This window comes from Oncorhynchus tshawytscha, unplaced genomic scaffold (assembly GCF_018296145.1).
Source record: "Oncorhynchus tshawytscha isolate Ot180627B unplaced genomic scaffold, Otsh_v2.0 Un_scaffold_1528_pilon_pilon, whole genome shotgun sequence".
NCBI lineage: Eukaryota > Metazoa > Chordata > Actinopteri > Salmoniformes > Salmonidae > Oncorhynchus > Oncorhynchus tshawytscha.
The window spans coordinates 1,012,803-1,084,891 of NW_024609832.1; the positions used below are offsets into that span (position 1 = coordinate 1,012,803).

The 72,089-nt window shown below is 44.0% G+C and overlaps 1 protein-coding gene across 1 annotated transcript; it reads left to right on the top strand.

The window, feature by feature from the left end:
- Nucleotides 1–16,806: 16,806 nt before the first annotated feature.
- On the top strand, nt 16,807–34,374 carry LOC112229304 (RNA cytosine C(5)-methyltransferase NSUN2-like). The gene is made up of 11 exons (XM_042319507.1): nt 16,807–17,657; nt 17,771–17,891; nt 18,089–18,280; nt 24,965–25,038; nt 25,280–25,390; nt 25,900–25,971; nt 27,078–27,237; nt 32,903–33,108; nt 33,235–33,373; nt 33,481–33,520; nt 33,606–34,374. The coding sequence occupies exons 2-11, from the start codon at nt 17,795–17,797 to the stop codon at nt 33,799–33,801; spliced, it is 1,287 nt and encodes a 428-aa protein (XP_042175441.1). The 5' UTR covers nt 16,807–17,657; nt 17,771–17,794; the 3' UTR covers nt 33,802–34,374.
- The last annotated feature ends 37,715 nt before the right edge of the window (nt 34,375–72,089 follow it).

Genomic DNA, 72,089 nt, shown 5'->3' on the forward strand with positions numbered 1-72,089 from the left:
GTTGAAAACTGTTAAACTATGGTCTTTCTCTCTTTAAGTGAACTACACACCACATGTTATGCACTGCAGTGCTCACTAGCTGCAGCTTATGCTTTCAGTAATAGATTCATTCTATGATTCTTTGATTGGGTTAACAACATCTCAGTTCATGCTGCAAGTCTATGGAAGGGGGTGAGAACCAAGAGCCTCCTAGAGTTTGTATTGAAGTCAATGTACGAAGAGGAGGACAGAAGGTAGCTGTCCTTCGCCTACACCATGGTGCTACACTACAGAGTGCTGTTGAGGCTACTGTAGACCTTCACTGCAAAACCGTGTGTTTTAATCAATTATTTGGCGATGTGAATATTTTGTCTAGTTTTTCAGTTTTACAATTTTTCATTTTAAGAAATTCACTGAGGATTGTCCTTCCGTTCCTCCTCTGAGGAGCCTCCACTGGACTAACCAGGTTTCGAGCTGGTGTCACGTGTGTCACCTGTGGGAGTCAATGTTCAACTCATCCAAGGTCTAGGCATTCATGGGAGCCAACACAGAGTTGAAAGTGTTTATTTATTGTTAGTTAAAAATGTAGTGGTGGCCACCAATATCAATAATTAATTTGATATGAGCAAGGCATATCATGATATCTGTTTATCCTTGCTGGTAACACTATTATGTAAAAAAGTCCATTCATGCCTGTTCCTGCAGTCACAAAACATTCTCACAGGTTCTCTATTAGCATACTTACTTGTCTGTTGATGGGCCATCAACAGGCTTTCCATTGTATTCAAACTGGTTGGGTAGGTTAGGCCTGCAGAACATTCACACCTGGCCCAGTGGGCAATCAGGAAGAAGTTGTCTGAACTTCACAAAACTGTGGAAGAGAAGTCCACACAGTTGCAATGTTATTCATTCAAACCGATATGATATCATTTTGGGGGGAAATGCAACTCATATCAATATAGGTTTTCCATGTCAGTGGCCATCACAAAAAAATATAAATATACAGTATTAGTGTCACTCCACAATATAACAGCAATTGGTAATACAAATGACATTGAACGAAAATAACGCAACATGTAAAGAGTTTCAAATCAAATCAAATTTATTTATATAGCCCTTCGTACATCAGCTGATATCTCAAAGCGCTGTACAGAAACCCAGCCTAAAACCCCAAACAGCAAGCAATGCAGGTGTAGAAGCACGGTGGCTAGGAAAAACTCCCTAGAAAGGCCAAAACCTAGGAAGAAACCTAGAGAGGAACCAGACTATGTGGGGTGGCCAGTCCTCTTCTGGCTGTGCCGGGTGGAGATTATAACAGAACATGGCCAAGATGTTCAAATGTTCATAAATGATCAGCATGTTCAAATAATAAGAAGGCAGAACAGTTGAAACTGGAGCAGCAGCACGGCCAGGTGGACTGGGGACAGCAAGGAGTCATCATGTCAGGTGCAAACTCATTCTCGAAAATGATGTTGGAGGCAGTTTAAGGTAGAGAAATTAACATTAAATTCTCTGGTAATATCTCTGGTGGACATTCCTGCAGTCAGCATGCCAATTGCATGCTCCCTCAACTTGAGACCTCTGTGGCATTGTGTTGTGTGATAAAACTGCACATTTTAGAGTGGCCTTTTATTGTCCTCAGCACAAGGTGCACCAATGTAATGGTCATGCCGATTCTTGATATGCCACCCCTGTAAAGTGTATGGATTATATGGCAAAGGAGAAATGCTCACTAACAGGGATATAAACAAATTTGAGCACAACATTTGAGAAAAATAAGCTTTTTGTGCCTATAGACAATTTCTGGGATCTTTTATTTCAGCTGATGAAACATGGGACCAGCACTTTACATGTTGCGTTTATATTTTTGTTCAATGTATATACTCGTTGGAGTGGGATTGTTGTTCTCACAAAAAAAATACATTATATAGGTGAGTGAATATACTTCAAACATGGTTCAGAATGTCCAGAATGTGGGACTACACATTGCACACCCCTTAAATAAGAATTGACAAATTTAAAATGAAATTAATGTCACAACGTGTGAGATGAAAATGGACAAACTAAACGGTGTGCAATATAGAAGGGTAGTCAGTGGACATTGTGAACCTTGTTTGAAGTCAGTAGGTCACATGACCAAAGAGCTATTGAAATTCAAAAATGTAAATAAATAATTAAGTAGTGCGAGTAAATCGTCAAAAAGAAAAGTGTGCGCAGTGTGTGTCTATGTCATCAGATTAGCTAGAACCAGTTTTGAAAGTTTTAGGAGTAATGGTTAAAGAGCTATTGAAATGTGAAAATGTTGATTTGTCACTATGTTGACGATCCCTAACTGCTGTTGGTGGACGTAAGGAAAACTACAGGCCTAAAGGCCTACGGTCTTTACCTCAGTATAAACTGCATGCTTTTCCGACTAGTCGTAGTGGGAGGACCACACAACATGTCATAGTGTGACTCCAAGTTTACTTCGATATGATGGTTATTATACAAATATTTGTGCATAAAAGCATTTCTCACAATTTTACATACAAAAAGATCCCACCTTGTCTAGTGTATTTTGTTTTGTCGAGATTTGGACAGTTTACTGTAAAATGTTCTGTTTCCATCAGGCCTGTCATTACATTTATCCAACATGTACTTTCACCTGGTTATTGTTATACATTTTTGGGGACCAAATCAGATGTGCTATATTTATTGAATATTACATGAACCCTATAATTTAAAATTGACAATTTGGGTGTAATCATTTAGTTTAATTTCTCAGCAAATTACATTTCAACAAAATGATGTTGGAATGCTAATCTTATCATCGATGTTGGACGATAAGATGGCAAGATTTGGATCAGGCATTTACATTGTTCTTATCTGATAAAACTTGACAGGATTATTTTCATCAAAACCATTACTGACTCATTGTGGCTGGATAGTTGGAGAACGAGATCATCCCTAATATCATTGTATAAACCTCAGTTGAGTAGAACATTTCAATAAAGCCATTATTACAAAAGAAAGACATTTGTTTTACTTGAGGAGTGTTTGTATCTACCCATTTCAATTTCTTCAGGTCTCTCTCAGGTCAGTTTCTGGTGAAAACGTAGCATTGTAATTCAGATCCTTTCTCACAGTCTCTCTGGTTTCAAACCACTTCTAAGTCACTGAAGGTTAACCTCAATTTTGAGTGTTGATGTCATAGATGGATAAATATGGCAGCATAAAAAATAACATTCATAAACATCGCACTAAAGACCATAGATGGCGGCTGTGCTCCCTCCCTGCTTGAACACAGACTGTGCAGCCACAGCCACTGCCTCCACCTCAACCTCTTCTAAAATGAGAATGTTTCTGGATTTCAGGAGTGCCTGCAGTTTCTCCAGGGCAGCAGGTAGCCTAGTGGTTAAGAGCGTTGGTCCATTAACTGCAAAGTCACTGGTTTGAATCCCTGAGCCGACTAGCCGAATCTGTCAATGTGCCCTTGAGCAAGGCACTTAACCCCAATTGCTCCTGTAAGTTGCTTTGGATAAAAATGTCTGCTAAATGACTAAGATGTAAACATATTTCATTAGGTGTGGCTTGTCCACAGGTACAAAAAAATATGAAATGCAAATATATCTGACTTAGGATATTACACAGTACTGTGCAGCCGGCTTCATCGACCTGGCCAAGGCTTTCGACTGTCAAACACCATATTCTTACCGGCAGACTCAATAGCCTTGTTTTCTCAAATGACTGCCTCTCTGGTTCACCAACTACTTCACAGATAGAGTTCAGTGTGTCAAATCGGAGGGCCTGTTGTCCGGACCTCTGGCAGTCTCTATGGAGGTACCACAAGGTTCAATTCACGGGCCGACTCTTTTCTCTGTATATATCAATGATGTCGCTTTTGCTGCTGGTGATTCTCTGATCCACCCCTATGCAGACAACACCATTCTGTATACATCTGGCTCTTCCTTGGACACTGTGTTAACTAACCTCCAAACGAGCTTCAATGCCATACAACACGCCTTCCGTGGCCTCCAACTGCTCTTAAACGCTAGTAAAACCAAATGCATGCTTTTCAACCGTTCGCTGCCCACACCCACCCGGCTGACTAGCATCACTACCCTGGACGGTTCTGACCTAGAATATGTGGACAACTACAGATACCTAGGTGTCTGGCTAGACTTTAAAATCTCCTTCCAGACTTATATTAAACATCTCCAATCCAAAATCAAATCTAGAGTTGGCTTTCTATTTCGCAACAAAGCCTCCTTCACTCACGCCGTCAAACTTACCCTAGTAAAACTGACTAGCCTACCGATCCTCGACTTCAGCGATGTCATCTACAAAATAGCTTCCAATACTCTACTCAGCAAACTGGATGCAGTCTATCACAGTGCCATCTGTTTTGTTACCAAAGCACCTTATACCACACACTACTGTCACCTGTATGCTCTAGTCGGCTGGCCCTCTACATATTTGTCGCCAGACCCACTGGCTCCAGGTCATCTATAAGTCTATGCTAGGTAAAGCTCTGCCTTATCTCAGCTCACTGGTCACAATAATACCCATCCGTAGCACGAGCTCCAGTAGGTATACCTCACTGGTCATCCCCAAAGCCAACACCTTCTTTGGCCACCTTTCCTTCCAGTTCTCTGCTGCCAGTGACTGGAACGAATTGCAAAAATCGCTGAAACTGGAGACATATTTCCCTCACTAACTTTAAACATCAGCTATCTGAGCAGCTAACCGATCGCTGCAGCTGTACATAGTCCATCTGTAAATAGCCCACCCAATCTACCTACCTCATCCCCATATTGTTTTTATTTACTTTTCTGCTCTTTTGCAGACCAGTATTTCTACTTGCACATCATCATCTGCTCATTTAATATGCTGAATTGTGAGTAACTTCGCTATTATGACCAATTTATTGCCTTACCTCCTCACACCATTTGCACACACTGTATATAGACTTTCTTTTTTTTCTATTGTGTTATTGACTGTAAGCTTGTTTATTCCATGTGTAACTCTGTGTTGTTGTTTGTGTTGCACTGCTTTGCTTTATCTTGGCCAGGTCGCAGTTGTAAATGAGACTTGTTCTCAACTAGCTTACCTGGTTAAATAAAGGTGAAATAAAATGTTTTAAAAATACAAATACCAGTAACCCCCTTCTGAAAAAATGAACTAAATAAAAAGTTGGTCACAAAAAAGTAAGGTTTGGCTAGACTTACTGCATTTGCCTCTACAGTAAAAATCTTTATTTCTACAAGGCTTTAAGGTGGTGTCACACTGACCATTATTTGCGTTGTTTGTTTCTGTTTTGTTTGGTCAGGGTGTGATATGAGTGGGCATTCTATGTTGCATGTCTAGTTTGTCTGTTTCTATGTGTTTGGCCTGATATGGTTCTCAATCAGGGGCAGGTGTTTGTCGTTGTCTCTGATTGGGAACCATATTTAGGTAGCCTGTTTTGTATTGTGGTTCGTGGGTTATTGTCTATGTGTAGTTGCCTGTGTCTGCACTCGTTGTCATAGCATCATGTTCGTTTTGTTGTTTTTGTTTAAGTGTTCTTCATTCATTAAAAGAAGAATGTATTCTAATCACGCTGCGTTTTGGTCTGATCCTTACTCCTCCTCAGACGAAGAGGAGGAAATCTGTGACAGGTGGACAGGTTTCAACCGGTTCACCACAAAGTGCTGGTTCCTACCCTCTGGTGCTGTGTTGTAATTTTTTATAAAAAAATGTTTTACCGGTTCACCACAAAGTGCTGGTTCCTACCCTCTGGTGCTGTGTTGTAATTTTTTATTTATTTTTATTTATTTCACCTTTATTTAACCAGGTAGGCTAGTTGAGAACAAGTTCTTATTTGCAACTGCGACCTGGCCAAGATAAAGCATAGCAGTGTGAACAGACAACACAACTAGTTATACAACTGTTATAGTGACACTATATTCTCTGGAACGCTGGATTTAGACAGAATATTGGATCCATCCTCAGAAAAGAGGAAGCTCCCTGTTTTAAGCAACCCTCTCTCCCCCCTTCCCTTCTCTTCCCTTCCCTTCCCTCCCACCCTATACTTGGGATCATTGTCCTGTTAAATATACATCCTCGCCCCAGTCTAATGTTGTTTGCACTCTGAAACAGGCAAATCCTTGATGAGAACCTGTATTTGGCTCCATTAATTGTTCTATTTATCCTTCCCAATCTCACAGTCCCTGAAAAGCATCCCCATAGCATGAAGACAGAATATTTTGCCCTGTGCCCCCAGTCTTTCACCTGCCTTTTTGCAAACTCCAGGTGTGCCACCATGTGCCTTTTTCGTAGCAGTGGCTTCCGTCTGGCCACTATCCCATAAAGCCCAGAGTGGTGAAATGCTGTAGAGACTGTTGTCCTGCTGGCAGGTTCACCCATCTTAGCCAGGGAACTCTGTAGTTCTGTCAGAGTGGAAACAGGAGACAAAGTGCTGTGAGACAGAGGTTTTGTCCTAGACACTTGTCGACAATATCTGGAGGTGATCTTAAGAAGGCCAGACCGGGCTCTATTCCAGGTAAGCCGACAGAGGAGGACAAACATCTGGGCCGATGGTATGTTGACCCTTTCCTCAGGGAAGAGTGGGTCTGATAACCCAGGAGCACTAAAGGGCGAGAGACCAGTGGCCGAACAGGGAAGGGTGTTCCGGGCATACTCCACCCACACGAGTTGCTGGCTCCAGGTGGTGGGGTTAGCCGGGTCAAGACACCAAAGAGTTGTCTCCAGGTCCTGATTGGAAAGGTCAGACTGGTCATTAGAGTGAGGATGAAAACCAGAGGACAGGTTGGCCGATGACCCAAAGAGGGTGCAGAACACTTTCTGGAAATCGGGACGAGAACCGAGGACCATGATCGGAGACTATTTCGAAATGAAGGTCCATGGATTCGAAATACATGCTGTACCATGAGTTGGGTCGACTCCTTGGCTGAGGGTAATTTTGGAAGGGGGATGAAATGGGCGGCTTTGGAAAACCGATCCATCACCGTAAGGATGGTGGTGTTGCCATTAGACAGAGGGGGACCAGTGACAAAGTCCAGGGATACATGGGACCAGGGGCGATGAGGAACAGGGAGTGGTTGAAAGAGGCCGGCTGGAGCTTACTTTTCTGCTCTTTTGCACACTAGTATTTCTACTTGCACATCATCATCTGCTCATTTATCCCTCCAGTGTTAATATGCTGAATTGTGAATAACTTCACTACTATGGCCTATTTATTGCCTTACCTCCTCACGCCAGTCTTATTCTGAGCACCCACCTGCATGCGGCGACAAATGTGGAGACGTTAGAAACCATAGTGGGCCACCAAAAATGTTGTCAGAGGAAGGCCAGGGTCCGGCGGGAGCTGGGATGGTAGGTTAGATTGGAGGAATGAGCCCATTCCAGGACTGGGGATGGGCAGAATCCGGGACAAACAACCGGTTAGCCGGGCCCCCCCAGGCTGGGAACACTGCGCCTTGCGGACCAGGCCCTCAATACCCCAAACAAGTGTTGCTGCTAGACAGGAAGTAGGGAGGATGGTCTCTGGGTCAGACGGATTAGCAGCGGAGCTATGCAAGCGAGAAAGGGCGTCAGGATTCACATTCTTGGACCCAGTGCGGTAGGAGATGGTGAAATTTAAACGATTGAACAACAGAGCCCAACGAGCCTGCCTTGAGTTGAGACGCATGGCGGTGCGGAGTTATCCCAGATTCTTATGGTCGGTCTACACGAGGAATGGATATTCCGCCCTTTCTAGCCAGTGTCTCCATTCCTTCAGCCCCATCTTGACCACAAGAAGTTCCTGGTTACCAACATCATAGTTCCTCTCTGCGGGATTAAGCCTATGGGAAAAGAAAGTGATGGGATGCATATGTTGATCCTGGGCACAATGCTGGGAAAGGACTGCCCCCACTACAACGTCCAAGGCGTCGACCTCCACCACGAACTGACGGGACGGGCCCGGATGGATTAGGATGGGGCTGTAGTGAACCGATGCTTGATCCGAAAACTACCAGTCACCAACTTCGAGAATACAATTGCCCCCTGGAGAGGCTCGAAAGCCGAGGAGAGGAGTGGTAGTCGCTAACGGTTCTTTACCGTGATGTCTTTAAGGCCCCGGTAGTTGATACATGGGCGCAAGGGTTTGTCCTTCTCCCCAAAGAAGAAACCTGCGCCAGCACGGGAAGGAGGATGAATGAACCGTGCCCCAAGAAAGTCCTCAATGTACCCTTCCGTGGTCTTGGTCTCAGGATCAGACAGGGATATAAGTCGCCCCCGTGGCGGTGTAGTGCTAGGGAGGAGGTCCATGGCGCAGTCATAGGGTCAATACAGAGGAAGAGATGTGGCGCGGGCCTTGTTGAAAAACCTCCCTCCTTGAGCCAATGCGCATGGCAGAACGAGCTCCAACCCAGGATAGAACCCGTAGCCCAGTTGATCAGGGGTGCATGAGGAGAGTCAATGAGCAGGAACCACATGGACTCACTGTGATTCTCTGACACTCGCAGGTTAATAGGAATCGTACTGTGAGTGACCCTACCAATAGAGTGTCCGTCCAATGCTCTGGCATCCATGAGAACGGAGAGGAGTTGTGTGAAGATACACAGCTCCAACACCAGGATAGTGTCCATAAAGCGCTCGTCGGCAACAGAGTCCACGAGCAACCGGAGAGATTTAGACAGTTCACCCCTCAACAGGACAGCATGGAGAGGAGTACGAGTAATGGGAGCTGGGAGACTCCCTGTATGGCCCACCAGCGTACTCGTACCTACTGATGAACCTGGGCTTTTTACTGGACAGGTGGATATGTAATGTCCCGAAGTTCCACAATACAGACAGTTTTTAGAGGTCAGTCTGCGGAAATGTTCTTCAGGGGACAATCTAGCCCTGCCCAGTTGCATGGGCGCTGGAGGAGGAGAGTCAACAGTCCTCGATGATTCCTGACGGAACTCGTGTGACATCGGATTCTCACGGGAATGGAGGCAAGAGGAAAACCAGGGACGGGTGTGTGCCCAGGAACAGACCTCTCCCTACTGCGTTCCCGCCAATCGATCCTTATGGTCAAGGCTATGAGAGAGTCAAGGTACTAGGGCAGCTCCCGGGCTGCGAGCTCGTCTTTAATTCCCTCCAATTATCCATGAAGGAACGTGCCGAACAAGGATTCCGGGTTCCAGGAACTCTCAGCGGCTAAAGTGTGAAAGTCTACCACATAGTCTGTCACACTACAGGAGTCTTGACACAGTTGAAGTTGCTTCCGAGTCGCCTCTATCCCAGACAACGGAGAGTCAAACACCTCCCTTACTTCCGCCACGAAATCCTCCAGGCTAAGGCAAATGGTGAATTGTTGCTCCCACACCGCCGTAGCCCAGACGAGTGCCCTCCCAGACAACAGCATTATAAGATACACCATCTTAGAACGGTTCGACAGAAACAAAGAGGGCTGCAGATCGAAAATGAGGGAGCACTGGGAGAGAAAAGCCCGGCAGGTTCCAGGAACCCCAGTGTAGCGCTCCGGAGGTGGTAAGCAGGGTTAACGGGAAGTCAGTGTAGGCTGGGGAGAAACACTGCTGGTTGCAGGGTTGCTGAGAGTCTGGGAGGTTACAGTTGTGGCTTGCTGCCTATTAAAAAACCTTTGGAATAGCTCCAGTAATGCATTGAAAGCATGGTCACGGTGTTCCGTCAAGGTCTGGAGTCTTTCCATAAGCCTTTCAAGGAACTCCTGGTGGCTCCTTGGGAAGAAACAGTGTTGCGGAGCTGGTCCGAGTCTGCTGGGTCAGTCATGGCCAGTTCGTACTATCATGACTTGGGATATGACCCAGATGCAGACACAGGGGGCGGATAGTTCAATAGTCAGAATATTTATTATACAACGGGGCAGGCAAAGGGCAGGTTGAAGACAGACAGACAGACAGACAGACAGACAGACAGACAGACAGACAGACAGACAGACAGACAGACAGACAGACAGACAGACAGACAGACAGACAGACAGACAGACAGACAGACAGACAGACAGACAGACAGACAGACAGGTCAGATCCAAGACACGAAAAACAAACTTGAGCGCAGACACAACGTGAAACACGCTGGTAAGACCTGACAAGACAAACTGGCAACAGACAAACAGAAAAACGCAGGTATTAATACACAGGGGATAATGGGGAAAATAGGAAACACCTGGTGGGGGGTGGAGACAAGCACAAGACAGGTGAAACAAATCAGGGTGTGACAACAACAACATGTGGTATAAGTCAATGGGTATGCACTATCTGTAACTGTAAAGCAAGGGTGTCAAACTCATTCCATGGAGGGCGTAGAGTCTGCTGGATTTTCCTTTTCAATTTCAATTAAGACTTAGACAACCAGGTGAGGGGAGTTTCTTACTAATGAGTGACCTTAATTCATTAATTATGTTCAAGGGTAGAGCGAAAACCTGCCGACACTCGGCCCTTTGTGTGAATTTAACACGTGCTGAAAAGGAACAAGCAGTGATTCTCCACTACATGTAGATTCATGATCACTGCTTTACTAGGAAACTTCCAGGCAGTGGTTTTGATTGACCAGAGCGAACCTGCAGGTAGCAGGAATCTTATCTTTTGGTACAGTATCTTGTAGCCCCTCTCTCCAGGCTTCCGTAGGTACCTTAGGATGAGGTCAGAGTGAACGTTCACCAACCAACCCCAGCACAGAGCCTGAAAATCAACCAGTGGGGAAGCTGATTTATAATGACAGTGAAAATAAAGGAGAGCTGCACACTCTAGGAGCTCAGATGCAAAAATGTAATATCCAACGTTTCGACAGTCAAGCTGTCTTCATCAGGGTATAATCACACACACTGCGGGATAACTTGTTTATATAGTGTCAAAAGACACACAGGTGTCTGTAATCATGGCCAAGAGTGGACTAATATCATTGGTTAATTCTCAAATATAAAAATGGCATACAAAGAACAGCATACAAAAAAACAAATGGATAGCATACGATCATAGATTCATTTTAGACTACACAAACTTACAAACAATTACAATGGCAAAGTCACAATAATGGCTTCAGATCAAAGTCTACATTGAGACCGAAGGGAGCAAGGGTCTTTAAGTTAAAGATCCAGGCAGCCTCTCGTTTTAACAATAAATTATCAAGGTCACCCCCTCTCCTAGGGAGGGTGACATGTTCGATGCCAATATAACGCAGAGACGTAATTGAGTGGCCTGCCTCCAAAAAGTGGGCCGCAACTGGGTAAGTCAAGTTTTTGCACCTAATGGTGGGACGCTCTGATTTGCGTTTTGTTTTACCCACATCATTTTTACCACAAGGACAATTATATGATAAATAAGTGCCTTAGTGGATGTAATAATAATTTTTTAATTTAAATTTTACCCCTTTTTCTCCCCAATTTCATGGTATCCAATTGTTTTAGTAGCTACTATCTTGTCTCATCGCTACAACTCCCGTACAGGCTCGGGAGAGACGAAGGTTGAAAGTCATGCATCCTCCGATACACAACCCAACCAAGCTTCTTAACACAGCGCATCCAACCCGGAAGGCAGCCACACCAATGTGTAGAGGAAACACCTGGCAACCTTGGTTAGCGCGCACAGGAGTCGCTGGTGCGCGATGAGACAAGGATATCCCTACCGGCCAAGCCCTCCCTAACCTGGACGACACTAGGCCAATTGTGCTTCGCCCCACGGACCTCCCGGTCACGGCTAGTTACAACAGAGCCTGGGCGTGAACCCAGGGTCTCTGGTGGCACAACTGGTGCTGCAGTATAGCACCCTTAACCACTGCGCCACCCGGGAGTATAACACCTTTGATTGGGATCGATTTCCCTGTTTGTGAGTGTTTGAAGGATCTACAGTTATAAGTGACATTGCATTGAGCACAGCCATTACACTTGTAATTTTCATCCAGTACGGGCGCAAATAGACGTTCAGGAATATCTTGGGGTGGTAAATCAGAGTGTACCAATTGGTCTCTGAGGTTTCTGCCCCGCGAGAATACGACAAAGGGAAGGTCCGAAAACACACTCCCGAGACTATCATCGAATATTAGAATGTGCCAATGTTTGTGAACGATTCCCTTAATTTGTTCATAGGTAGTTCGAACACAAGAATGCGTCTTTTTGTGTGTGTATAAGACACCAATGAGGTGAACATTTGGAGATGTGACGTGTTTATGGATAGCGTGACGTGGAATAACTCTAGAACGATCAGGGACAATACATGAAGAAATTCACAGAACATATTGACAGACAACTGTGTAATTTGTGGTTTATGATTTTTTTCTTGAGCGGATGGTCAGGGGGCCAGAACATAATTACAAATAATTTGTAGACTGCAAATTGACCGCAAGAAGCCCAAACAGATATAATATTTGACTAAAATATAATTTCAAACCTTGCTTATATTTGTATACGATTACATACAGTAGATGCACAAACATTAGGAACACCTTCCTAATATTGAGCTGCACCCCCTTTTGCCCTCAGATCAGCCTCAATTAGTCGGGGCATGGACTCCACAAGGGACCGAAAACATTCCACAGGGATGCTGGCCCATGTTGACACCAATGCTTCCCACAGTTGTGTCCTTTGGGTGGTGGACCATTCTTGATATACACACAGGAAACTGTTGAGTGTGAAAAACCCAGCAACGTTGCAGTTCTTGACACACTCAAAACGGTGCACCTCGTACCTACTACCATAGCCATTCAAAGGCACTTAAATCTTGTCTTGCCCATTCACCCTCTGAATGGCACAACTGTCTCGAGGCTTAAAAATTCTTCTTTGACCGGTCTCCTCCCCTTCATCTACACCGATTGAAGTCGATTTAACAAATGAGTACGGTTACATGCACACAATAATGTGATTATTGTGGAGAGTCAGATTCATATAATAGTTTGATGAAAATGTTTAAATGCTTTGCAAGAACGATTTCCTTAATAATCCTGTTTACATGGACACATCTGAAATCAGGCTACCTGATGGACTCTGATAAATGTAGAAAATCGGCAACAAACAAGTTATAATGTTGACATCACTTAGGCAATGACATGCATTATTATTACCGATTTCATTTTAAATCACAATTGAGATTTCAGCCATCAAATTGCCGACTGAACTGAACACTGTCACCTAGAACAGTGGTTCTCAACCAGGTACTTGGCCTATCCACTGGGGACACTTCGGAAGACTCATCAGACCATAGGCTTACTGGTGCAATGCGTATGAGCAGGTATTCTGGGCAGAGCAAAATAACCAAACAGCAGTAACTGATTGGGAAGATGAGTGGTTTTTGCAGCAGAAGTCCACAGCATAAGGCACAGTAGCACCAGAAGAGCAGGTTGCTCCTGAAAAAAAAAACGGGAATTTATCTAACGCAATAATTAACACATACATCACTTGAGAAACATGCGTACATGTGATCAAATAACTGGTCTGCCCAGCTCCATCGTCCAATCATAAAGAAGGATAAAGGATGGTTCTAACAAACAAAAACCTGCAGAAGAACCATAGCGGAACCTTGAAATAACATCCAACACAAAACTGAGTGAGCAATGTTCAGCCTGAACCTACTTCTGAAGCCAAAAAGTAAAAGACAATCTGTAGGTAATTTTGTTATATAAAGCTTAGCAAATAAGGCTACTAAGCTACCAAGCATCTAGGACAGAACATACTTGGCTGCAACTTCAATTAGCACTGATGTGTGAAGTGAGATGTGTGAAAACTCTTGAGTACAAAAATAAGCTCCTCAAGGACAATCCAGAGACACTATTTGCTGACTTTTACATAGACCATCCCCTGACATGGCACAGTGCTATAAGAGCTCACTTCCCCTATGTCAAAAGAGAGGGTATTGGAAACAACCTCTCAACATCTGGGACAGTAATGGTGCAGGGCATCCTCATGCAGTTCCAGTAGGACTTATACAGGATCAAAGAGAGAGCACAGCAGGAAAAGCTCTCTCTCTGTGACGACTCCCCCATCCTGAGTCTGATCACACCTCGTCAAACTGTCCTGCAGACGAGGATAGTCCACCCCCCCCAGCACTGAACACACAAAGGTCCCACAACTGACTGCTCCTCCATCATTGAGAGGGATAAAATTCACAGGGCTGGAGAGAGACATGATGGAGCTCAGAGAGCTAGTCCACACAATATAGACAGAACAGACCCATGAAACAGACCAGCACAACAACACCCTCCCAACAAGACCTGGAGGGCTGAAGGTGGAGATGGACAGTTGTCTGACAGAGCTGGCTGTACTCCGGACTGAGGTGAGACAACTTAAAGAGGAGAGAGGAACACATGGCACAGCTCACAGCAGTGAAGGAGGAGAGAGATGAACACATGGGACAGCTCACAGCGGTGAAGGAGGAGGGAGATGAACACATGGGACAGCTCACAGCGGTGAAGGAGGAAGGAGAGACACACATGGCACAGCTCACAGCAGTGAAGGAGGAGGTGAGAAAGCTGAGGTGTGACAGAGAGCAGGACACTCCCCCAGAGGAGCCAACAGAACAGCCCACCTCAAACCCTGACGACAACCTCAACACCACAATGGGACAGACAACACAGGACCCACCAACCCAACAGACCCTACCATCTCCTAACAGCCCCCCTGTCAGCTCCCCCCGATAGCCCCCCTGACAACCCCCACACATTCACTGAGGACACACAAAAGCCAGAAATGGTGTTCCTCATTGTCTCAAATGGCAAATACATTCAAGAGAACTAACTTTTGTCCCAAACACTAGGCATGCCCTGGAGCTGTTGTCAGAGGACAGACTAGGGTCCCCCAGCCACATTATAATTCACACAGGCACAAACTACCTGAGGGCCCAACAGGAAAGGATGGCCACAGCACAAGGGAGTGATTGAAAAAGCTTCTTCCACTTTCCCCAACACACAAGTGCTTATCTCCACCCTGATACCACGAAAAGACATTCACCTTGTCACCATACAGCGGGTGAATGCAAGCATTTCCCGGGAATGTGCCTCAAAACCTAATGTCTACCTGGCCCACCACTCCAACCTGGACTTGAACAGCCTCTAAGAACAGGTCCACCTGTACAAGGCAGCAATCCCAACTTTTGCCAGGACCCTGAAGGACGTCACCCTCAACCACAGCCCCAGCACCTCACACAGGAGCAACAGAGCAACGGACACCCTGTCCAGACCAGCGAGACACCCTCCCAGACCTGCAAGACCCCTCCTGAAGGACCTGCATTGAGAGAACCCACACCAAGAGAACCTACACCCAGACCACAGCTTCACTAGCCACACCCCAACCAGCTGAGACCACCCCAAACAAACCCTGACCACCCCCAGATCAGACCTACGCCCCCTCCCCCGTGCCCCGCCCCTGCAGCAAGGACCTCAAATGACAGCCACACATATGCCCAGGCCATGAGCAGAGCAACAGGCCCAACCCCCACTAATACACCCACCCAGTCCCCATCCTGCAACCTAATAGGTATGTATCAGATGCTCAACATGCTCTGCTTACACCTACTGTAATGGTTGTGGCCTAAACCACACAAAAACAACACTAGACACTATGGAACACAAAGCTTTTTCTATCTCATTCAGGAATATACAGGGTCTGAAGTCATCTGCATTTGGCCTAAAGAGCAGGAGCCCAGACTTCATCAAAGAAACTGGAAATACAGACATTCTCATCCTACAAGAAACATGGTATAGAGGAGACAGACTCACTGGTTTACCTCTAGGTTACTTTAACTATTTTTGTATTTAATTAAAAAAAAAAAATCTTTATTTAACCAGGTAGGCCAGTTGAGAACAAGTTCTCATTTACAACTGGGACCTGGCCAAAATAAAGCAAAGCAGTGGGACAAAACAACAACATGTAAACATGTGTTTCCCATGCCAATAAAGCCCCTTGAATTGAACTTAATTAAAGGAGCCTGGATCCAAATAAATCAATATAATATAAAATTGAACAATGTTATTCAACTAAAAACCAAATAGTGCATACTGTATATAACTCATTGGGCGGATTAGATTATTCTGAGCCATGGGGCACCGGACCCTGGCCTGTGACGTGCTGTGTAAAAACGGTGAGGGAGGAGCGCCTTTCTCGGATTGAACAGTATTCTGCGCTGCTCGGTCATGTTGCCAACAAGGAAGCATCGTGTACCACGCAGAAACGTAAAACATTTATTTTCCATATGTTTTAATTTTCATAGTAGTTTTCATTCTGAAGGCAGATAACGCGTTTTTATCAAAGCAATCACCTACTCATTACTCCTTATGTCACTTTTGTTTGTTTTGAGACGATTTCGTCGTGGGCTTTGAACCGGGCACCTGGTTTACGCACCGGAGGCAGCCCGTTCCAAAACGAATGCAATCAACTTTCACCTTTTCAAATACGCCTACATGGGCGCCCGGGCGATATTAATCGAATCCCCACATTCTATAGACCTTACTTTGGGGTGTGTTCAAGAGAAACCATTAAATTGTGGTTAAAATGTGAAATTTCAGTACTTTTAGATTAATTCAATTACACATGTTGGCAAAAGCTGTAGTTTTTGTTCTAAATTCGTATCTCTTGTTCAGACATGATCGTTTCCTATACTGGCGAAGAATAAGCCACTATCGGACATTCTTTGGAGAAAGGGGTGTCAGTGCACACAAAACAAAAACAAATTGTTGGGTCACGGACATCAAGCAATTTTCACATATAATATGTCACTGTCTGTCTGTCTCCAGTTGGCTGAAATGTTGCACTGACACTTTTTTTCTCTCTGGCGAATACATGGTCACCCATAAACTGCTGGCCGACAAACTGGGGTCCTGTCTCAAATGGGTCCGCGAGTAGTGTGGTTTCCGCTAAATAACACAGCCACAATTTTTTTCTTCGTGAAAACAGAAATGTGATTTTTGTTCATAATTTACGGTTAGGTATACAGATAATATTGTGGTTAAGGTTAGGTTTAAAATCCGATTTTAATAAGATAAATTGTATAAATAGGCGGGGTTTATGGCTGGGTTAACTAGTGACGACCGAGCAATGTGTGTTCGTCAGAGGCAGTACGCGAGTGCAACACCATTCGCAGTTCAATCACGCTGTTAGTAAAATACGTTTTGACTACACCAATTTTCTGCTTTGTAGGTTATTAATATCCAGAGTGGTTTTATGTTTCCGACACGGGGAAGAGAAGTCGACAGAGAAAGAAGCAGCATCACAATAGCAAGCCTGGCGGTAGGGATAGTAGGGACAATTATGTAAGGTTTGATAGCTAATCATAGATAGCCGACTAACTTTAGCAGAACGTTACTGTACCTACCTAACTAACTTAGATGGCATAACGTTACAGTAATTTGAAGCTAAGTCAAAGAGAGATTTAATTTCTCCCTAGCGAGCCAGCAACTTTAATTGGATTACTATCGCACATCTCATTGCTTATCATACCTTGTTGACAAGGTAGTAGTGAGAGGGGGGTAGTGAGACAGCGCACACAGGTCTAGGACCAGGCTACTCTTGCTCTACATCAGGATCCACAATTATGAAGACTGTTGTCCAAAATGCCCTCTATTAAACCTCTAAAATGCATTGAAAGGAATGCGTTGTCCATCTGTAGCCATGCCAAGTAGGTCCTCCACTGTCTGAAAAACGAGTACTTCAGGGAGATCAAGGAGGTTGTGATCGATGGGCAGAAAATTTCCGACTTGCGAACCCGGTACGTGTATAACTACAACCAGTTAGCAAGTCGGACATTTTGGAGTTCCCTAGTTCCGACTAGCAAGTGAACGCGGCATTACAGCCGCTAACCCTTTTTGTGTTGGTACCCAGATGAGCTAGCGTTGGCACACCAACATGAGCAGGAGGATTTTGGACATGTGTGCTGCTCCTGGATCCAAGACAGCCCACTTGATCGAGATGCTCCATTCTGATATGGACATACCCTTCCTTGGTAACGTGTGTCACGCACAAATAGCAAAAATATGATCTAAAAAAAAAACCACATGATCCATTGGAGTGTCTGAACTGTTGTCCAATTATAAAAGGCCATAAGTTGCTGAATGTATCTTTTCTGAAAAGGAATAATACACTAACAACACATTGTAGTCCTGAACATCCCTCTCTTTCGCTCTACCTTCTGCTTTGTAGAGGGCTTTGTGATAGCCAATGACGTGGACTACAAGCGTTGCTACCTGCCGGTGCACCAGGCTAAGAGAATGAACAGCCCCTGTATCATGGTGGTGAACCACGATGCCTCCTGCATCCCCAGACTACAGATAGTCACAGAGGACGGACAGAAGGACACACTGTTCAATGACCGCAGCCTCTGTGATGTCGCCTGCTGATCATCAAATAGTTAACCTGCTTAGCTGAGAGAGAAGTAGGGGAGAAAGAAAGTCAGGGGGAGACTAAACATCTGGGGGTTTTGTGTTTGACTGTCAGAACTCGACATGATATCTAGGCAGTCAGCTATATGGAGCTATATAAACCTCATGGTTCTACCCTGTGATTGGTTGCTATACAGGGCAGGCTACTGCTTGTTTGTTTTTAGTAGGGGAAACAAGTGTGACTACAAGAATGAGACTGGGTAAAGTAACTCTCCCAGGTCAAATGCAGAGTCTGACTGGTCCCACAATGCCAAGGTCTGGACTCCATCACTCACACATATTTACTGTTAATTTCTGATACTTTTTGTTTCTTCTAACTTTTGTTAGTCTACATTGCCAAAGCAAGTGAAATAGACCATGTTTAATAGGTTTACATTTGGGACTCTGGAGTGGTGCAGCGATCTAAGGCACTGCATCTCAGTGCAAGAGGGGTCATTACAGTTCCTAGTTAGAATCCAGGCTGTATCACATCCGGCCGTGGTTGGGAGTCCTATAGGGCAGCGCACAATTGGCCCAGCGTTGTCTGAGTTTGGCCGGGGTAGGCCGTCATTGTAAATAAGAATTTGTTCTTAACCGACTTGCCTAGTTAAATAAAGGTACAATTTAAAAAACTGATTTTAATGGAGAGGGATGAGTAGAGACATAAGAGGGAGGCGGCTAAGCAGTCTGAAACCACGCTGTTGGAGTTCCTGTGTAGGAAGGATGATTTTATTTTTAATTCACTGTTATTTAACCAGGTAGGCTAGTTGAGAACAAGTTCTCATTTGCAACTGCGACCTGGCCAAGATAGAGTGTAGCAATTCGACACATACAACAACACAGAGTTACACATGGAATAAACAAAACATACAGTCAATAATACAGTAGAACAAAATAAAACAAAAAGTCTATGTACAGTGAGTGCAAATGAGGTAAGTTAAGGAAATAAATAGGCCATGGTGGCGAAGTAATTACAATATAGCAATTAAACACTGGAATGGTAGATCGGCAGAAGATGAATGTGCAGGTAGAGATACTGGGGTGCAAAGGAGCAAAATAAATAAATACCAGTATGGGGATGAGGTAGGTAGATAGCCTATCTGTAAACAGCCCAAGTACAGGTGCAGTGATCTGTAAACTGCTCTGACAGCTGGTGCTTAAAGCTAGTGAGGAGATGTGAGTCTCCAGCTTCAGAGATTTTTGCAATTTGTTCCAGTCATGGGCAGCAGAGAACTGGAAGGAAAGACGACCAAAGGAGGAATTGGCTTTGGGGGTGACCAGTGAGATATACCTGCTGGAGCGCGTGCTACAAGTGGGTGCTGCTATGGTGACCAGTGAGCTGAGATAAGGCGGGACTTTACCTAACAGAGACTTGTAGATAACCTGTAGCCAGTGGGTTTGGCGACGAGTATGAAGCGAGGGCCAACCAACGAGAGCGTACAGGTCGCAATGGTGGATAGTGTATGGGGCTTTGGTGACAAAACGGATGGCACTGTGATAGACTGCATCCAGTTTGTTGAGTAGAGTGTTGGAGGCTATTTTATAGATGACATCACCGAAGTCGAGGATCGGTAGGATGGTCAGTTTTACAAGGGTATGTTTTGCAGCATGAGTGAAGGATGCTTTGTTGTGATATAGGAAGCCGATTCTAGATTTAATTTTGTATTGGAGATGCTTAATGTGAGTCTGGAAGGAGAGTTTACAGTCTAACCAGACACCCAGGTATTTGTAGTTGTCCAAGAGCAGTTGGAGGCCACGGAAGGAGAGTTGTATGGCATTGAAGCTTGTCTGGAAGTTAGTTAACACAGTGTCCAAGGAGGGGCCAGTAGTATACAGAATGGTGTCGTCTGCGTAGAGGTGGATCAGAGAATCACCAGCAGCAAGAGCAACATCATTGATGTATACAGAAAAGAGAGTCGGCCCGAGAATTGAACCCTGTGGCACACCCATAGAGACTGTCAGAGGTCCAGACAACAGGCCCTCCGATTTGACACACTGAACTCTATCAGAGAAGTAGTTGGTAAACCAGGCGAGGCAATCATTTGAGAAACCAAGGGTGTCGAGTCTGCCAATAAGAATGTTGTGATTGACAGAGTCGAAAGCCTTGGCCAGGTCGATGAATACGGCTGCACAGTAATGTCTCTTATCGATGGCGGTTATGATATCGTTTAGAACCTTGAGCGTGGCTGAGGTGCAACCATGACCAGCTCTGAAACCAGATTGCATAGCGGAGAAGGTATGGTGGGATTCGAAATGGTCAGTAATCTGTTTGTTAACTTGGCTTTCGAAGACCTTAGAAAGACATGGTAGGATAGATATAGGTCTGTAGCAGTTTGGGTCTAGAGTGTCACCTCCTTTGAAGAGGGGGATGACCGCGGCAGCTTTCCAATCTTTGGGAATCTCAGACGATACGAAAGAGAGGTTGAACAGGCTAGTAATAGGGGTTGCAACAATTTCGGGAGATAATTATAGAAAGAGAGGGTCCAGATTGTCTAGCCCGGTTGATTTGTAGGGGTCCAGATTTTGCAGCTCTTTCAGAACATCGGCTATCTGGATTTGGGTAAAGGAAAAATGGTGGGGGCTTTGGCGGGTGGCTGTGGAGGGTGCCGGGCAGTTGCCCGGGGTAGGGGTAGCCATGTGGAAAGCATGGCCAGCCGTAGAGAAATGCTTATTGAAATTCTCAACTATAGTGAATTTATCGGTGGTGACAATGTTTCCTAGCCTCAGAGCAGTGGGCAGCTGGGAGGGGGTGCTCTTATTCTCCATGGACTTTACAGTGTCCCAGAACTTTTTTGAGTTAGTACTACAGGATGCAAATTTCAGTTTGAAAAAGCTTGCCTTAGCTTTTCGAACTGCCTGTGTATATTTGTTCCTAACTTCCCTGAAAAGTTGCATATCACGGGGGCTATTCGATGCTAGTGCAGAACGCCACAGGATGTTTTTGTGCTGGTCAAGGGCAGACAGGTCTGGTGTGAACCAAGGACTATATCTATTCCTAGTTCTACATTTTTTGAGAGGGGCATGCTTCTTTAAGATGGTGAGGAAGGCACTTTTAAAGAATAGCCAGGCATCATCTACAGACGGAATGAGGTCAATGTCATTCCAGGATACCACGGTCAGATCGATTAGAAAGGCCTGCTCGCAGAAGTGTTTCAGGGAGCGTTTGACAGTGATGAGGGGTGGTCGTTTGGTCGCAGACCCATTACGGATGCAGGCAATGAGGCAGTGATCGCTGAGATCTTGATTGAAAACAGCAGAGGTGTATTTGGAGGGCGAATTAGTTAGGATGACATCTATGAGGGTGCCCGTGTTTACTGATTTGGGGTTGTACCAGGTAGGTTCATTGATAATTTGTGTGAGATTGAGGGCATCAAGCTTAGTTTGTAGGATGGCCGGGTGTTAAGCATGTCCCAGTTTAGGTCACCTAGTAGCACGAGCTCAGAAGATAGATGGGGGGCAATCAGTTCACATATAGTATCGAGGGCACATCTGGGGGCAGAGGGAGGTCTATAGCAAGCGGCAACAGTGAGAGACTTGTTTCTGGAAAGGTGAATTTTTAGAAGTAGAAGCTCAAATTGTTTGGGTACAGACTTAGCCTGCAGAGTTCTGTATTACTTTATATCTTTGCAGTAGATTGCAACACCACCCCCTTTGGCAGTTCTATCTTGGCAGAAAACATTATAGTTAGCAATGGAGATTTCAGGGTTTTTGGTGGTTTTCCTAAGCCAGGATTCAGACACGGCTAAGACATCTGGGTTGGCAGAGTGTGCTAAAGCAGTGAGTAAAACAAACTTAGGGAGTAGGCTTCTAATGTTAACTTGCATGAAACCAAGGCTTTTACGTTTACAGAAGTCAACAAATGAGAGCACCTGGGGGGTGGGAGTGGAGCTAGGCACTGCAGGACCTGGATTAACCTCCACATCACCAGAGCAACAGAGGAGAAGTACGATAGCATAGGTTCAAGGCATTGTGTACAGACAAAGGTAAGGTAGGATGTGAGTACATTGGAGGTAAACCTAGGCATTGAGTAATGAAGAGAGAGATATAGTCTCTAGAGATGTTTAAACCAGGTGATGTCATCGCATATGTAGGAGGTGGAACAACATGGTTGGTTAAGGCATATTGAGCAGGGCTAGAGGCTCTACAGTGAAATAAGACAGTAATCACTAACCAGGACAGTAATGGACAAGGCATATTGATATTAGAGAGAGGCATGCATAGCCAAGTGAACATATGGGTCCAGTGAGTGGTTGGCCTGGCTGGGGACACGGCTATTCAGACAGTTAGCAGGCTAACAAGCTAACAGTTAGTAGGCCTGAGCTAAACAAGCTAGCAACTAGTAGACCAGGGCAAGCTAACAGTTAGCAGGCCGGGTTAGCAAGCAAGCAGTTAGCATGGGCTAGCAGTTAGTAGACCAGGGCAAGCTAGCAGTTAGCAGACCGGGTTAGCAAGCAAGCAGTTAGCAAGGGCTAGCAGTTAGCAGACCGGGCAGGCAAGGTAGCAGTTAGCAGACCAGGGCCCGGTTGTTTAGCAGTTAACAGACTGGGTTAGCAAGCAAGCAGATAGCAGGGGCTAGAAAATTAGCCTTTGGCGGGGGGGGGTGTCGCGATGGGGGTAAGTCTGTTTTTGCCCCTTCGTCCGGTGACGTCGATAGACCAGTCGTGGAATTAGTAGGGTTCCAAGTAGCTCTAGGTAGCTAGCAGGCCGATATTATAGCCCAGGAGTATGCTTCAGTGGTAGCACAGGAGCCCTGGCCGGGCTAGCTTCAAGCTAAATTGGTGCTTGCTCTGGGATGGAAACGCTAGCCAGGAGTAGTCATCCGGGATTACGGTTAGCTAGTTGTGAAGATCCAGATGAAAATGTTCAGTTTGCGGTAGGAATCCGGGGATAAAAATAACAGGTCCGTTATGCTCTGGTTAGAGTCACGTTGTTCGAACTGGCGAGAGCTTTCCGAGCTGAAGATTAGCTGATGACCGGTGGCAATGGTTTGCTGACTGATACCTGGTAGTTAGCTGGCTAGCTTCAGTTGAGGGATTCCAGATCCGAAGTAAATATAAATACTTTAGGGGAAAAAAGCAGATCCACGCCACATTGGGTGAGGCGGGTTGCAGGAGAGTGTTTAGATGATGAGGTTTAGCAAAATATTTTAAAGGATATGCGACGAAAATAATGTAAAACGATATATACAAGGGACACGACAGGACAAGGACGTCTGACTGCTACGCCATCTTGGATCAAGATATGTCGTTGGGGGTTTGCTTTCCTGGATTGTGCATCTCTACTGGGTTTGTCTCTGTCCAAACATCATTTTTAAGTGTGTTCCTATTTTCTTCATTCCCTAAAGTCAAGTAGTATGTGTATCTCCAGTGGCGAGGGCACCACGAGGAAGAACATTGATGTGTGGAAGAAATAGACCACCAGCAACAGCCTGCATCTCCATGGGTGAGGAGAGAGCTTGTGTGTGTGTCTTAACCTTTATTATTATTATTTATTTCACCTTTATTTAACCAGGTAGGCTAGTTGAGAACAAGTTCTCATTTACAACTGCGACCTGGCCAAGATAAAGCAAAAGCAGTGCGACACACATCAACACAGAGTTACACATGGAATAAACAAGCATACAGTCAATAACACAATAGAAAAAAAGAAAGTCTATATACAGTGTGTGCAAATGGCGTGAGGAGGTAAGGCAATAAATATGCCAGAGTAGCAAAGTTATTCACAATTTAGCATATTAACACTGGAGTGATAGATGTGCAGAAGATAAATGTGCAAGTAGAGATACTGGGGTGCAAAGGAGCAAAATAAATAAATAACAGTATGGGGATGAGCTGGTTGGATGGGCTATTCACAGATGGACTGTGTACAGCTGCAGCGATTGGTTAGCTGCTCAGATAGCTGATGTTGAAAGTTTTTTGAGGGAATTATAACTCCAGCTTCAGCGATTTTTGCAATTCGTTCCAGTCACTGGCAGCAGAGAACTGGAAGGAAAGGCAGCCAAAGAGGTGTTGGCTTTGGGGATGATAAATGAGATATACCTACTGGAGCACGTGCTACGGGTGGGTGTTATCGTGACCAGAGAGCTGAGATAAGGCAGAGCTCTACCTAGCATAGACTTATAGATGACCTGGAGCCAGTGGGTCTGGCGACGAATATGTAGCGAGGGCCAGCCGACTAGAGCATACAGGTCGCAGTGGTGGGGGTTATAAGGGGCTTTGGTAACAAAACGGATGGCACTGTGATAGACTGCATCCAGTTTGCTGAGTAGAGTATTGGAAGCTATTTTGTAGATGACATCGCCGAAGTTGAGGATCGGCAGAATAGTCCGTTTTACTAGGGTAAGTTTGGCAGGCGAGTGATGGAGGCTTTGTTGCGAAATAGAAAGCCGATTTTAGATTTGATTTTGGATTGTGTGTGTCTCCAAATCCGTGTAGCAGTGCATGGTGTGGAGCAGCTAGCGGTAGGAGGAAGGATGGTCTACTCTACCTGTTCACTCAACACTGTAGAGGACGAAGCTGTCATAGCAACAGTACTGGAGAAGAGTAACACACACACACACACACACACACACACACACACACACATGCATGCACAAATCCAGTGTCTCAGACACACCCACACCGGTGATAACTGCCTCATCTCCTTTGTCTCTCTCCAGGTGCGTTAGAGTTGGCAGATACGTCCGCTGATCTCCCAGGGTTAAAATGGATGTCTGGAGTCACCAAATGGAAGGTATATAACTGTTGGACCACATGAGCTCCACCTCATGCCTAACAGTCACTGCTAGCAGCTACTAGAGGTACTTGATAGGCATGAGAGTCTGGCCACTACAATATTCATGATATTCCACAAACTTGTCACTTTATTGATGACAGATTGAGACAGTTTTAGATTGCGCTTTCTCCCATCTCCTCCCCATCTACAACTACCTCTCACACATACTTATTCTCTCTTCATTCTCTTTCTTTCCTAGTTGATGACTAAGGAGGGTCAGTGGTATAAGGACTGGTCAGAGGTGCCAGCCGACCACCACACACAGATCAGACCCACCATGTTCCCTCCCCCCTGGAGGAGGGGTGGCAGGGTAGCCTAGTGGTTAGAGGGTTGGACTAGGTTGCAAGTTCAAATCCCCGAGCTGACAAGGTACAAATCTGTCGTTCTGCCCCTGAACAGGCAGTTAACTCACTGTTCCTAGGCCGTCATTGAAAATAAGAATTTGTTCTTAACTGACTTGCCTAGTTAAATGTAAAATAAATAAACATGCGAACTCGTACACACCCACCGGCTCCACTTTATTTGGTTAGAATATGCCTAAGAAGTCAACTTTCATGACAATCATGTACATTGTATTTGCTACACCTGTGCACATTCACCTTTCCACACAGCTGCATACATATCTGATCGTAATATGAGATAAATAATCAAATCTAGGCAGACTATCAAATCCCTGTGAAGGGTTGCTGGTTTGTGTTTTGATTTCTACCAGCAGAGGGTGCTCTTGGCCCATATTTATCTCTTAATATATACATATACACACACACACACACACAGTATCTATGTGTATTCAGTATGAGGATCCTGCCCCATCACCAGAACACTGGAGGCTTCTTTGTAGCTGTCCTGGTCAAGAAAGCCCCCATGCCCTGGAGCAGAACAATCCCCAAGGTACACACCTACATACTTGCACGGGAACATACACAGAGATGCTCACAGTCCACAAGTGGACACGCACACTTCACACACACATATGGACACGCACGCTCCTCACACACATGGACACGCACACTTCACACACACATATGGACACGCACACTCCTCACACACATGGACACGCACACTTCACACACACATGGACACGCACACTTCACATGGACACACACTTACACACACATATGGACACGCACGCTCCTCACACACATGGACACGCACACTTCACACACACATATGGGACACACATGGACACGCACACTCCTCACACACATGGACACGCACACTTCACACACACATATCACACACATGGACACGCACACTTCACACACACATATGGACACGCACACTTCCACACACATATGGACACGCACGCTCCTCACACACATGGACACGCACACTTCACACACACATATGGACACGCACGCTCCTCACACACATGGACACGCACACTTCACACACACATATGGACACGCACGCTCCTCACACACATGGACACGCACACTTCACACACACACTTCACACACACATATGGACACGCACGCTCCTCACACACACATATGGACATGGACACGCACACTTCACACACACATATGGACACGCACGCTCCTCACACACATGGACACGCACACTTCACACACACATATGGACACGCACGCTCCTCACACACATGGACACGCACACTTCACACACACATATGGACACGCACGCTCCTCACACACATGGACACGCACACTTCACACACACATATGGACACGCACGCTCCTCACACACATGGACACGCACACTTCACACACACATATGGACACGCACGCTCCTCACACACATGGACACGCACACTTCACCCACACATATGGACACGCACGCTCCTCACACACATGGACACGCACACTTCACCCACACATATGGACACGCACGCTCCTCACACACATGGACACGCACACTTCACACACCTTTGTTTTCTTGTTAACACAGGCACATCTCAGATAGAACGCAACACTGTCCAGTACCTCATACACGAGAGAGAAGTTCCCACAAAAGTGAACTTTGATTCTTTTCTCCAGTTGAGGAAGGAGCAGACATCCAGCTCAGTGACCCAGCCAGAGGACTCTCCAGTGGACACCCCCCTCCTTGAGAGACCCCTGGAGGATGGAGACGGAGGAGAGGAGGCAGGAGAGGACTCGCCCAAAGAGCTAGTCGATCAGACCAAGGAACCCAACGTGTGTGGGTGAGATGAGGGAGGGAGAGTGTGTGCAGGGTGGGAAATGAACCTTTTGGTCCACCAGTCACTGGCAGGTAGAAAAGAAAATGTACCAACGACAGATTTCTTACCAGCCAAACTACTTTTCCCGCCATAATCACTCCAAAAATCACCAAAATGAATGAGCATTCATTCTAATGTTTCTAAAACAAAAGTATTACTAGTAAGAAGTAATGGGGTATATTGCTTCGCTTTATGTCATTGTTTTGACCTGCCTCTTAACCATTGCATCTTAAAATACATAATTGAAATACTATAGTAAGAACAGAAACAGTTCTACAGCTGAACATCAGAATCAACAAAGTGCCTGCCCTGCCACAAATGCTGAGTGATACAGCTCATTTATGATGTTTTACAAAGAGTACATATGTTCCTAAGTAGAAATGTAGAAGCACACAAATACATCTAGGAGAACAATTACAATGTTTGAGTGTTTTAATGACACGAAATGACAAAATGTTCATGAGTTAAAGTTTTGGGGAGTGATACATACTCAATCAGGCACAATCATTACGTGATACAAATGTTCAGCTTCCCCTTTAAGGGACAGGGCGTTACCGTGGTAATTTGGACACTCCCCTGTGAAGGAAAATCTGACTGCAATGTCTTCTTATCAGAAGGCAGTTGCAGCAAACTAATATTGAAAAACAACCTAGTATGTGAACAAAATGATGTAAATAGCAAAGAAACACCAGGGAGAAAGTCACACTTTAGAAGCCTTTCTTGTCAATTCGACCAACTTCTACATGTGGGCTTTGGATTTTTTTTAATGCTCTGTGTGACCATCCGCCAACATGCCTGGTGAAATAGACATTCTTACCTACCAATGACAATCTACCCACATTTGACGGGTGTTAATTTCCAACAGTTTGTATCTTCTGACTCTGCTCCCTGCTCCAGGCCTCCCAATAAAAAAATGAAGACTTCAGCATGATTTTAAAGAAGACCCCTTTGTCTTCCTAACTGAAGACGACCCTGTCTTTAACCTATAGAGTGAGTATTTGGTCTCTGACGGATTGCAACCTATGTAAGCAGCTGCTTGATATCAGCGTTACCTGTATGGAGGGGAAACTGTTTTGACCAAGCATAGATAGTATTACCTTTACACGGTAATGTACACTGAACAAAAAAATATACATTTAAAAGATTTTTCAGAGTTTTACAGTTGATATAGGGAAATCAGTCAATTTAAATACATTTATTAGGCCCTAATCTATGGTTTCACATGACGCGCAATACAGATATGAATCTGTTGGTCACAGATACACATTTCATTTAAGTTATCAGACAACCAGTCAGTATCTGGTGTGACCATTTTGCCTCATGCAGCGACACATCTCCTTCCCATCGAGTTGATCAGGCTGTTGATTGTGGCCTGTGGAATGTTGTCCTACTCTTCTTCAATGGCTGTGCGAAGTTGCTGGATATTGGCGGGAACTGGAACACACTGTCGTACACGTCGATCCAGAACATCCCAAACATGCTCAATGGGTGACCTGTCTGGAATACAGGCCATGAAAGAACTGGGACATTTTTCAGCTTCCAGGCATTGTGTACAGATCCTTGTGAAATGGGATCATGCTGAAACATGAGGTGATGGTGGCGGATGAATGGCACGACAATGGGCCTCAGGATCTCGTCACAGTATCTCTGTGCATTCAAATTGCCATCAATAAAATACAATTGTGTTTGTTGTCTGCAGCTTATGCCTACACATACCATAACCCCACCACCACCATGGGGCACTGTTCACAACATTGACATCAGCAAACCACTCGCCCACACAACGCCATACCCCGTCTGCCATCTGCCCGGTACAGTCGAACCCGGGATTCATCTGTGAAGAGCACACTTCTCCAGCATGCCATCGGTTACGATGCCGTACTGCAGTCAGGTCAAGACCCTGGTGAAGAAGATGAGCACACAGATTAACTTCCCTGAGACGGTTTCTGAAAGTTTGTGCAGAAATTCTTTATTGGCGCAGACCCACAGTTTCATTAGCTGTCTGGATGGCTGGTTTCAGACGATCCCACAGGTGAAGAAGCAGGATGTGGAGTTCCTGGGCTGGCGTGGTTACACGTGGTCTGCGTTTGTGAGATCGGTTGGACATACTGCCAAATTCTCTAAAATGACGTTGGTAGAGAAATTAACATTCCATTCTCTGGCAACCGCTCTGGTGGACATTCCTACAGTCAGCATGCCAATTGCACGCTCCCACAATACTTGAGACATCTTGTGGCGTTGTGACAAAATTGCACATTTTAGTGGCCTTTTATTATCCCCAACACAAGGCACACCTGTGTAATGATCATGCTGATCATCACCCAACTACCTCATCCCCATTGTTTTAGTTTTTTTGCTCTTTTGCACCCCAGTATGTCTACTTGCACATCATCATCTGCACATCTATCATTCCAGTGTTAATGCTGAATTGTAATTATTTTGCCTCTATGGCTTATTTATTTCCTTACCTACCTAATCTTACTGCAATTTTACACACTGTACATACACTTTTCTATTGTGTTATTGACTGTGTGTTTGTTTATCCCATGTGTAACTCTGTGTTGTTGTTTATTGTCACACTGCTTTGCTTTATCTTGGCCAGGTTGCAGTTGTAAATGAGAACTTGTTCTCAACTGGCAAAATCTTGTTCTACCTGATGAAATCTAATTTTAAAAATTATCATGCTGTTTAATCAGCTTCTTCATATGCCACACCTGCCAGGGGATAGATTTTCTTGGCAAAAGAGATGCTCACTAACAAAGATATAAACAAATTTGTGCACAAAATTTGAGCGAAATAAGCTTTTTGCGTGTGGAAAATGTCTGGGGTCTTTTATTTCAACTCATGAAACATGGGACTTTACATGTTGCGTTTTATATTTTTGTTCAGTGTACAGGTTTTAATAACTTAATCTATTCCATAATGTGTGTGTTGCTGGTCCTTCTATGACCTGTCTCCAGACTTCCCTAAAACCCTTCTCATCCCAAATCCCTCTAGTACACTCAGCACCTGCGCAGGTGGATGTGTGTGTGTGCCTCCAAGCAGTCAGATAACCACTCCCTTTTTGTAAGTTTGGACACACCCACTCATTCCATTTTTTTTGTGTTATTTTGACTATACGGAATCATGTAGTAACACAATAAATGTTCAGATGAGACTGTGTGAATCAGGCCTTCATGGTTAAATTGCACCAATAAGAAGAAGATACTTGCTTGGACCAAGAAACACGAGCAGTGGACATTAGACAGGTGGAAATCTGTCCTTTGGTCTGATGAGTCCAAATTTGAGATTTTTGGTTCCAACCGCCATGTCTTTGTGAGACGCAGAGTAGGTGAACGGATGATCTCTGCATGTGTGGTTCCCACCGTGAATCATTGAGGAGATGCTGTGGGGGGGCTTTGCTGGTGACACTCAGTTATTTAGAATGCAAGGCACACTTAATCAGCATGGCTACCACAGCATTCTGCTGGACCTATCATTTGTTTTTCAACAGAACAATGACCCAAACACACCTCCAGGCTGTGTAAGGGCTATTTGACCAAGGAGAGTGAAGGAGTGCTGCATCAGATGACCTGGCCTCCACAATTACCCGACCTCAATCCAATTGAGATGGTTTGGGATGTGTGAAGGAAAAGCATCCAAGTGCTCAGCATATGTGGGAACTCCTTCAAGACTGTTGGAAAAGCATTCCAGGTGAACCTGGTTGAGGGAATGCCAAGAGTGTGCAAAGCTGTCATCAAGGCAAAGGGTGGCTACTTTGAAGAATACAATGTATACACTACCGTTTAAAAGTTTGGGGTCACTTAGAAATGTCCTTGTATTTGAAAGAAAAACACTTTTTTTTGGTCCATTAAAATAACATCAAATTGATCAGAAAAACAGTGTAGACATTGTTAATGTTGTAAATGACTATTGTAGCTGGAAACGGCAGATTTTTTAATGGAATATCTACATAGGTGTACAGAGGCCCATTATCAGCAACCATCACTCCTGTGTTCCAATGGCATGTTGTGTTAGCTAATCCAAGTATATCATTTTAAAAGGCTAGTTGATCATTAGAAAACCATTTTGCAATTATGTTAGCACAGCTGAAAACTGTTGTGCTAATTTAAAGAAGCAATACAACTGGCCTTTAGACTAGTTGAGTATCTGGAGCATCGATATTTATGTTTTTTTAAAATTTTTTATTTTTTTTATTTCACCTTTATTTAACCAGGTAGGCCAGTTGAGAACAAGTTCTCATTTGCAACTGCGACCTGGCCAAGATAAAGCATAGCAGTGTGAGCAGACAACACAGAGTTACACATGGAATAAACAATTAACAAGTCAATAACACAGTAGAAAACAAAGGGGGGAGTCTATATACAATGTGTGCAAAAGGCATGAGGAGGTAGGCGAATAATTACAATTTTGCAGATTAACACTGGAGTGATAAATGATCAGATGGTCATGTACAGGTAGAGATATTGGTGTGCAAAAGAGCAAGTAAATAAATAAAAACAGTATGGGGATGAGGTAGGTGAAAATGGGTGGGCTATTTACCAATAGACTATGTACAGCAGCAGCGATCGGTTAGCTGCTCAGATAGCTGATGTTTGAAGTTGGTGAGGGAGATAAAAGTCTCCAACTTCAGCGATTTTTGCAATTCGTTCCAGTCACAGGCAGCAGAGTACTGGGTTTGAAAACAGGGTCAAAAATGGCCAGAAACAAAGAACTTTCTTCTGAAACTCGTCAGTCTATTCTTGTTCTGAGAAAGGAAGGCTATTACATTAACAATGTCTACACTATATTTTTGATCAATGGACAAAAAATGTCATTTTTTCATTTCTAAGTGACCCCAAACTTTTGAACGCTAATGTATTTTGATTTGTTTAACACTTTAAAAAAAGAAAATATTACTACATGATTCCATATGTTATGTCATAGTGTTGATGTCTTCACTATTGTTCTACAATGTAGAAAATAGTAAAAAATAAAGAACACTTGAATAAGTAGGTGTCCAAACTTTTGATTGGTACTGTATATATATGTACATGCATATACACTGATTGTACAAAACATTAAGAACACCTGCCCTTTCCATGACACAGACTGACCAGGTGAATCCAAGTGAAAGCTATGATCTCTTATTGATGACATCTGTTATCCACTTCAATCAGTGTAGATGAAGGGGAGATGGTTTAAAGAATGATTTTTAAGCCTTGAGACAATTGAGACATGGATTGTGTATGTGTGCCATTCAGAGCGGCAAGACATAAGATTTGAGTGCCTTTGAACAGGTTATGGTAGTAGGTGCAAAGCACACCGGTTTCAATGTGTCAAGAACTGCAACGCTGCTGGATTTCCTGTGTGTATCAAGAATGGTCCACCACCCAAGGGACATCCAGCCAACTTGACACAACTGTGGGAAGCATTGGAATCAACATGGACCAGCATCCCTGTGGAATGCTTTCGACAACTTGTAGAGTCCATGTCCAGACAAATTGAGGCTGTTGAGGGCAAAAGGGGTGCAACTGAATATCAGGAAGGTATGCACAAATAAAACATTTTGTTCCGTTTTTACATGCATGCAGAATACTCAGCACGGTTCTGGCTCAATGATGTGTGACAAAATATTGTAAGAAGCAATGGCTTATTTGAAATCCAAACTATTATTCAAAACATTGAAATCAGAAGCAATCGGTAAATATGTTGCTGAAACGGATGTTATTCTCAAGCACTGTAATTTCATTATTTTGTGTGTTTTGCAGGTGATCAACACAGAGGTGTATGTGTGGTCTCTCAACAGCGACAAGGAGCAGTTTGGCTGTGCCTTCAGACTTGCCCAGGAGGTAGGTACACGTGTATTAATATTCTAGACTTTCAGATAACATGGGAAATGCACACGCACACATACGGCAGTACACATGAGTACACGCACTCATTCATCTCTCCCTCCTCATCCCTCTCTCCTCCAGGGTATCTATACTCTGTTCCCCTACATCCGCTCCAGGATGATCACAATCAGTGTTGAGGACATCCAGATTCTACTGACTCAGGAGAACCCGTACCTCAACAAACTGGAGGATGATGCTCACCAACAGGCCAAGAAGATTGGTACAGTCGTGCTTTTTGTTTTTCCTTCAAAGCCATCTATGTTCTGTACTGTGTGGCTGTAGGGTGGTGGCTTTGTGTGTGTTCATGCAGTGTTTCTGTTTCTACAGAAATGGGCAGCATTGTTCTAAAGTATCGGCCTGATAGTAGGTAAGTATCCATTTTGTCTCTGTCCATGTATTATTTACTGTTATCAGAGAATTCACCCTCTGTCTCTCTCCAACCCTCTCCTCAGTAACCCTGATTGTCCACAGTGTCCTATAGAGCTGTGTGGCTGGAGAGGCAAGACCTCCATCAGAGCTTTTGTACCCCGTAACGAGAGGTTCCACTACCTCCGCATGCTGGGGGTCGAGGTATTCCGGAACAAACAGGGACCGGGACCCAGGGAGAAGAGGTGGAGACGGAGAACGAGAACAAAAATGGCAGCATAAAAGAGGAGTTGAAAGGAGAGGTGACGAGCACCTGACAGGGGAGGGGAGATATTTACCAGCACCTAAGGGGAGGAGTAGAAAGAAATGTGTATCTCATAGTCTTAACAGGTTTCCCTCTCTTTGTCTCCACCATATTGCTTTCACCCTTCTGTTTTTATATCAGTGGAGATGTAGGAGAGGCGTTGAACCTCTTTAGACTATTGTGACACAGGGAGAAAGGGAAAGGGAGGAGGAGGTGCTGTATGAGCTGGAGCTATGCTGGCCAGACTAGGGCTAGACCAAATGTGAGGGAGAAGAGATGAGTTGGGTAGCTCAGTAGAACTTCTAATCCACTGCCATAGCAGAAAGGCCACCCCTTGACCGAGCAACTGGTCTTCCATGCTCCCCCAGACTTGGTACACTCCAGGGGTCGACGCTTTAGTAACTTATTTTAGTTTCTACTGCTGATTTATTTTAAAAGGGAACTTCACTGGTAAACAACTTTTTAAAATTATTATTATTGTGCATGTTTGAATGTTTATCAACGGCTATTTCATTTTCTATCATTGTAAGGAAGATGGAATTGATTAAAGATATAAAATTAATATACAGTCTCTGAAGTGCATTGAAATTGAATCTAACCCCAACTCTGCTTCCCACGCACACACACACACACACACACACACACACACACACAAACATGCACAATCTCTCAAAGTAACTGCCTTTATGTGGTTGCCATGGCGACTTAAACTGCATCATATCACACAAACATACACAACCCCCCCCATCAGCCACATCTCTCCTGTTTATTACCAATCTCTGCTGCCATGACGACCATGCAGCCACCTCAGGAAAGAGAGTATACTCCTTTCTCAATCAAACCTCTTCTCCCACTGGAAGAGGGAGAACAGAGAAAATGTTTCTTCTCCTTAGCCACCCTTCCATCCTTCCCCTCTTCTCTCATCCTGTCTCAAACTAATGTAGGCATAAGGAAGAGGGAGCAAAGGCCACCCATAGACAGAGCAAAAGAGGGGCTAGATAGGCTATATAGAGGGAGATTGAAAAGGGAAAACATTTTGTTACATTACAGCCTTATTCAAAAATGGATTTAAAAACATTTCATCTTCAACCTGCACAATACACATTGACAAAGTGAAAACAGGTTTTTAGAAAAGTTTGCATATGTATAAAAATACTGATACCTAATTTGCTATGAAACTCAAAATTGAGCTCAGGTGCATCCTATTTACATTGATCCTCAATGTTTTCTGCAACTTGATTGGAGTGTACTGCCACACACTTGTCTATATAAGGTCCCGCAGTTGACGGTGCATATTAATAAAAACCAAGCCATGAGGTCAAAGGAATTGTCAGCAGAGCTCCGAGACAGGATTGTGTCAAGTCACAGATCTTTGGAAGGGTACCAAAAAATGTCTGCAGTATTGAAGGTCCCCAAGAACGCAGAGCCCTCCATCATTCTAAAATGGAAGAAGTATAGAATCACCAAGACACTTCCTAGAGCTGGCTGGCTGGCTAAACCGAGCAATTGGGATTGAAGGGCCTTGGTCAGGGAGGAGACCAAGGTCACTCTGATTTGAGCTTGGAGAACCTTCCAGAAGAACAACCATCTCTGCAGGACTCGGAGCAATGTACAGAGATCTTGATGAAAACCTACCCCAGAGCACGTAGGACCTCAGACTGGGTTGAATTTTTACCTTCCAACAGGACAACAATCCTAAGCACACAGCCAAGATCATGCAGGAGTGGCTTCGGGACAAGTTTCTGAATGTGCTTGAGTGGCCCAGCCAGAGCACGGACTTGAACCCAACCTGACAGAACTTGAGAGGATCTGCAGAGAAATATGGGAGAAACTCTAACTCTAACCCGGAAGCTTATAAGAAATCCCGCTATGCCCTCCGACGAACCATCATACAAGCAAAGCATCAATACAGGACTAAGATTGAATTGTACTACACTGGCTCCGACGCTCGTCGGATGTGGCAGGGCTTGAAAACTATTACGGATTACAAAGGGAAGCACAGCCGCGAGCTGCCCAGTGACACAAGCCTACCAGATGAGCTAAATAACTTCTATGCTCGCTTTGAGGCAAGCAACACTGAAGCATGCATGAGAGAACCAGCTGTTCCGGATGACTGTGTGATCACGCTCTCTGTAGCCAATGTGAGCAAGACCTTTAAACAGGTCAACATTCACAAGGCTGCGGGGCCAGACGGATTACCATGACGTGTACTCTGAGCATGTGCTGACCAACTGGCAAGTGTTGTCACTGACATTTTCAACCTGTCCCTGACCGAGTCTGTAATACCAACATGCTTTCAAGCAGACCACCGTAATCCCTGTGCCCATGAACACTAAGGTAACCTGCCTAAATGACTACTGACCCGTAGCACTCACGTCTGTAGCCAAGAAGTGCTTTGAAAGGCTGATCATGGCTCACATCAACACCATTATCCCAGAAACCCTAGACCCACTCTAATTTGCATACTGCCTCAACAGTTCCACAGATGATGCAATCTCTATTGCACTGCCCTTTCCCACCTGGACAAAAGGAACGCCTACGTGAGAATGATATTCATTGACTACAACTCAGTATTCAGCTCCATAGTGCCCTCAAAGCTAATTACTAAACTAAGGACCCTGGGACGAAACACCTCCCTCTGCAAATGGATCCTGGACATCTTGATGGGCTGCCCCCTGGTGGTAAGGGTAGGTAACAACACATCTGCCATGTTGATCCTCAACACAGGGGCCCCTCAGGGGGGGGTGCTCAATCCCCTCCTGTGTTCCCTGTTCACCCATGACTGCATGGCCAAGCAAGACTCCAACACCATCATTAAGTTTGCAGATGACACAACAGTGGTAGGCCTGATCACCGGCAATGATGAGGCAGCCTATAGGGAGGAGGTCAGAGACCTGGCCGTGTGGTGCCAGGACAACAACCTCTTCCTCACCGTGATCAAGACAAAGGAGATGATTGTGGAAAACATAAAAAGGAGGACTGAGCACGCCCCCATTCTTATCGACGGGACTGTAGTGGAGCAGGTTGAGAGCTTCAAGTTCCTTGGTGTCCACATCACCAATTAACTATCATGGTCCAAACACACCAAGACAGTCGTGAAGAGGGCAGGACAACACCCATTTCCCCTCAGGAGACTGGAAAGATGTGGCATGGGTCCTCAGATCCTCAAAACGTTCTACAGCTGCACCATCGGGAGCATTCTGACTGGTTGCATCACCGCCTGGTATGGCAACTGCACGGCCTCCGACCGCAAGGCACTACAGAGGGTAGTGCATAGGGCCCAGTACATCACTGGGGCCAAGCTTCCTGCCATCCAGGACCTGTATACCAGGCGGTGTTAGAGGAAGGCACAAAAAATTGCCAAGGACTCCAGCCACCCTAGTCATAGACTGTTCTTTCTGCTACCACATGGCAAGTAGTACCAGAGCGCCAAGTCTAGGTCCAAAAGGCTTCTTAACAGCTTCTACCCCAAAGCCATAAGACTCTTGAACAGTTAATCAAATGGCTACCCGGATTATTTGCATTGTCCCCATCCCACCCCCCATTTTTACGCTGCTGCTACTCTGTTTATTATCCATGCATAGTCAATTTACATATTACCTCAACTACCTCGACTAACCGAAGCCCCCGCACATTGACTCTGTACCAGAACCCCCTGTGTAGCCTCGCTACTGTTATTTTATTGTTGCTCCTTAATTATTTGTTATATTTCCATTTTCTTAACTGCATTGTTTGTTAAGGGCTTGTAAGTAAGCATTTCACTGTAAGGTCAACTACACCTGTTGTGTAGACCTTACATTGGTAATATGACACCATATTACCAATTAGGTTCGAAGGTAGTGCACCAGGAAACAGGGTGTCGTACTGTATGCCGACCAGTTGTCGTTGATGTGTGGAGTTTCAGAGTATTAAACAGATGAGAGAGAAAGCTTAGGCTGTAACCGTGTGTGTGTACCCCCTGCTCTGCTCTGCTCTGTCAGAGTGAGTGATGCCCAGTGCCTTTCAGCTGCAGCTCTCTGTGCCAACTCACTAATACCATAATGACATGCTCCCTGGTAGGAACACATCATTCACTCTACTCCTCCTTGTACCTTTCTCACTCTGCCTACAGTGCCTTCATTCCTGCTTTCTCTACCTCCTCTCTATTTATCCTGTTACCTTCCTCTGCTGTTCTTTCTCCTCACACCTTTGTTTATCCATTTCTCTCTAGCTCTCTGTCAACTGGACTTTTAGAGTAGGCCTCCTCTTCAAGCTCTGGACTTTAAATGTTCCAGACGGTCACTTTAATCAAACGGTCTTTCAGGACCTAGACATTCCACGTGTTTGCTATTTGAAACTCTAAAACCTCAGTTACTGTAAATACTCGAGACCAGTGTACTTCATCTTACGTTAGTATTTCAATGACTGTCTTGACACGCTATTCCCTATCTAGTGCACTTCATTACATTGTTTGATCCATCACTTGTTTTCTTTAGACTGAACCATCAATCTAGAACCTATCAATCAAGTGGACCGTCTCCTCATCTCACCCCTCTTTGATTACCCAACCTCCTTCCACCCTCTTGCTTTTACTCCTCATCCTCTCCACTCCTTTCCTCTTCTTCCTCCCCTCTCCTCCTCCTCCTCTCAAATCCGCTGCTGTTACCTGCTTCATGCTCTCTGAATGCAAAGCCTCGGCTCGCGGATATGTGTCTATCTCTGGGATTATATAATAAAAGCCCTTACACAACACACACATACAGATTCACATTGGGTGTTGGCATTTGTGGATAGAGTTTGTTTCATGTTTGAATTAAACCAAATCTCACTCAGCGCACACACACGTGTGTCTACAGGCTAACTCAGACATTTAGAAAAGCAAAATGCTTTTAGTCCACACACTTACTTACATTCACCTATACTAAGACCTTTATAAAACACATCTCTGGCTCCTGCAGTGTGAGGGTACAGATTTCATGGATTTGCCTGTCTTTCGTTTGGCAGCTTTAGTTTTCCAACTGTCCTAGAAAAGACAGAATTTGGTTTTAACCCCTAAAATACAAATTCTCTGCATTGTCTGCTCTACAGAGACCATAACTCTGAACTAAATGCTCTAAAACAGGTCTCTGTAATGTCATTAGGATAATCACAGCCCACTGGGCACATACTGGTTGAATCAATGTTTCCACGTCATTTCAATGAAATTACAGTGAACCAACATTGAATTGACATCTGTGCCCAGTGGGAAGTAATTGTTTAGAATCTCTGGTGCCTGTTGCTAAGTAGTCTCCATGGTGATAGGGTTTATTTCCTGTAGTGATTCCACAGGGTTTACCTCTATCTTATTTGATCTTACTCACTCTCTCATAGTCATTTTACATAAATCACCATCAGAAAGAAAGGGAGCAGACTGTCAGTGTGAATGTGTTCTGGGTTCATGGTAGAACATCACACACAGTCAAGGTAGCTCTGCAGGTTCAAGGCCTGTGCTGTGGATATCTCCTCTGCTTTTGGCTCAGGGTGGATATGAAGCTGAGCTGGGGCAAGAAAAGGAGGCAGAGGGAGAGGAATGGAGGGAATGGGGTGAGGGAGAATAAGATGAGGTTAGAGAGTATGGCGCTGAGAGATGGGTAGAGTAAGGGAGAAAGGCATGAAGGATGTAGATAGAAAAGGGGGGTGAAGGAGGGGGTGAGTGGCTGGTGCAAGGCTTTATTTAGCCCATGCCTGCAGGTGTTGCCTAGTAACAGACTAAACAGAACGGAGCAAGAGAGACAGTGTGCATGTTGCTTTTCTCTTTCTTTCGCTCATTCTCAGTTTTTCCCATCCTCTCACTCTCTTGCTCTCTGTTTTTGCTGTTTATTTCACCCTTGTCTAACTAACCCTTACAGTGGCCTGTGAAAGTATTCACCCCCTTGGCATTTTTCCTATTTTGTTGCCTTATAACCTGGAATTAAAATATATTTTTTGGGGATATGAGTTATTTGATTTACACAACATGCCTACCACTTTGAAGATGCAAATTATTTTTTATTGTGAAACAAACAAGAAATAAAACAAAAAAACGGACAACTTAAGGGTCTATAACTATTCACCGCCCCCAAAGTCAATACTTTGTAGAGCCACCTTTTGCAACAATTACAGCTGCAAGTCTCTTGGGAATGTCTCTATAAGCTTGGCATTCTTCAAGGCAAAATTGCTCAAGGTCCTTCAAGTTGGATGGGTTCCGCTTGTGTACAGCAATCTTTAAGTCATACCACAGTTTCTCAATTGGATTGAGGTCTGGGCTTTGACTAGGTCATTCCAAGACATTTAAATGTTTCCCCTTAAACCACTCGAGTGTTGCTTTAGCAGTATGCTTAAGGCCATTGTCCTGCTGGAAGGTGAACCTCCGTCCCAGTCTCAAATCTCTAGAAGACTGAAACAGGTTTCCCTCAAGAATTTCCCTGTATTTAGCGACATCCATCATTCCTTCAATTCTGACCAGTTTCCCAGTCCCTGCCGATGGAAAAACATCACCACAGCATGATGCTACCACCACCATGCTTCACTGTGGGGATGGTGTTCTTGGGGCTATGATGTTGGGGTTTGCGCCAGACATAGCATTTTCCTTGATGGCCAAAAAGCTCAATTTCAGTCTTATCTGACCAGAGTACCTTCTTCCATATGTTTGGGGAGTCTCCCACATGCCTTTTAGAGAACACCAAACGTGTTTACTTACTGTTTTCTTTTAAGCAATGGCTTTTTTCTGGCCACTCTTCCGTGAAGCCCAGCTCTGTGGAGTGTACGGCTGGTCCTAAAGTGGTCCTATGGACAGATACTCCAATCTCCACTGTGGAGCTTTGCAGCTCCTTCAGGGTTATCTTTGGTCTCTTTGTTGCCTCTCTGATTAAAGCCCTCCTTGCCTGGTCTGAGCTTTGGTGGGCGGCCCTCTCATGGCAGGTTTGTTGTGATGGCATATTCTTTCCATTTTTTAATAATGGATTTAATAGTGCTCTGTGAGATGTTCAAAGTTTCTGATATTTTTTTATTACCCAACTCTGATTTGTACTTCTCCACAACTTTGCACCTGGCCTGTTTGGAGAGCTCCTTGGTCTTCATGGTGCCACTTGCTTGGTGGTGCCCTCAGCTTAGTGGTGTTGCAGACTCTGGGGCCTTTCAGAACAGGTGTATATATACTGAGATCATGTGACAGATCATGTGATGCTTAGATTGCACACAGGTGGACTTTATTTAACTAATTATGTGACTTCTGAAGGTAATTGGTTGCACCAGATCTTAGGGCCCAGGGCCCAATTTTCCAAAAGCATCTTAAGGCTAAGTTCATCGTTAGAATTTTCGTAGGAGCATCGTTAATCCTCCAAGCTGTTTCCAAAAACCTTAGATTACGAGCGCTTAAGTGCAATGTTAATAATGCCTGCCTCAGCTGTTCTACAGTATGAGTGGTCTAAGTGCTTCGTTTGATGCTTTTTTGCCCTGCCATGTCACTTTATATACAGATCTCCGCTAGACCTAGAATAAAGATTGTGATCTGTCTCTGTGACAGCTGACAACAACTAAATTGACTACAAATACAAAGTCAATAACTGTGTTGCATATTGGGGGGTTCCAGTGTCAACACCCTTCTAGGGAAGTTCAGGGGCTGGCTCCCTACCCCAATTCTCCCCCCGGGAGATATTTTTTCTCTTAAGAAATAGCTGTGAAATTGAGATTTTAGTGATTTTTGAAGGGAAAATACACTGAACAAAAATATATAAATGCCACAATTTCAAAGATTTTACTGCGTTACAGTGTAAACTTCCGGCGCCGACAGAGATGGCCGCCTCGCTTCGCGTTCCTAGGAAACTATGCAGTTTTTTGTTTTTTACGTGTTATTTCTTACACTAGTACCCCAGGTCATCTTAGGTTTCTTTACATACAGCCGACAAGAACTACTGAATATAAGATCAGCGTCAACTCACCATCAGTACGACCAAGAATATGTTTTTCGCGATGCGGATCCTGAGTTCTGCCTTACAACCAGTGTAACCGAGTGGATCACATGCAGCGACCAAAAAAAAAAAAAACGACTCAGAAAAAGAGGGAAACGAAGCGGTCTTCTGGTCAGACTCCGGAGACGGGCACATCGTGCACCACTCCCCAGCATTCTTCTTGCCAATGTCCAGTCTCTTGACAACAAGGTTGATGAAATCCGAGCAAGGGTAGCATTCCAGAGGGACATCAGAGACTGTAACGTTCTCTGCTTCACGGAAACATGGCTCACTGGAGAGACGCAATCCGAAGCGGTGCAGCCAGCGGGTTTCTCCACGCATCGCGCCGACAGAAACAAACATCTCTCTGGTAAGAAGACGGGCGGGGGCGTATGCCTTATGGCCAACGTGACATGGTGTGATGAAGGAAACATACAGGAACTCAAATCCTTCTGTTCACCTGATTTAGAATTCCTCACAATCAAATGTAGACCGCATTATCTACCAAGAGAATTCTCTTCGATTATAATCACAGCCGTATATATCCCCCCAAGCAGACACATCGATGGCTCTGAACGAACTTTATTTAACTCTCTGCAAACTGGAAACGATTTATCCGGAGGCTGCATTCATTGTAGCTGGGGATTTTAACAAGGCTAATCTGAAAACAAGACTCCCTAAATTTTATCAGCATATTGATTGCGCAACCAGGGGTGGAAAGACCCTGGATCATTGTTACTCTAACTTCCGCGACGCATATAAGGCCCTGCCCCGCCCCCTTTCGGAAAAGCTGACCACGACTCCATTTTGTTGATCCCTGCCTACAGACAGAAACTAAAACAAGAAGCTCCCACGCTGAGGTCTGTCCAACGCTGGTCCGACCAAGCTGACTCCACACTCCAAGACTGCTTCCATCACGTGGACTGGGAGATGTTTCGTATTGCGTCAGACAACAACATTGACGAATACGCTGATACGGTGTGCGAGTTCATTAGAACGTGCGTTGAAGATGTCGTTCCCATAGCAACGATTAAAACATTCCCTAACCAGAAACCGTGGATTGATGGCAGCATTCGTGTGAAACTGAAGGCACGAACCACTGCTTTTAATCAGGGCAAGGTGTCTGGTAACATGACTGAATACAAACAGTGCAGCTATTCCCTCCGCAAGGCTATCAAACAAGCTAAGCGCCAGTACAGAGACAAAGTAGAATCTCAATTCAACGGCTCAGACACAAGAGGTATGTGGCAGGGTCTACAGTCAATCACGGACTACAGGAAGAAACCCAGCCCAGTCACGGACCAGGATGTCTTGCTCCCAGGCAGACTAAATAACTTTTTGCCCGCTTTGAGGACAATACAGTGCCACTGACACGGCCTGCAACGGAATCATGCGGTCTCTCCTTCACTGCAGCCGAAGTGAGTAAGACATTTAAACGTGTTAACCCTCGCAAGGCTGCAGGCCCAGACGGCATCCCCAGCCGCGCCCTCAGAGCATGCGCAGACCAGCTGGCCGGTGTGTTTACGGACATATTCAACCAATCCCTATACCAGTCTGCTGTTCCCACATGCTTCAAGAGGGCCACCATTGTTCCTGTTCCCAAGAAAGCTAAGGTAACTGAGCTAAACGACTACCGCCCGTAGCACTCACATCCGTCATCATGAAGTGCTTTGAGAGACTAGTCAAGGACCATATCACCTCCACCCTACCTGACACCCTTGACCCACTCCAATTTGCTTACCGCCCAAATAGGTCCACAGACGATGCAATCTCAACCACACTGCACACTGCCCTAACCCATCTGGACAAGAGGAATACCTATGTGAGAATGCTGTTCATCGACTACAGCTCGGCATTCAACACCATAGTACCCTCCAAGCTCGTCATCAAGCTCGAGACCCTGGGTCTCGACCCCGCCCTGTGCAACTGGGTACTGGACTTCCTGACGGGCCGCCCCCAGGTGGTGAGGGTAGGCAACAACATCTCCTCCCCGCTGATCCTCAACACTGGGGCCCCACAAGGGTGCGTTCTGAGCCCCCTCCTGTACTCCCTGTTCACCCACGACTGCGTGGCCATGCACGCCTCCAACTCAATCATCAAGTTTGCGGACGACACAACAGTGGTAGGCTTGATTACCAACAACGACGAGACGGCCTACAGGGAGGAGGTGAGGGCCTCGGAGTGTGGTGTCAGGAAAATAACCTCACACTCAACGTCAACAAAACTAAGGAGATGATTGTGGACTTCAGGAAACAGCAGAGGGAACACCCCCATCCACATCGATGGAACAGTAGTGGAGAGGGTAGCAAGTTTTAAGTTCCTCGGCATACACATCACAGACAAACTGAATTGGTCCACTCACACAGACAGCATCGTGAGGAAGGCGCAGCAGCGCCTCTTCAACCTCAGGAGGCTGAAGAAATTCGGCTTGTCACCAAAAGCACTCACAAACTTCTACAGATGCACAATCGAGAGCATCCTGGCGGGCTGTATCACCGCCTGGTATGGCAACTGCACCGCCCTCAACCGTAAGGCTCTCCAGAGGGTAGTGAGGTCTGCACAACGCATCACCGGGGGCAAACTACCTGCCCTCCAGGACACCTACACCACCCGATGCTACAGGAAGGCCATAAAGATCATCAAGGACATCAACCACCCGAGCCACTGCCTGTTCACCCCGCTGTCATCCAGAAGGCGAGGTCAGTACAGGTGCATCAAAGCTGGGACCGAGAGACTGAAAAACAGCTTCTATCTCAAGGCCATCAGACTGTTAAACAGCCACCACTAACATTGAGTGGCTACTGCCAACACACTGTCAATGACACTGACTCTACTCCAGCCACTTTAATCATGGGAATTGATGGGAAATTATGTAAATATATCACTAGCCACTTTAAACAATGCTACCTTATATAATGTTACTTACCCTACATTGTTCATCTCATATGCATACGTTGATACTGTACTCTATATCATCGACTGCATCCTTATGTAATACATGTATCACTAGCCACTTTAACTATGCCACTTGGTTTACATACTTATCTCATATGTATATACTGTACTCGATATCATCTACTGTATCTTGCCTATGCTGCTCTGTACCATCACTCATTCATATATCCTTATGTACATATTCTTTATCCCCTTACACTGTGTATAAGACAGTAGTTTTTTTTTGAATTGTTAGTTAGATTACTTGCTCGTTATTACTGCATTGTCGGAACTAGAAGCACAAGCATTTCGCTACACTCGCATTAACATCTGCTAACCATGTGTATGTGACAAATAAAATTTGATTTGAATTTGATTTGTATGTAAGAAAATCGGTCATAAGAAATGGATTCATTAGGCCCTGATCTATGGATTTCACATGACTGGGAATACAGATATGCCTCTACTGGTCACAAATAACTTTTTTGTTTTTAAGTAGGGGCTTGGATCTGAAAACCAGTCAGTATCTGGTGTGACCACCATTTGCCTCATGCAGCACGACACATCTCCTTCACATAGAGTTTATCAGGCTGTTAATTGTGGCCCGTGGAATGTTATTTCCGTGATATCTAATTGGTAGTTACAGTCTTGTCCCATCGCTGCACCTCCTGTACGGACTCAGGAGAGGCAACGTTCAAGAGCCATGCGTCCCCCGAAACACGACCTTGCCAACCCGCACTGCTTCTTGACACACTTCTCACTTAACCCGGAAGCCAGTCGCACCAATGCACTGGAGGAAACACCGTCCAACCAGTGACCGTGTCAGCTTGAATGTGCCCGGCCCGCCACGGGAGTTGCTAGAGCGTGATGGGACAAGGACATCCCGGCCGGCCAAACACTCCCTTAACCCGGACGACGCTGGGCCAATTGTGCGCCGCCTCATGGGTCTCCCGGTCACTGGCTGGGATCGAACCCGGGTCTGTTGTGACGCCTCGAGCACTGCAGTGCAGTGTCTTAGACTGCTGCACCACTCAGGAGGCCAATATGTACTCTTTTGATCTAAATTGCTTTTGTTTTAGAGACGAGTACTGAATTGCATGGCCTCTAAAGGCACATTTTAAGTGTCTTACACCGCTGCGCCACTCAGGAGGCCCCCTGTGGAATGTTGTCCCACTCTTCTTCAATGGCAATGCTAAGTTGCTGGATACTGGCGGGAACTGGAACACGGTGTCGTACGCGTTGATCCAGAGTATCCAAAACATGCTCAATGGAGGTCATGACTGGTGAGTATGCAGGCCATGGAAGAACTGGGACTTCCAGGATTTGTGTATAATTCCTTGGGGCTGTGCATTATCATGCAGAAACATGAGGTGGGGGTGGCGGATGAATGGCACAATAATGGGCCTCAGGATCTCATCAAGTTATCTCTGTGTATTCAAATTCCCATTGATAAAATACAATTGTGTTTGTCTGCAGTAGCCAGTAGCACATACCATAACCCCACCGCCACCATGGGGCACTCTGTTCACAACGTTGACATCAGCATACCGCTCACCCACACAATGCAATACACACTGTCTGTTATGTGCCCGGTACAGTTGAAACCGGCATTCATCCCTCAAGAGCACACTTCTCCAGCATGCCAGTAGCCATCAAAGCTGAGCATTTGCCCCTGATGTTGGTTACGATGCCATACTGCAGTCAGGTCAAGACCCTGGTGAGGAAGATGAGCATGCAGATGAGCTTCCCTGAGATGGTTTCTGACAGTTTGTGCAGAAATTCTTAGGTTGTGCAAACCCACAGTTTTATCAACTCCTACGGATGGCTGGTCTCAGACGATCCCACAGTTGAAGAAGCCAGATGTGGAGGTCCTGGGCTAACATGGTTACACGAGCTCTGCGGTTGAGGCCAGTTGGATGTACTGCCAAATTTTCTAAAACTAGGCTTATGGTAGAAAAATGAACAATCAATCTGGCAACGGGTCTGGTGGACATTGCTGCAGTCAGCATGCCAATTGCACGCTCCCTCAACTTGAGACATCTGTGGCATTGTGTTGTGTATTTTATAGTGGACTTTTATAGTGCCCAGTACAAGGTGCACCTGTATAATGATCATGCTATTTAATCACCTTAATATGCCACACCTGTCAGGTGGATGGATTGTCTTGGAAAAGAGTAATGCTCACTAACAGGGATGTAAGCATATTTGTGCACAGTTTGAGAGAAATAAATTTTTTGTGTGTATGGGCATTTTCTGCAATCTTTTATTTCAGCTTATGAAAATGGGACCAACTCTTTACATGCTGCATTTATATTTTTGTTCAGTGTACATCCAAAACATGGTCAATATATCCCAACCACAACTGAAAGGCTAGTCATGGCTCACAACAACACGGCTCACATCACCACCATCATCCCTGAAACCCTAGACCCACTCCAATTTACATACCGCCCCAACAGATCCACCGATGATGCAATCTCTATTGCACTCCACACTGCCCTTTCCCACCTGGAAAAAAGGAACACCTATGTGAGAATGCTGTTCATTGACTACAGCTCAGCGGTCAACACCATACTGTCCTCAAAGCTCATCAATAAGTTAAGGACCCTGGAACTAAACACAGGGGCCACTCAGTGGTGTGTGCTCAGTCCCCTCCTGTACTCCCTGTTCACTCATGACTGCACGGCCAGGCATGACTCCAACAGCATCATTCAATTTCCCAAAGACACAACAGTGGTAGGCCTGATCACCGACAACGATGAGACAGCCTTAGGGAGGAGGTCAGAGACCTGGCCGTGTGGTGCCAGGACAACAATCTCTCCCTCAACGTGATCAAGACATGATTATGGACTATATGAAAAAGAGGACCGAGCATGCCCCCATTCTCATCGACGGGGCTGCAGTGGAGCAGGTTGAGAGCTTCAAGTTCCTTGGTGTCCACATCACCAACAAACTAACATGGTCCAACCACACCAAAACAGATTCTATCTCAAGGCCATTAGACTGTTAAACAGCCATCACTAGCACATTAGAGGCTGCTGTCTTTAGACATAGACTAGAAATCACTGGCAACTTTAAGGGTTGGAACACTAGTCACTTTAATGATGTTTACATCTGGCATTACTCATCTTATATATACTGTATATACTGTTCTATACTTCTACTGTATCTTAGTCCGTTCCGCTCTGACATCGCTCGTCCATATGTGTATGTAGTCTTAATTCATTCCGACTTAGATTTGTGTGTATTGGGTATATGTTGTGTCATTTGTTAGATATTACTGGTTAGATATTACTGCACTGTTGCAGCTAGAAGCACAAGCGTTTCGCTACACCCGCAATAACATCCGCTAATCAAGTGTATGTGACCAATAAAATTAGATTTGCCTAAGAACAGCCCTTAGCCGTGGTATATTGACCATATACCACTCCCCCTCGTGCCTTATTGTTTAAACAAGCAATTATCACATGTAGCCCAACAGATGCAGCCTATAGGCTGAAGCATGCAGTTGCCCATCTGTATTTGTGCTTATCAGCTAGATCAGTGCTTCCCAAACTTTTTCTGTTATGGCCTTTCATCATGGAGAAAAATCATATGCGCCTCCCCACTAACCCCCCTACAAAAATATGGTATATGAATACATTTTATTAATCAAGAAATAGTACATACAAAACACCATTACCTGGTTTCCCTACCATATTGAAATCAAGAAGGAACAAATAATAAAGGAGAAATAAACCTACTTACTGCTGTGCAATGTCCCACGCTTCCCTATCAATGAAGACTAGAGTGGGCCAGTTTCTACATTTTCTCATTCTCAAGTATTCTTTGGGTGATTTATTCGGTTGCAGGAACATGGTGAGTGCTTTTTTATCCCTTATTCTCCCCAATTTGTAGTTAGTCTTGTCCCATCGCTCTCTGGAGAGGCGAAGGTCGAGAGCCATGCGTCCTCCGAAACACGACCCTGCCAAGCCGCACTGCTTCTTTAAATCAAAATCAAATCAAATTTTATTTGTCACATACACATGGTTAGCAGATGTTAATGCGAGTGTAGCGAAATGCTTGTGCTTCTAGTTCCGACAATGCAGTAATAACCAACAAGTAATCTAACTAACAATTCCAAAACTACTGTCTTATACACAGTGTAAGGGGATAAAGAATATGTACATAAGGATATATGAATGAGTGATGGTACAGAGCAGCATAGGCAAGATACAGTAGATGGTATCGAGTACAGTATATACATATGAGATGAGTATGTAAACAAAGTGGCATAGTTAAAGTGGCTAGTGATACATGTATTACATAAGGATGCAGTCGATGATATAGAGTACAGTATATACGTATGCATATGAGATGAATAATGTAGGGTAAGTAACATTATATAGGGTAGCATTGTTTAAAGTGGCTAGTGATATATTTACATCATTTCCCATCAATTCCCATTATTAAAGTGGCTGGAGTTGAGTCAGTGTCAGTGTCAGTGTGTTGGCAGCAGCCACTCAATGTTAGTGGTGGCTGTTTAACAGTCTGATGGCCTTGAGATAGAAGCTGTTTTTCAGTCTCTCGGTCCCAGCTTTGATGCACCTGTACTGACCTCGCCTTCTGGATGATAGCGGGGTGAACAGGCAGTGGCTCGGGTGGTTGATGTCCTTCATGATCTTTATGGCCTTCCTGTAACATCGGGTGGTGTAGGTGTCCTGGAGGGCAGGTAGTTTGCCCCCGGTGATGCGTTGTGCAGACCTCACTACCCTCTGGAGAGCCTTACGGTTGAGGGCGGAGCAGTTGCCGTACCAGGCGGTGATACAGCCCACCAGGATGCTCTCGATTGTGCATCTGTAGAAGTTTGTGAGTGCGAATTTCTTCAGCCTCCTGAGGTTGAAGAGGCGCTGCTGCACCTTCTTCACGATGCTGTCTGTGTGAGTGGACCAATTCAGTTTGTCTGTGATGTGTATGCCGAGGAACTTAAAACTTGCTACCCTCTTGACACACTGCTCGCTGAACCCGGAAGCCAGCTGCACCAATGACTTGGAGGAAACACCGTCCAACTGGCTACCCTGTCAGTGTGCATGACCCCGGCTGCCACAGGAGCCGCTAGAGCGGGACTGGACAAGGACGTCCCGGCCAGCCAAACCCTTCCCTAACCCGGGCGACGCTGGGCCAATTGTGTGCCGCCTCATGGGTCCCATGACACAGTCCGGGATCGAACCCGGATCTGCGATGCAGTGCCTTAGACCGCTGCACTACTTGGGAGGCCTCAAATGTGTTTTCTAAACATAAATGAGGATAGGTTGCTGCTGCTGGCTAGAGTCTGAGACAGGCAGGTTGCCTCTGACTGGGGAGAGAAACAGGCTTGCTTGAGCCTTCTGCCTGAGGTTCAGAGAAACAGCACTTCTCTTATTCTGTAGCCTATTAGAATCCAGTCGTTTCAATGTTTTATAATACTACCAAAGTTGTCTTTCAACTCACAAAATTGAGCCCAATATAACTGTGACCAATTATCACTCATTTTGAGAAATACTGCCCACATGCGAGATGTGTATCTGCTCACTACGCAATAGAAACATAAAATTCCCAATAAAAAGTTACCTCACTTTTCTATTTTTTGTGTTATTACATAGAACCGATCAGAATGCCAAAGTCATGTCTGGAAATGTTTTTCCGGGATGTGATGTAATATGGATGACCCGGCAAGCCAGACTATTCCCTATACAGTAACGTAAACTCACTCACTTTTGTACATTGCCTTGGTCCGTACAATTGACCTTATTTTAGAGCCCCAAAAACGTAATACTTCCAGATCAACTGTAATGTCAATACCACTGTAAACCACAATTTCTCCCCTTTCCAACAGAATCAATTACATGACCCCCACGCTGCCCGTTTCTGCATGATTCAAGAAGGCAATGAGCCCCGCCGGGTCCTTTTAAAAATGGCGGGTGGGGAAGCGAAACTAATGCATGATAGTGAGAAGGAGAGATGTTGTTTGGGAAAATTGCTTTTTTTCACTCGATCTGTCCAACTTATCACCTTATTGCCTCTAAAATGTAAATAAAACACTATAACGAGTTTATATAATGTGTCATTACATACCTATTTGAAGGTTTGTGTCGAATTTGAATCGGGTTTTTAGGGAGGTGCTAAAGTGATCTTAGAAGTAAACAGCGGCTTTGAGAATGATGATCGCATGCGGTGATGATGCAAAAAAATGACTAGATATCCCCCTTTACCCCTGTCACTGTCCATTTCTTGTTTTTAAAGGATGAGAGAAGTGCTACACCTGGTGGAGAGAGATTGTAAGATGGAAATAGTTGCTTTATGCTTGCTGTACGTTACACTACATGATGTAACGGAGGGTCCGTTTTTTCAACTTTTCTCCAATACTATAGATCCATTACCATGTCGATCAACGCTTGAATAGAAATGATGTTCACACCCCAGATTTTGAAGTCAACACAGTCGCTACAGTCCCATTAGTTTTCTTTGTTAAGTTAAGTTAGCACTGCATGAGTCAGACAGTTGCTATCAACACCTACCTCAGAACTACATTTAATGATCCTCTGGGGTGAAATGAGCATCGCATACAGTCGTGGACAAAAGTTTTGAGAACGACACAAATATTAATTTTCACAAAGTCTGCTGCCTCAGTTTGTATGATGGCAATTTGCATATAATCCAGAATGTCATGAAGAGTGATCAGATGAATTGCAATTATTTGCAAAGTCCCTCTCTTTGCCAAGCAAATGAACTGAATCCCCCCAAAAACATTTCCACTGCATTTCAGCCCTGCCACAAAAGGACCAGCTGACATCATGTCAGTGATTCTCTCGTTAACATAGGTGTGAGTGTTGACGAGGACAAGGCTGGAGATCACTCTGTCATGCTGATTGAGTTTGAATAACATGTCATGCTGAATGAGTTCGAATGACTGGAAGCTTCAAAAGGAGGGTGGTGCTTGGAATCATTGTTCTTCCTCTGTTAACCATGGTTACCTGCAAGGAAACACGTGCCGTCATCATTGCTTTGCACAAAATGGGCCTCACAGGCAAGGATATTGCTGCCAGTAAGATTGCACCTAAATCAACCATTTATTGGATCATCAAGAACTTCAAGGAGAGCGGTTGCTGTCTCTGCCTGGCCGGTTCCCCTCTTTCCACTGGGATTCTCTGCCTCTAACCCTATTACAGGGGCTGGGTCACTGGCTTACTGGGGCTCTCTCATGCCGTCCCTGGAGGGGGTGCGTCATCTGAGTGGGTTGATTCACTGTTGTGGTCATCCTGTCTGGGTTGGCGCCCCCCCCCCTTGGGTTGTGCCGTGGCGGAGATCTTTGTGGGCTATACTCAGCCTTGTCTCAGGATGGTAAGTTGGTGGTTGAAGATATCCCTCTAGTGGTGTGGGGGCTGTGCTTTGGCAAAGTGGGTGGGGTTATATCCTTCCTGTTTGGCCCTGTCCGGGGTGACCTCGGATGGGGCCACAGTGTCTCCTGACCCCTCCTGTCTCAGCCTCCAGTATTTATGCTGCAGTAGTTTATGTGTCGGGGGCTGGGGTCAGTTTGTTATATCTGGAGTACTTCTCCTGTCCTATTCGGTGTCCTGTGTGAATCTAAGTGTGCGTTCTCTAATTCTCTCCTTCTCTCTTTCTTTCTCTCTCTCGGAGGACCTGAGCCCTAGGACCTGAGCTCCAGGACTACCTGACATGATGACTCCTTGCTGTCCCCAGTCCACCTGGCCATGCTGCTGTTCCAGTTTCAACTGACCTGAGCCCTAGGACCATGCCCCAGGACTACCTGACATGATGACTCCTTGCTGTCCCCAGTCCACCTGGCCATACTGCTGCTCCAGTTTCAACTTCCACCTGACTGTGCTGCTGCTCCAGTTTCAACTGTTCTGCCTTATTATTATTCGACCATGCTGGTCATTTATGAACATTTGAACATCTTGGCCATGTTCTGTTATAATCTCCACCCGGCACAGCCAGAAGAGGACTGGCCACCCCACATAGCCTGGTTCCTCTCTAGGTTTCTTCCTAGGTTTTGGCCTTTCTAGGGAGTTTTTCCTAGCCACCGTGCTTCTACACCTGCATTGCTTGCTGTTTGGGGTTTTAGGCTGGGTTTCTGTACAGCACTTTGAGATATCAGCTGATGTACGAAGGGCTATATAAATAAATTTGATTTGATTTGATTTGATTCAATTGTTGTGAAGAAGGCTTCAGTGTGCCCAAGAAAGTCCAGCAAGTGCCAGGACCGTATCCTAAAGTTGATTCAGCTGCGGGATCGGGGAACCACCAGTACAGAGCTTGCTCAGGAATGGCAGCAAGCAGGTGTGAGTGCATCTGCACGCACAGTGAGACAAAACCTTTTGGAGGATGGCCTGGTGTCAAGAAGGGCAGTAATGAAGCCACTTCTCTCCAGGAAAAACATTAGGGACAGACTGATATTCTGCAAAAGGTACAGGGATTGGACTGCTCAGGACTGGGGTAGTCATTTTCTCTGATGAATCCCCTTTCTGATTGTTTGGGGCATCCGGAAAAAAGATTGTCCTGAGAAGACAAGGTGAGCGCTACCATCAGTCCTGTGTCATGCCAACAGTACAGCATCCTGAGACCATTCATGTGTCGGGTTGCTTCTCAGCCAAGGGAGTGGGCTCACTCACAATTTTGCCCAAGAACACAGCCATGAATAAAGAATGGTACCAACACATCCTCTGAGGGCAACTTCTCCCAAACATCCAGGAAAGGTTTGGTGACAAACAATGCCTTTTCCAGCATGATGGAGCACCTTGCCATAAGGCAAAAGTGATAACTAAGTGGCGCGGGGAACAAAACATCAATATTTTGGGTCCATGGCCAGGAAACTCCCCAGACCTTAATCCCATTGAGAACTTGTGGTCAAACCTCAAGAGGCAGGTGGACAAACAAAGCCCCACAAAATTTGACAAACTCCAAGCATAGACTTTGCAAGAATGGGCTGCCATCAGTCAGGATGTGGCCCAGAAGTTAATTGACAGCATGCCAGGGAGGATTGCAGAGGTCTTGAAAAAGAAGGGTCAACACTGCAAATATTGACTCTTTGCATCAACTTCATGTAATTGTCAATAAAAGCCTTTGACACTTATGAAATGCTTCTAATTATACTCAAATATTCCATAGCAACATCTGACAAAAATATCTAAAGACACTGAAGCAGGAAACTTTGTGGAAATTAATATTTGTGTCATTCTCAAAACTTTAAGGCCATGACTGTACAGTCGACATGTGCACAGTTCCCTTACTCCAATCCGATCACTTCAACTGGACAAACCGGTCCCACTTCAAAGCTAGCTTCTCTTTTTTGGTCCACAAATGAGTTGTAACCCCGTCCTTGTGGATATTACTGCATTAGCTACGAACAGCGGAAAACTACTACAACGCTCGCTCGACTACCACTACCAAACCAGTGGAGGCTCCTCATAAGGAGGAAGGGGAGGACCATCCTCCACAGGTAAATTCATTTAAAAAACTGTCCTCCAACCTATCAGAGCTCTTGCAGCATGAACCGAGATGTTATCCACCCAATCAAAGGATCAGAGAATTAATCTAGTACTGGAAGCATAAACTACAGCTAGCTTACACTGGGGTGTATAAAATGTGATGAGTAGTTGACTCAGAGAGAGAGACAATAGTTGAACAAATTCATTTATTCAGAGAGAGAGCGAGAGAAAAAGAGAGAGATTGTATGACCATATTAGAGACACATATTTCCCTCAGATTACACAGACCCACAAAGAATTTGAAAATAAACCCAATCTTGATAAACGCCCATATCTATTTGGTGAAATACCACAGTGTGCCACCACAGCAGCAAGATTTGTGACCTGTTGCCACAGGAAAAGGTCAACCAGTGGATCACAAACACCATTGTAAATACAACCCATATTTATATTTATTTATTTTCCCTTTCATACTTCAACTATTTGAACATTATTACAACACTGTACATAGCCAATAATATAACATTTGAAATGTCTATATTTTAAAATGTTTGAATGTAATGCTTACTGTTCATCTTAGTTTATTTCCTGTCTATTTCATTTGCTTTGGCAATGCAAACATAAGTTAACCATGCCAATAAAAGAAACAGAAAGAGAGGGCGAGAGAAAGGACAGAGCGAGCGAGAGAGAGGGATCAGATGAGCACACCTTGTCATTTCAACTACCAGCTCTCAGTCTCAAGTCAGAATTAAAACCTTGTGGTTGTAATTAATGAGATAACAATATATATTTACCCACTCAAAAAGACAGACAAAAGTCAATTGAGTTTCTAATGTGTTATCACTATGCTTTAAATCATTTAAAAGCACGGCAAGTTGAAATGGAAATAAAATGTCTAATATTGTGTTTAGTTATTCAACAGATTTAACGTGTTATCACTTTGCTCCATCTAATAGCAGACCTTGAGATTACACCAAAAATACATGGTGCAAGTGATCACTGCTGTTTAAGATTCTGCACATATTATTACAGCAATTGTGAAGATCTCCACAGACCTGCGACGACGTACGACGTACGCATGCTATCTACGCATGCTATCGACGCATGCTATCTTGAACATGCACGCTTTATATGATTACATAAGAAGAAATGCATGGTTACAGTAACAACAAATTGTGGTCATGGATGTGTTAGGGTTAGGGCTAACCTTAACCCTTTTTCATTTGTTTGTAAGAGCCTTCATTTTAGGCTATTTACTGCATTACAAAATTTATATTGAATACTTTGGTTAACAACACAACCAAATATCAACATTTAAGTAGATTTATGTTCTGCTTGGACAATTCCATCTGTGCCACTGACTTAGTCTGTGTAACTGTTCTCTTGTGGTGAAGGAGAGGAGGACCAAAACGCAGCGTGGTGGTTATGCATGTTTCTTTAATGAAGACGCTATACATGAATAAACTAATGAAAACAATAATAGTGCGAACTCAAAACAGCCCTATCTGGTGCCAAACACAAAGACAGGAACAATCACCCACAAACACACAGTGAAACCCAGGCTACCTAAATATGGTTCCCAATCAGAGACAATGACTAACACCTGCCTCTGATTGAGAACCATATCAGGCCAAACACAGAAACAGACAAACTAGACACACAACATAGAATGCCCACTCAGATCACACCCTGACCAAACAAACATAGAAACATACAAAGCAAACTATGGTCAGGGTGTGACAGTCTGGCTTTAATTTCAGTTTGTCTCCAAATGTTTGATTCATATGTTGGATTCACGTCTCCATTTCAACCAATAACCAAAATCAAAGAATCCAACTTTAAATGCACTTTAACTAAAGTTTGATTTAATTTAGTCTTATTCTTTAACTTTCCCTGATTGATGATACCGTATGAGTGATAGAGTATGGTCACATTTAATTTGCTATGTTAAACATACCCTTAGTAATGACTTTGATAGACACAGTGAATCTATGTATATTTCTCAACAATCCTTCTCACGATAGCACATTGGTAAAAGTCAGTGACAAATATCCTAGCAAGCTAAGCAGGTCTGGGCTTGATTAATACCCTGGATGTGAGACCAAAGGGCTGCTATAGATAGATTCATTTATCAGTAGGAGTTGCTGCCCAGTCTATGGTTTTCTGACAGTGTATATAACTTTGAAGATATGACAGTTTTAAAGGTACAAATGCAACATATTTTACAAGGTTTGTCTGTTGAAATTTGGTTACCGTGATGGCATAGTCCTGTTGAAATTTCACCCTAAAAACAGCTTGACTTATTTCAAATTCAGTGCATTTTCCACATAGATTCCACGTCACAATACATTGACAAATTCCATTTAAACAACGTTGATTCGACCAGTTCGTGCCCAGTCTGCCCTCAATGTGTCCCATTCAGATGATCGCTCACATGCACACTCACATGCACATAAGAGTCCCACCTCAGGCAAACAGGGTATTATAAATCAATCCGTTCTTCAGGGAAAAGGAATCTAGAGAGAGATAAGAGGATCACCTTGAGAGGATCCCCAGAGCACAGTCTGCATTCACACAATGGAACAAACACACACACCCATTACACCCTTGCACCCCCTATCCACACACACAGCGATCCAAGCTTCTGAGAGCTTTCAAAAAAGTGTCTAAAAATACATTTTTCCCACATGCACTGTGCCATATAAAATATTTATAGTGACTCCCAGTCCTTTAGCTCTGGTATTAATGCAGCAAGACTTGGAGAGGTGTGTGTGTGTGTGTGTGTGTGTGTGTGTGTGTGTGTGTGTGGGTGGTTGGCTCTTCTTCTTCTAGTAAAACTTGGAAATTCTCCATTTCCCACATCCCCACGAGGATAAAAAAACAAACATTTTAAGCTCAGGGGTGAGGTTAAGGGTTACAATTAAGTCCCTATTATGTGTATTGCATTGTGTACATGTAGAATGTGTATTATTAATGGAATATATATTTAGTATATAGAGGAGGAAGCATGATTTATTGAACAGGTCTGTGAACATGTAGAGCGCTGTGGTGTTATAGATTATGGATGGGGCCTTGGGCCACCTCGGCTATCCTGGACCAGTCTTAACAACACATCCTATCTCTTCAATGGCTTAGTAGTCCTATCTTACTCACATGAATATACTGTACATTCCATTCATTTTTAACGGCCTACGCCAATTTCTCGCTCACAAAAGAACACAGGCACATTTTTTTATGTGTAGTGGGTGCAGAAAGTCACCACTCCCTTTCAAAATGTTAACCTTTTGTTGCCTTACATCCTGAAATGAAAACACATCAAATCAGACTATTTCCAGATCGATTTACACACAATATCCAAGTGAACATAAAATTCCAAAAAACTCAAATGTATTAAAATGAAAAAAATACCCTATTTGGATAAGTGAACCCCCCATAGGTTAATACTTGGTGGAACCACTTTTAGCTTGAATTACAACCACGAGTCTCTTTGAATACGTCTCTACTGACTTTGCCCACCTTGACTGTGCAATAGTGGCCCATTTCTTCCTTGCAGAATTGCTCAAGCTCAGTCAAATTGCATGGTGACCGTTCATGGACTGCAGTCTTCAAGTCATTCCACATATTCTCAGTGGGATTTAGGTTGGGGCTCTTACTAGGCCTCTCAAGGACATTCACCTTCTTGTCCTTCAGCCACTGTACGGTTGCTTTGGCGGTGTGCTTTGGATCATTGTTATGTTGAAACATGAACCATCTTCCCATTGTCAACTTCCTGGCAGAGAGCTGTCGGTTCTCCTCAAGAATCTGTCGGTATTTTGCACTGTCCATTTACCTTTCTATCCTGACAAGTGCTCCAGTCCCTGCTGAAGAGAAACACCCCCACAACAGGACGCTGCCACCCCCATGCTTTACTGTAGGCATGGTGTTCTTTACTGTAGACATGGTGTTCTTTACTGTAGGCATGGCGTTCTTTACTGTAGGCATGGCGTTCTTTACTGTAGGCATGGTGTTCTTTACTGTAGGCATGGCGTTCTTTACTGTAGGCATGGTGTTCTTTAATGTAGGCATGGCGTTCTTTACTGTAAGCATGGTGTTCTTTACTGTAGGTATGCCGTTCTTTACTGTAGGCATGGCGTTCTTTACTGTAAGCATGGTGTTCTTTACTGTAGTCATGGTGTTCTTTACTGTAGACATGGTGTTCTTTACAGTAGACATGGTGTTCTTTGCTGTAGTCATGGTGTTCTTTACTGTAGGCATGGTGTTCTTTACTGTAGGCATGGTGTTCTTTACTGTAAGCATGGTGTTCTTTACTGTAGGCATGGTGTTCTTTAATGTAGGCATGGTGTGCTTTACTGTAGGGATGGTGTTCTTTACTGTAGGCATGGTGTTCTTTACTGTAGGCATGGTGTTCTTTACAGTAGACTGGTGTGCTTTACTGTAGGCAGGGTGTTATTTAATGAAGGCATGGTGTTCTTTACTGTAGGCATGGTGTTCTTTACAGTAGACATGGTGTTCTTTACTGTAGGCATGGTGTTCTTTACTGTAGGCATGGTGTTCTTTACTGTAGACATGGTGTTCTTTACTGTAAGCATGGTGTTCTTTACTGTAAGCATGGTGTTCTTTACTGTAGGCATGGTGTTCTTTACTGTAGGCATGGTGTTCTTTACTGTAGCCATGGTGTGCTTTACTGTAAGCATGGTGTTCTTTACTGTAAGCATGGTGTTCTTTACTGTAAGCATGGTGTTTTTTACTGTAGGCATGGTGTTCTTTACTGTAGGCATGGTGTTCTTTACTGTAAGCATGGTGTTCTTTACTGTAGCCATGGTGTGCTTTACTGTAGGCATGGTGTTCTTTATTGTAGGCATGGTGTGCTTTACTGTAGACATGGTGTGCTTTACTGCAGGCATGGTGTTCTTTACTGTAGGCATGGTGTTCTTTATAGTAGACATGGTGTGCTTTGCTGTAGACACGGTGTGCTTTACAGTAGACATGGTGTTCTTTACAGTAGACATGGTGTGCTTTACTGTAGGCATGGTGTTCTTTACTGTAGGCATGGTGTTCTTTACTGTAGACATGGTGTTCTTTACAGTAGACATGGTGTGCTTTACTGTAGGCATGGTGTTCTTTACTGTAGGCATGGTGATCTTTACTGTAGGCATGGTGTCCTTTACTGTAGGCAAGGTGTGCTTTACTGTTGATATGGTGTGCTTTACTGCAGGCATGGTGTTCTTTACTGTAGGCATGGTGTTCTTTACAGTAGACATGGTGTGCTTTGCTGTAGACACGGTGTGCTTTACTGTAGACATGGTGTTCTTTACAGTAGACATGGTGTGCTTTACTGTAGGCATGGTGTTCTTTACTGTAGGCATGGTGATCTTTACTGTAAGCATGGCGTGCTTTACTATAGACATGGTGTTCTTTACTGTAAGCATGGTGTTCTTTACTGTAAGCATGGTGTTCTTTACTGTAGACATGGTGTGCTTTGCTGTAGACATGGTGTGCTTTACTGTAGGCATGGTGTTCTTTACTGTAGGCATGGTGTTCTTTACAGTAGGAATGGTGTTCTTTACTGTAGGCATGGTGTTCTTTACAGTAGACATGGTGTTCTTTACTGTAGGCATGGTGTTCTTTACTGTAGACATGGTGTTCTTTACTGTAAGCATGGTGTTCTTTACTGTAGACATGGTGATCTTTACTGTAAGCATGGCGTGCTTTACTGTAGACATGGTGTTCTTTACTGTAAGCATGGTGTTCTTTACTGTAGGCACAGCGTGCTTTACTGTAGGCATGGTGTTCTTTACAGTAGACATAGTGTTCTTTACTGTAGACATGGTGTTCTTTACTGTAGACATGGTGTTCTTTACTGTAAGCATGGTGTTCTTTACAGTAGACCTGGTGTTCTTTACTGTAAGCATGGTGTTCTTTACTGTAGGCACGGCGTGCTTTACTGTAGGCATGGTGTTCTTTACTGTAGACATGGTGTTCTTTACTGTAGGCATGGTGTTCTTTACTGTAGACATGGTGTTCTTTACTGTAAGCATGGTGTTCTTTACTGTAGGCATGGTGTTCTTTTCTGTAGGCACGGCGTGCTTTACAGTAGACATGGTGTTCTTTACTGTAGACATGGTGTTCTTTACTGTAGACATGGTGTGCTTTACTGTAGGCATGGTGTTCTTTACTGTAGGCATGGTGTTCTTTACTGTAGACATGGTGTGCTTTACTGTAGGCATGGTGTTCTTTACTGTAGGCATGGTGATCTTTACTGTAAGCATGGTGTCCTTTACTGTAGACATGGTGTGCTTTGATGTAAGCATGGTGTTCTTTACTGTAGGCATGGTGTTCTTTACTGTAGGCATGGTGTTCTTTACTGTAGCCATGGTGTGCTTTACTGTAAGCATGGTGTTCTTTACTGTAAGCATGGTGTTTTTTACTGTAGGCATGGTGTTCTTTACTGTAGGCATGGTGTTCTTTACTGTAAGCATGGTGTTCTTTACTGTAGCCATGGTGTGCTTTACTGTAGGCATGGTGTTCTTTATTGTAGGCATGGTGTGCTTTACTCTAGACATGGTGTGCTTTACTGCAGGCATGGTGTTCTTTTAGACATGGTGTTCTTTACTGCCAAGCATGGTGTTCTTTACTGTAGGCATGGTGATCTTTACTGTAAGCATGGCGTGCTAGACACTATAGACATGGTGTTCTTTACTGTAAGCATGGTGTTCTTTACTGTAAGCATGGTGTTCTTTACTGTAGACACGGTGTGCTTTACAGTAGACATGGTGTTCTTTACAGTAGACATGGTGTGCTTTACTGCAGGCATGGGGTTCTTTACTGTAGGCATGGTGTTCTTTACAGTAGACATGGTGTGCTTTACTGTTGACATGGTGTTCTTTACAGTAGACATGGTGTGCTTTACTGTAGGCATGGTGTTCTTTACTGTAGGCATGGTGATCTTTACTGTAGGCATGGTGTTCTTTACTGTAAGCATGGTGTTCTTTACTGTAGGCATGGTGTTCTTTACTGTAGGCATGGTGTTCTTTATAGTAGACATGGTGTGCTTTGCTGTAGACATGGTGTGCTTTACTGTAGACATGGTGTTCTTTACTGTAGGCATGGTGTTCTTTACTGTAGGCAAGGTGTGCTTTACTGTTGATATGGTGTGCTTTACTGCAGGCATGGTGTTCTTTACTGTAGGCATGGTGTTCTTTACAGTAGACATGGTGTGCTTTGCTGTAGACACGGTGTGCTTTACTGTAGACATGGTGTTCTTTACAGTATACATGGTGTGCTTTACTGTAGGCATGGTGTTCTTTACTGTAGGCATGGTGATCTTTACTGTAAGCATGGCGTGCTTTACTATAGACATGGTGTTCTTTACTGTAAGCATGGTGTTCTTTACTGTAAGCATGGTGTTCTTTACTGTAGACATGGTGTGCTTTGCTGTAGACATGGTGTGCTTTACTGTAGGCATGGTGTTCTTTACTGTAGGCATGGGGTTCTTTACTGTAGGCATGGTGTTCTTTACAGTAGACATGGTGTGCTTTACTGTTGACATGGTGTTCTTTACAGTAGACATGGTGTTCTTTACTGTAGGCATGGTGATCTTTACTGTAAGCATGGCGTGCTTTACTGTAGACATGGTGTTCTCTACTGTAAGCATGGTGTTCTTTACTGTAAGCATGGTGTCCTTTACTGTAGACATGGTGTGCTTTGCTGTAAGCATGGTGTTCTTTACTGTAGGCATGGTGTTCTTTACTGTAGGTATGGTGTTCTTTACTGTAGCCATGGTGTGCTTTACTGTAAGCATGGTGTTCTTTACTGTAAGCATGGTGTTTTTTACTGTAGGCATGGTGTTCTTTACTGTAGGCATGGTGTTCTTTACTGTAAGCATGGTGTTCTTTACTGTAGCCATGGTGTGCTTTACTGTAGGCATGGTGTTCTTTATTGTAGGCATGGTGTGCTTTACTGTAGACATGGTGTGCTTTACTGCAGGCATGGTGTTCTTTACTGTAGGCATGGTGATCTTTACTGTAAGCATGGCGTGCTTTACTATAGACATGGTGTTCTTTACTGTAAGCATGGTGTTCTTTACTGTAAGCATGGTGTTCTTTACTGTAGACATGGTGTGCTTTGCTGTAGACATGGTGTGCTTTACTGCAGGCATGGTGTTCTTTACTGTAGGCATGGTGTTCTTTATAGTAGACATGGTGTGCTTTGCTGTAGACACGGTGTGCTTTACAGTAGACATGGTGTTCTTTACAGTAGACATGGTGTGCTTTACTGTAGGCATGGTGTTCTTTACTGAAGGAATGGTGTTCTTTACTGTAGGCAAGGTGTGCTTTACTGTTGACATGGTGTGCTTTACTGCAGGCATGGGGTTCTTTACTGTAGGCATGGTGTTCTTTACAGTAGACATGGTGTGCTTTACTGTAGACATGGTGTTCTTTACAGTAGACATGGTGTGCTTTACTGTAGGCATGGTGTTCTTTACTGTAGGCATGGTGTTCTTTACAGTAGACATGGTGTTCTTTACTGTAGACATGGTGTTCTTTACTGTAAGCATGGTGTTCTTTACTGTAGGCATGGTGTTCTTTACTGTAGGCATGGTGTTCTTTACAGTAGGCATGGTCTTCTTTACTGTGGGCATGGTGTTCTTTACAGTAGACATGGTGTTCTTTACATGGTGTTCTTTACTGTAACATGGTGTTCTTTACTGTAGACATGGTGTTCTTTACTGTAGGCATGGTGTTCTTTACTGTAGCCAGACATGGTGTTCTTTACTGTAGACATGGTGTTCTTTACTGTAAGCATGGTGTTCTTTACTGTAGGCATGGTGTTCTTTACTGTAGGCATGGTGTTCTTTACTGTAGCCAGGCATGGTGTACTGCAGGCTTCTTTACTGTAGGCATGGTGTTCTTTATAGTAGCCATGGTGTGCTTTACTGTAAGCATGGTGTTCTTTACTGTAAGCATGGTGTTCTTTACTGTAAGCATGGTGTTCTTTACTGTAAGCATGGCGTGCTTTACTATAGACATGGTGTTCTTTACTGTAAGCATGGTGTTCTTTACTGTAGACATGGTGTGCTTTGCTGTAGACATGGTGTTCTTTACTGTAGGCATGGTGTTCTTTACTGTAGGCATGGTGTTCTTTACAGTAGGAATGGTGTTCTTTACTGTAGGCATGGTGTTCTTTACAGTAGACATGGTGTTCTTTACTGTAGGCATGGTGTTCTTTACTGTAGACATGGTGTTCTTTACTGTAAGCATGGTGTTCTTTACTGTAGACATGGTGTTCTTTACTGTAGGTATGGTGCATGTAGACATGGTGTTCTTTACTGTAGACATGGTGTTCTTTACTGTAAGCATGGTGTTCTTTACTGTAGGCACAGCGTGCTTTACTGTAGTCATGGTGTTCTTTACAGTAGACATAGTGTTCTTTACTGTAGACATGGTGTTCTTTACTGTAGACATGGTGTTCTTTACTGTAAGCATGGTGTTCTTTACAGTAGACCTGGTGTTCTTTACTGTAAGCATGGTGTTCTTTACTGTAGGCACGGCGTGCTTTACTGTAGGCATGGTGTTCTTTACTGTAGACATGGTGTTCTTTACTGTAGGCATGGTGTTCTTTACTGTAGACATGGTGTTCTTTACTGTAAGCATGGTGTTCTTTACTGTAGGCATGGTGTTCTTTTCTGTAGGCACGGCGTGCTTTACAGTAGACATGGTGTTCTTTACTGTAGACATGGTGTTCTTTACTGTAGACATGGTGTGCTTTACTGTAGGCATGGTGTTCTTTACTGTAGGCATGGTGATCTTTACTGTAAGCATGGCGTGCTTTACTGTAGACATGGTGTTCTCTACTGTAAGCATGGTGTTCTTTACTGTAAGCATGGTGTCCTTTACTGTAGACATGGTGTGCTTTGCTGTAGACATGGTGTTCTTTACTGTAGGCATGGTGTTCTTTACTGTAGACATGGTGTTCTTTACTGTAAGCATGGTGTTCTTTACTGTAGACATGGTGATCTTTACTGTAAGCATGGCGTGCTTTGCTGTAGACATGGTGTTCTTTACTGTGGACATGGTGTTCTTTACTGTAAGCATGGTGTTCTTTACTGTAGACATGGTGATCTTTACTGTAAGCATGGCGTGCTTTACTGTAGACATGGTGTGCTTTGCTGTAGACATGGTGTTCTTTACAGTAGGCATGGTGTTCTTTACAGTAGACATGGTGTTCTTTGCTGTAGACATGGTGTTCTTTACTGTGGACATGGTGTTCTTTACTGTAAGCATGGTGTTCTTTACTGTAGACATGGTGATCTTTACTGTAAGCATGGCGTGCTTTACTGTAGACATGGTGTGCTTTACAGTGGACATGGTGTTCTTTACTGTAAGCATGGTGTTCTTTAGAGTAGGCATGGTGTTCTTTACAGTAGGCATGGTGTTCTTTACAGTAGACATGGTGTTCTTTACAGTAGACATGGTGTTCTTTACTGTAGACATGGTGTGCTTTACAGTGGACATGGTGTTCTTTACTGTAGACATGGTGTTCTTTACAGTAGACATGGTGTTCTTTACTGTAGACATGGTGTGCTTTACAGTGGACATGGTGTTCTTTACAGTAGGCATGGCGTGCTTTACAGTGGACATGGTGTTCTTTACAGTAGACATGGTGTTCTTTACTGTAGACATGGTGTTCTTTTCTGTAGGCATGGTGTTCTTTACTGTAAGCATGGTGTTCTTTACTGTAAGCATGGTGTTCTTTACTGTAAGCATGGTGTTCTTTACAGTAGACATGGTGTTCTTTACTGTAGACATGGTGTTCTTTACTGTAGACATGGTGTTCTTTACAGTAGACATGGTGTTCTTTACTGTAGACATGGTGTTCTTTACTGTAGGCATGGTGTTCTTTACAGTAGACATGGTGTTCTTTACTGTAGACATGGTGTTCTTTACTGTAGACATGGTGTTCTTTACAGTAGACATGGTGTTCTTTACAGTAGACATGGTGTGCTTTTCTGTAGGCACGGCGTGCTTTACAGTAGACATGGTGTTCTTTACTGTAGGCATGGTGTGCTTTACTGTAAGCATGGTGTTCTTTACAGTAGACATGGTGTTCTTTACAGTAGACATGGTGTTCTTTACTGTAGGCATGGTGTGCTTTACTGTAAGCATGGTGTTCTTTACAGTAGACATGGTGTTCTTTACAGTGGACATGGTGTTCTTTACAGTAGACATGGTGTTCTTTACTGTAGACATGGTGTTCTTTACAGTAGACATGGTGTTCTTTACAGTGGACATGGTGTTCTTTACTGTAGACATGGTGTTCTTTACAGTAGACATGGTGTTCTTTACTGTAGACATGGTGTTCTTTACAGTAGACATGGTGTTCTTTACTGTAGACATGGTGTTCTTTACTGTAGGCATGGTGTGCTTTACTGTAAGCATGGTGTTCTTTACTGTAGGCATGGTGTGCTTTACTGTAAGCATGGTGTTCTTTACTGTAGGCATGGTGTGCTTTACTGTAAGCATGGTGTTCTTTACTGTAGGCATGGTGTGCTTTACTGTAAGCATGGTGTTCTTTACAGTAGACATGGTGTTCTTTAGAGTAGACATGGTGTTCTTTACTGTAGACATGGTGTTCTTTACTGTAGACATGGTGTTCTTTACTGTAGACATGGTGTTCTTTACAGTAGACATGGTGTTCTTTACTGTAGACATGGTGTTCTTTACAGTAGACATGGTGTTCTTTACAGTGGACATGGTGTTCTTTACAGTAGACAATGTGTTCTTTACTGTAGACATGGTGTTCTTTACTGTAGACATGGTGTTCTTTACAGTGGACATGGTGTTCTTTACAGTAGACATGGTGTTCTTTACTGTAGACATGGTGTTCTTTACTGTAGGCATGGTGTGCTTTACTGTAAGCATGGTGTTCTTTACAGTAGACATGGTGTTCTTTACTGTAGACATGGTGTTCTTTACTGTAGGCATGGTGTGCTTTACTGTAAGCATGGTGTGCTTTACTGTAGGCACGGCGTGCTTTACAGTAGACATGGTGTTCTTTACTGTAGACATGGTGTTCTTTTGGTGGAAAGATGTATTGGGTTTTTGACATTTCGTCTTGCAATCAGGCCAAAAAGTTCAATTTTGGTCTTATCTGACCACAGCACCTTTTGTCACTTGGCCTTGGAATCTACAATGTGCTTTTTGGCAAAGCTCATATGAGACTTGAATTGGCTTCTTTTGAGGAGTGTTTTTTTCTTTCCACCCTCCCATATAGGTCCGATTTTTGGAGCACTGATATTGTAGTCACATGCACACATTGACCAGTCTTTGCCATAAAGGCAAACCTTCAAACTCGCTGTTAGCTTGTTGGTAGCCTCTCTGATCGGTTTCCTCCTTGCCTGGTCATCCAGCTTGGAGGGACAGTCTGATCTCTACAGGGTTTGTGTGGTGCCATACGCTTCCACTTCTTAATAATGGTCTTAACTGTGCTCCGAGGGACAAAGCATTTGAAATGTTTTTATTTCCATTCCCTGACTTGTGCCTTTCCACAACTTTATCTCGTAGATCTTGTGAAAGTACCTTTCTGCCCGTAGTGGATTCTTTGCTTTCAATTGCACTACTAAGCAGTGGAGTCTTCTATCAACAACTGCTTTTATTCTGAACTAATCAAAGTCACTACAATTGATCACAGATTGAAGCCAATTAGCTTGATTTGTGATCTGGAAGGTGGTTGGTTATACCTTAGCAAGCTTGCAATTGCAATTCTACTGTTACTGTTTTACTTTTAATGAATTGTCAGAATTCTTTCGATTTTTTTTCACACTTCAGTATTGTGGGTTACTGTGTGTAAATACATTCGGAAAAAGTCTACCTTTGTGTTTTCATTTCAGGCTGTAAGGCAACAAAAGATGAATGTTTTGAAAGGGGGGGGTGACTTTCTATACCCACTGTAAGTGGTTGATCTAAACAATCATTTACTGGTATCCATGTATCTTTTTATCATGTTTCATGTCATTCATCCATTGTATTAATTTATAATTCATGAAAAGGGTACAGTAATTCCAGAATGAATTTAATTCTCTGTGTATTTTAGCTATAGTCATATAGTGTGATGACAGAAGTCTACATGAGATGTACTGAGAGCGAGAGAGAGATGTTCTTCACAAAGGAACCGATGCAATTCCAGAGCACTGAAATATTCTATTCAAAGGACATGTGATCGGTGACTTGCCCAAGTGGCTTGAATTTATGTGTACCTTTAATTGAACACATTCAATTAATCAATATATAAATACAATCAATCGACTACCTCCCCTCAGCTGAGCCAATCCAACCCGGCACAGCTGGCTGTAAAGGACTCATCAGCAGTCTCCAGGAAACAGCAAAGTCACTCAGCTACTCACATCTAATATACATAGATAATGCTATGCTGATGGAGTACGGGATGCCTTTCCCTCTCTCTGTCTCTGTGTGTCTCTCTCTCGCACTAATTTTCTCTCAATCGTTGTTTCTCTCTTTCTCTCTCTCTCTCTGTTTGTATAGTTGCTTTCTATGTGCTTCTTGTGGGGCTTGTTCCGTGTCAATGACATTTGATAGCCTCGGTGTGCGTCATGGTGTGTGTGTGTATTTTCTCCTATTGTGAGAGAGCCACAGCCCAAAAAGAGAGTGAGAGCATGGCAGACAGAAGGGTAGAATAATATAATAATATCACAATCATTAACGTCTTGCTTTGTTTGCATTGTTGTGTCCTCTTTAGTGAGCACAGTATGTTGTCATACAGAGAGATAAGTCATATAAGTTTATATATATATATATATAGCACCAGTCAAATGTTTGGACACACATTCTCATTCAAGGTCTTTTATTTCTATTTTATATTTTCTACATTGTAGAATAATAGTGAAGACATCACAACTATGAAATAACACATATGGAATCATTTAGTCACCAAAGAAGTCTTTAACAAATCAAAATATATGTGAGATTCTTCAAAGTAGCCACCTTTTGCCTTGATGAGAGCTTTGCACATGCTTGGCATTCTCTCAACCAGCTTCATGAGGTAGTCACCAGGAATGCATTTCAATGAACAGGTGTGCCTTGTATAAAAGTTAATTTGTGGAATTTCTTTCCTTCTTAATGCGTTTGAGCCAATCAGTTGGGTTGTGACAAGGTAGGGTGGTATACAGAAGACAGCCCTATTTGGTAGAAGACCAAGTCCATATTATGGCAAGAACAGCTCAAATAAGCAAAGAGAAACAACAGTCCATCATTACTTTAAGACATACAGAAAATGTCAATACAGAAAATGTCAAGAACTCTGAAAGTTTCTTCAAGTGCAGTCGCAAAAACCATCAAGCGCTATGATGAAACTGGCTCTCGTGAGGACCGCCACAGGAAAGGAAGAACCAGTGTTACCTCTTCTGCAGAGGATAAGTTCATTACAGTTACCAGCCTCAGAAATTGTAGCCTAAATAAACGCTTCATAGAGTTCAAGTAACAGACACATCTCAACATCAACTGTTCAGAGGAGACTGTGAATCAGGCCTTCATTGTCAAATTGCTACAAAAAAAACACTACTAAAGGACACCAATAAGAAGTAGAGACTTGCTTGAAGAAACACAAGCAATGAACATTATACCTGTGGTTATCTGTCCTTCAGTCTGATGAGTCCAAATTGAGATGTTTGGTTCCAACCGCCATGTCTTTGTGAGACACAGAGTAGGCGAACCATGGAGGAGGACGTGTGATGGTGTGGGGGTGCTCTGCTGGTGACACTGTCTGGGGTTTCTTTGGAATTCAAGGCACACTTAACCAGCATGGCTACCACAGCATTCTGCAGCGATTTGCCATCCCTTCTGGTTTGGGCTTAGTGGGACTATAATTTGATTTTCAACAGGACAATGACCCAACACACCTCCAGGCTGTGTAAGGGCTATTTGTCCAAGAAGGAGAGTGATGGAGTGCTGCATCAGATGACCTTGCCTCCACAATCACCTGACCTCAACCCAATTGAGATGGTTTGGGATGAGTTGGACCGCAGAGTGTAGGAAAAGCAGCCAACAAGTGCTCAGCATACTGTAAGTGGGAACTCTTTCAAGACTGTTGGAAAATCATTCCAGGTGAAGCTGGTTGAGAGAATGCCTAGAGTGCGCAAAACTGTCATCAAGGCAAAGGGTGGCTACTTTGAAGAATCTCAAATCTCAAATCTATTTTAATTTGGTTAAAACTTTTTTGGTTCCTATATGATTCCATATGTGTTATTTCATAGTTTTGATGTCTTCACTATTATTCTACAATGTAGAACATAGCAAAAATAAAGAAACCCCCTTCAGTAGTTGTGTCCAAACTATTGACTGGTACTGTATATAATTAAGTGGTGATAGAAAGACAAAAACAAGTGTGCTCAGGGATCAATTAACACTATATCAGTTAGACCTTGACATGCTGAACTCTGCGTAACCCACAAATGAGTCTCACACACACACACATAAAGGCAGTCCAACACCAGCAGTCCTTAAGATATAGTCATCCATTCCAGATAGTCATCCATAAAAATGATGTATTAGTGCAGTACGAAGCTATTACTCATCCACTCTGTCCAAACTATCTCCCTGTGCTGCACCTCGTCCTCCTCTCCCTCCTGTTCTCAACCTCCCTAACTCAACACCCTCTCAGTCCACTGGGTCAGCTATAGACCTGAGCCACTTCACTGGTTGTGAATGTATTCTGAAGTTTACCTTGGGCCTTGGGCATTCCTTGGGCATTCCTTGGGCCTTGGGCCCTTGGGCATTCCTTAGATAGAGAACCATTGAAAAACTGCAATATTTCCTTGATAGCCTTTTGTCTTTTTACTAAATGTTTTACCCCTAATTAGTGGTTCCTTCTTGTCTTTCTGGGTCAAGGTAATTGACAGTACTTCTATGTGTTGTGTTGTAGAGGGTGGTGAGTCGGTGGGGATATAAACACCACTCTGTCACATCTATTTCCCCCTCAATAGTGAGATGATGAAGTGGTATTAATGGCTACAGTGTTTGAGTGACTGTAGAGACATAGTGTGCGCATGCACACACACACACACACACACACACACACACACACACACACACACACACACACACACACACACACAGAGGATGAAAGCAAGGACAGACAGTAACGTGAACAGAATAATGTGCCCACTCAAGTAGAGATCCTAAAGAACGTTCTGTTCTCTTCTGATATCACTTGAACCAGACCTGATAACACTTCAGACTGGAGCCAGCTAATGGAATCTGAGACAATGTAGAAAGATACTGTGTTTTCATATGAAACTGGAGCACAACAGAAGCCAAGAGATAACACAGAAAATGTATGTAGCACTAAGTAACAGTTGACTTCTTAAGGAAGAACCTTTCACTCTGAAAAACAGGTGAAAACAAGTCAATGCTTAAGAAATGCGTAGTATTGCTCACAAAAGAGACCCTAACATTGGAAACAGTTTGCTGTGCCTCAGTTAACCACTATTAATTCAATGTACTCAAACTACTCCAGAATACCTCTAACTCTGTGGTTAGGGGAAGAAAAAACTAAGATCTTGGACATTGAACAGATAGATGTCTCACAACTCTAGTTTGGTCATGATGGCATGAAAAACAGCAAAGATCTTGGATAGAGAAGAGATAAATAGATAAATGTTTGTGTATCATGTGAGGGAATGCAAACAAAACCAGGTCCATTCGTCAGTTTCAATAAGCCGTAACTTTTATTGCACATTCCTGTTTGGTCTTGCAACGACCTTTCACCTTTTGAACCGTTGACCTCGGTCTGGACTACACACTTCAGTCGGGAGTAGGGTGAAGTTGCTCATAGAAACTGATCTAGGAACATATTTGCACATTCCACTCTAATGGTTAGGGTTTAGGCAGGGTAAGCTGATCCTAGATCTGTGCCTAAGGCCAACTTCTACCCAAGCAGTAACGCAGTCCGGAACCAGAGAAAGAAGGATTGACATTGGTGATATCACAGAGGAGAGTAGGAAATACATGTGAGAGCCAAGAGTTGACTGATCCTTCAGTTCCATTGAGCTCCATAGAATTCTGCTCCTTGTGACAGATTACTTCCTGGAGAATGTTGGGGTTTTATGACATCATTATCTAGTCCTTCTTAATCTGGTTCCTTGAAAGTCTCCCACAAAATATACACCTGAACACCCTTCTGACACAGATACACATCATCATTCTTAGTTCAGATTTATTTTTCTCTTTTTCTGTGACAATACCTGCGACATGCTTCAAAATCTTCATTTTGGCAAACCACAAATAAATTAAAACACAAACATTCAGAGAACACAGCGTGACAGTATTTTTTAGGGTAGTCGGAAAGAAAAATATACATACAGAAAACAGAAATCAAGAGAACAAGAGAAGAGAAGCATTTTACTGTTTGTTTTTTACCCCGACTTCGTTTTTTTCGTTGCTTTTCTTGAAAAAAAGATAGCTAGCTACCAATCACTTACCACATGCAGATATAATACAGAATCGATTCACTCAGTTAGTGTCTGCAAACTACCGATCTAAACTATATCACAAAATGATACTTTTTAAACCAGCAAACACCCAATTTGGAGATATTTCATCTTCTATTAATTGTTCACTTTACAGTAGATTTCTCCTCTCATCGTAACGCCCAGTGAAACACCCACAGCCAACCCTGACTTCACTGCCCACAAAAGAAGAGAGAAGACCATCATCAGCATTGACTTATGCCTCATCCCAAATGGCACCCTATTCCCTACATAGGGCTCTAGTCAAAAGTAGTGCACTAGATGGGTATTACAGTAGGGTACCATTTTGAAACCTACCCTTTCCCATGATTAGATACCAGATGGTGATTTCTGTAACTTTCCCCAAGGGAGCATCACAGACACAGCAAGCAACCCCT

What these genes read in the sequence shown, in the direction of transcription:
- LOC112229304 (XM_042319507.1), top strand. Translation starts at nt 17,795, where the DNA reads ATGAGCAGGAGGATTTTGGACATGTGTGCTGCTCCTGGATCCAAGACA. An exon ending in GGAGCAGAACAATCCCCAAG is followed by an intron (nt 25,972 to 27,077) that starts GTACACACCTAC and finishes TCTTTTCTCCAG; the next exon opens with TTGAGGAAGGAGCAGACATC. An exon ending in GACCAAGGAACCCAACGTGT is followed by an intron (nt 27,238 to 32,902) that starts GTGGGTGAGATG and finishes TATTGTAAGAAG; the next exon opens with CAATGGCTTATTTGAAATCC.